The 71403-nt window shown below is 46.0% G+C and overlaps 2 protein-coding genes and 1 non-coding gene across 4 annotated transcripts in view; 1 reads left to right on the forward strand and 2 right to left on the reverse strand.

Annotated features, from left to right (window-relative positions):
• The window catches only part of LGALS3 (galectin 3), an 18745-nt gene extending 5721 nt beyond the window's left edge, over nt 1-13024 (forward strand). Inside the window, exons 2-6 of the mRNA XM_014598840.3 lie at nt 6779-6800; nt 8731-9129; nt 10100-10188; nt 11189-11357; nt 12734-13024. Of these exons, the coding sequence (XP_014454326.2) occupies nt 6783-6800; nt 8731-9129; nt 10100-10188; nt 11189-11357; nt 12734-12889 (831 nt within the window). The 5' untranslated portion in view covers nt 6779-6782 and the 3' untranslated portion in view covers nt 12890-13024. The remainder of the gene's footprint in view (nt 1-6778; nt 6801-8730; nt 9130-10099; nt 10189-11188; nt 11358-12733) is intronic.
• An 11186-nt stretch (nt 13025-24210) lies between these two features.
• DLGAP5 (DLG associated protein 5) lies at nt 24211-59445 on the reverse strand. 2 transcript variants are annotated; one of them, XM_019480015.2, is made up of 19 exons: nt 59312-59445; nt 53146-53406; nt 52371-52579; nt 49935-50021; nt 48152-48251; nt 42426-42521; nt 40333-40403; nt 37721-38016; nt 36773-36912; nt 36559-36685; nt 35858-35943; nt 34958-35118; nt 33576-33668; nt 31852-32068; nt 30273-30507; nt 29836-29896; nt 28628-28862; nt 26554-26600; nt 24211-24682 (listed from the first exon to the last, which is right to left on the reverse strand). In XM_019480015.2, exons 2-19 carry the CDS (start codon nt 53381-53383, stop codon nt 24560-24562), a joined length of 2622 nt encoding a protein of 873 aa, XP_019335560.1. In that variant the 5' UTR covers nt 53384-53406; nt 59312-59445; the 3' UTR covers nt 24211-24559. The 2 variants fall into 2 exon arrangements, with proteins under 2 accessions (XP_019335560.1, XP_019335561.1); XM_019480016.2 differs by having other exon boundaries at nt 31852-32065; nt 59312-59410.
• LOC132248945 (small Cajal body-specific RNA 14) lies at nt 46663-46794 on the reverse strand. The gene has a single exon (XR_009460416.1). It is a non-coding gene; the product is annotated as a small Cajal body-specific RNA 14 (non-coding RNA).
• Nucleotides 59446-71403: the final 11958 nt, after the last annotated feature.

Raw genomic sequence — 71403 nt, forward strand, 5'->3', positions numbered from 1 at the left:
GATTTAACTTGAACCAGGAAGGGATCTGGGACAGAAGTTTCATAAACCGGTTTGACCCAAATCAGTTACATCTGATACTGCATTCAACCAGGTTTATCTTAAACCAGTTTCAGCCATTTTGAAACTGGATTACATGCGCTGAGCTTCTGTTTTGTTACAAGTTTAAACCAGTTTCTGATCACTTAAACTGGTTTATGTGCAACTTCTGTCCATAGCCTCAGTGTCCCTGTCTGTAAAGTGGGGACAATGATGCTTACCCTACTTTGAGACCTACTGATGAAAAGCACGGGGAGGGGAGAGGAATGTGCAGGCCAGAGTACGCTGTACCAAGCATATCTCGAGTTCATTTGCTAGTGCTGCAGGGAGGGAGCACTTGACTGAAGCATCTGAAGTTCTGACTCATATTTGTGCCGCACCCTCAACTGCACAAAATGTGTCTCTGTGATGGCCCTGCCTCTTTAAAAAAAAAACAGAAAGGAAGAAAGAAAACAATTTCTGCATAGTTTGTGGTTTTTACTCCAGGCTCTGGAGACTCTGAGCTGTTTTTTTACTACATGAGTTGAAACGTTTGCTAGGAGAACACTGTGGGGGCTGGGAGATGGACGGTCCCTGAATAGCTTGTTTTTCTCTGATTTATCCTGGAATAAGCGTCACAACCACTCGCGTGCCAAATGAAAACTGAAAACGTGTGTGTCTAAATGACTGACTAAACCAAAACAGTCATGCTCCTTACAGTGCAGTTGCTGACGGGAAAGAAGGATGTAAAACGGCACTTTTTTATTTTTATTTTTTGCACAAAGCTTGTGGGTGTCCAGGTCAGATTTCCCACTCAGTTATATTCACATTTTTTAAAGTTTAGCACTGCAGAGGTCCCTGCAAGCTGCTGGCAGAGGAGTGACTGTGTTCTTTTCTGCCCAATCATAGAAAAGTTGGGCTGGAAGGGACCTCCAAGGGTCACATCTAGACCAACCCCCTGCCTGAGACAGATCATCCCTATTGAAACCACCCCATATAAATTCTTGTCTGACCTACTGGCAAAACTACACAGTCAACCCTGACACAACCACAAGACGTAACACCCTAACCTGCCACCGGTAAAGCAGGGGGATGATGGTGGCCAATGTCCTGTTGCTTTAACATTGTTAAAATCCCCAAGAGATCCATGACCTCCAATACAGAGAAAGGCAACCTCCTCCCCACCCCCAGTCCATACCAGTCTGACCATGGGTAAAATTTAGGGGTGCACCAATAAAGATTTTTTTGGGCTGAGATGACTGGTCATTAATCAGCCGTATTGGCCAATACCGTTACGATAGCCTGTATGCAACCTAACAGCTTGGAAAGCAGCATCTGGCTGGTAAGTCTGGGGTAGGGGGGGAAGAGGCATGGAGGGGGCACATCGAGACCTCCATGGTGAAGGCGAGAGTAGGGCTGGGGCAAGGGTAGGCACTGCCCAGCTGAGGCAGGGTGCAGGATGGAGCCATAGATGGCTTATCCATGTGCATACCCCCAGGGGAGACGGGGGGGCATGTGCCCCCTGGATTTGTACATGGGGCAAGGGCAAGCTGCCTGCTGCAGGCTTGGGGCCAGAGGCTGCATTGGCCTCTTCCTGGCAGGGGGCCTGGCCTGGGGCTGTGCTTGGGGCAGGCAAGGTGGCAGATGGTGGCACTGGGAGGGGGGCTACAGGACAGGCTACAGTCACCCCAAAATTCACCATAGCGCGTGTCCCCCATCCCTGCCGTAGCCCTTCTCCCAGCACCGTTGCCACCCGCCCTGGCCCAGCCCCACCCTGCCAAGAAGAGGCTGGCACAGCCTCTAGCCCCGAGCGCATAGCAGGAAACCCACCCTCACCCTGCGCGCAAATCCAGAGGGCACATGCCGCCTATGCCTTCCCTGGGGTATGTGCTGCAGTAGGGAGCTGCCCCCTCCCTGCCCCCCGCCCCCGCATGCTCCGACTGTGGCTCCACCCCCTGACCTGCGCCTACCTGGCTGGGCAGCCCCTGCCTCAGCGCCACTCCCTCCCTCTCTTACCATGGGGGCTTCAATCTGTCCCCACTATGCCCCTTCTCCCCCTCCCCGCCCCCCACAAACTTACCAGCTAGATGCTGTTCTCCAAGTTGCCAGGCTGCATGCCTGGCCACATGCATGCTGCAGCTGCGTGTATGCACATGGCATTTATCAGTGATATTATCAGCTATATCAGCCAAAAAAAGCCGATTGCCAATAATGTCAATTTTCCTTTTATCGGTGCCAATCTGATATGGACCGTTATAAATCAGTGTACCTCGGATAAAATTCTTTCCTGACCCCAAAAATGGTGATCAGTCAGATCCTGAGTGGAGGGGCAAGACCCTCTAGCCAGCTAACAGGTAATGCACTAAGCTGATTTCTTCTTGCACAGTGTCTAATAGGTGTGCACTGATAAAGATTTCCTTGGCCAATACCGATAGCTGATTATTAACCAGCCGTATTGGCCGATACCAATTCAATAACCTCTTTACAGAAGTACAGCCGGGCAGCATGGAGAGTAGTGCCCTGCAGGTAAGTCTGTGGAGGGAAGAGGTGTGGGGGAGGGAAGGGGTATGAGGGGTGCAGGTTGAGGCCCCCACAGTGAGGGAGGGAGTGGGGCAGGGCCTGGGGGCACTGCCCAGCCAGGGCAGTGAATACGACCCTGGGGCTGGGACAGGTAGCAGGATGGAGCCGTAGTTGGCTCACCCAGGGGTGGGGAAGGAAGAGGGGCAGCTCCCTGCCCCTGCGTGCACCCTGGGGAGAGGCATGGGGGGGCATGTGCCCCCCCCCCCCAGATTTGTTCGCGGGTCAGAGGTAAGCTGCCCCCTGTAGGCTCAGGGCCAGGGGTGGTGCCAGCCTCTTCTCGGTGTGGGGGCTGGGCTCAGAGTGGGTGGGAGCAGTGCAGGCTCAGCTGTGCAGGGCAGACCGGTGGGCAGCAGCGCTGAGAGGGGGTGGCTATGGGGGGGGGGCCTAAGGCAAATGTTGGGGTGGCCATAGCCCTCCCCAACCCCTCCTAGCACTGTCCCTGCTTGGGGCACTCCACTCTGTTGCCTTTCCCTTGGGAGCCCCCCCACTGCAGGGCAGGCAGGGGATGTGTAGCCCACGTGGGGCTCCCAAGGGAAAGCAGCAGAGCGGAGTTCCCCAAGCAGGGGCAGGGCTTGGGGGGGCTCTAGCCAGCCCAAAATTTGTCTTAGCCCCCCCATAAGCACCCTACTCAGCCCCGCCACCTGCCCTGCACAGCTGATCCCGCTCTGCTCCCACCTGCTCTGAGCCCAGCCCCCCCACACTGGGAAGAGGCTGGAGCTACCCCTGGCCCCAAGCCCATAGCAGGCAGCCCACCTCTGCCCCTTCACAAATCTGGGGGGGGCACATGCCCCCCCGTGCCTCTCCCAGGGGTGCATGCAGTGGTGGAGAGCTGCCCCTCCTCCACACCCCCAGACAAGCCACCCACAGCTCCATCCCTTTGCCTGTCCCAGCCCCAGGGTCCCATTCACTGCCCTGGCTGGGCAGCATCCCCTGCTCCTGCACCACTCCCTCCCTCACTGTGAGGGGCCTCAATCTGCACCCCCACACCTCTTCCCTTCCCCCTCCACAGACTTACCTGCAGGGCACTGCTCTCCACGCTGCCCGGCTGTATTCCTGGCCACGTGCACGTACACTGAGTCCAGGGGCCCAGCCAGAGGCACATTATATTTATCAGTGACTTTATCAACTACAGTGGGCAAAAAAAGCTGATATCCGATAATATTAATTTTCCTTTTATCAGTGCCAATCCAATATGCAACCTACGTATCGGTGCACCTTTATTGTCTATTCTTACCCCTGTGTCTATATTTTAGACCAGTTCTTTACAGTATTTTTCAGCTGTAGGCCAGAATAGTCTAACCCAAGTCCAAAGTGGGCCATCGCTGGGACCTGCCCACCACCGTCAGCACTGTTTCTTCCTGCCAAGCAGCAAAGCCTCTGCCACCATGGTCCCCTGTTGCCGAATGCCACAGACCAGATCCAATGGCTTCACAGGCCAAATCCAGCCTGCAGGTTGCTGACCAGTGCCTTAGATGCTTGCAGTTTTACCAGGCAGGGACCTTGCTTTACTACATGACTATAAAGAACACGACTGGGATTGCTGGAAGCAGCCAACAATCAAGTCAGCTAATTTCTGGCTGCAGAATATTTATTACCAAAGGCAGAAAGAGCAGAGTTTGTGGCCTTAGTGAGCTTGTAAAGATCCTCACCGATGTCTTGCTTGGGGTAGAGGGGCAAGAGGGGGATCTTGGAGGAGACCAGTTAAAAGAGTGTATCTTGCTGCATCCTGTTCTTTTCGGGAGCAATTCATCCCAGGCACAGGCAGCCAACACAAGGCCTGCGTGCTGCTTACCGTCTCTTTTGACCCTACTGTGAGGGTATAAATGGCACATCACCTTTGCACGAACAGCATCTTGGGATCTACAAAACACCTGGAAGTTAAACGCATGGAACATTGAAGGAAGTATCCCCAACTTACCTCCTCTTGGATGGTGTGATGCAGAGCCGGGTTTCCTCTGGAGCACCACCCCCTCAGTAGCACAGCGTTTTGCCTCCTTTAAGAAAGATGCGCTCAGGAGTGACTGCAGAGTTCCTCACAGAACAAAAGGACCAGGAGATCTGATCATGCTTGGAAGAAAAGGGTGCACAGCTTTCTCCCTGCTTTTCCTCCCCTTCCACTGCCGGCCTCTTAGAGTGTGACAAGACCTGGCCTTTCTTGTTTCTTTAATATCTCAGTGCTCAGTATAATCAGATTTTAAGGCACACGTTTGTTGTCTGTGTCTGGTTCTGGTTCTAGTCTGAGTTTTGAAACCACTCTATGGCTTTGAACGTGTGTTACAAGGGGTGTGTAACATCCTCTGCCTCTCAGCAACCCACCTACCAGCTGATGCTTTCTACTGCAAGACAGGTTTTGGGTGGAAGTGGTATATCTGGGACAGCTGGAAGTAAAGCCTTAGTTGACTATGGAGGCATTGGAGTGTGTGTGTGTGTGTGTGTGTGTGGAGGGACATTTTACTGTTTCACTGTTTGTTCAATGCGCATTTGACAGCTCTTCGTATTTCGCCACTTTCCATTACTTACACCCTGATTCAACACCTCGTATGCACTTACTCAATTTTACTACTAGAAAGAGGATCATTCCTTTCTATGGGCCCACATGGGATTAAAATCAAGTGTGTATTTAAGCAGTATGCTAGGTTGGTACCCACAGGGCTAGGAAGCAAACAGAGCTCCAGTGGTTTCCTCTGGACCAGGGGCATCTCTGAACTCTGCTCCCCCAGTAAAAGACAAAGGGCAGCGGAGGGCAATGAAAATGGTTTGGGGGCTGGGGCACATGATTTATGAGGAGGGGCTGAGAGAACTGGGATTATTTAGTCTGAAGAAGAGAAGACTGAGGGGGGGATTTAATAGCAGCCTTCAACTACCTGAAGTGGGGTTTGAAAGAGGATGGAGCTGGACTGGTCTCAGTGGTGGCAGATGAAAGAACAAGGAGCAATGGGCTCAAGTTGCAGCAAGGGAAGTTTATGTTGGATATTAAGAAAAACATTCTCACTAGGAGGGTAGTAAAGGCCTGGAACAGGTTACCCAGAGAGGTGGTGGAAGCTCTGTCCTTGGGGGGTTTTAAGACCCAGGTAGACAAAGCTTTGGCTGAGATGATGTAGTTGGGGCTGGTCCTGCTTTGAGCAGGGGGTTGGACTAGGTGTGACCTCCTGAGGTCCCTTCCCACCCTCATTTTTTATGATTCTGTGATTCTGAGACTAACTACAGCTCTCTCTCACTGCCCTAAATACGCACCCATTTGAGCTGAACAAGCGAAAATGTAACATTTGATTACATAAGGAGTTATTAATTTTAAATGTTGGTGTATGCAACAGCAGGTAGCCCCGCGTGTGATGGCCAACTATGTTCTTATCTGCAAATGGATCATACTTTCCCCACTGAACTCTGGGTAGCAGGATTTCTCACAGCTGCCGTGCCTCTCTGGTGCAACTAACAGACTACACTTATCTATGCTGCTGGCAGCAATGATGCCATATTTTCTCACATAAACAGCACCGCATATAACATGCACCCTGCTTTTGGAAAACCCCAAAAAGGAACAAAGATTTACCTTGGAATACAAGTTGACTACCTAAGATCGGCAGTCTCGTCTCAAACTGGGAGTTGCACGCCAGGGCTAGGACCCAACCTGGCCTGCCAGCTATGGGGCTGCACACAGGGGCCCAACCCAGTGAGTGGCTCCAGAGCCAGCACATAGGTCAGTAATGGGTCTGGGGTGATGTGCCAGGTCAGACGCGGTGCCCCAGCTGCAGACCGCCTCCATGTGCCAGTCTGATCCGGTTGGGGAGGGAGGACTCCCTACAGTTCTGGAAATGGGGTGGCTGGGGGCGGGAGTGGGGCAGGGGAGGGAACAGCTGCAGTGTTAATTGCCATGGCACCCAGCTCCCTGGCAATTCGTGTTTCCACTGCTCAACACCCCCCACCCAATTTCCAGACCTGTGAGGAGCCCTTTTCCTCACGTATAACAAGCACCCCACTTTTCCTCTGCATCTTTTTGATGGGAAAGCATGTGTTTTTACGTGAGAAAATCCATTAATTTGAGCTGGCAAGCGAGACAAATGGGAATCTATTATTTTGACCACCTTTTGAGCATGGCTATAAAAATGCAAAAGGCAGATTTCCCATTGCAGGCAGAATGTGTTAAATGTAACCATTTAACTTTGCTCTTTTGTCTTTATTTCAGGAAAATGGCAGACAGTTTTAATGTAAGTCCTCACTTTTTTCTTTAAGGCTGTTTCAGCCAATATTGCATTGCTTTGTGCTCCAGCCTGGGTGTGGAGTGCAAGCCCCAACTCGCTCCTGGTTAACCCTCCCCAGTTCATTTAGCCCCTGCAGCAAGGAAGCTGCTTCGGCCTTCCTTTCTCCCGTGTGCCTTTGGCTTCACCATGGACCAAGTGAGGCACCAGTCCCATCTGCAAGGGGAGCTCGATGGGACCTCTCTTCATTGTATTAAAGCAGAGATCTTTGTATGGAGAATGCATCTTGATAATCAGCATGCACCATATCAAGATTGCTCAGCTTTTTGCCTGGATATTTATTGCTTAACATTGCTTTCTGGAAATCTCAGGTTGGGCACAAATGGTTGCTCACTGCCCATGGGTAGACAAGGTGTTTTGGGTAAATCTGGTATCTTTTATTAGACCAACTATTTGAATTGGTCTAATAAAGGATAACAGATTTACCCAAAGAACCTTATCTGCCTATGTCCTTAGCTGCAACCTATACCGCTGCTCACAGCCTATGGAAATTTGGAGGGGCGGGTGAAAGCAAAAGGAAAAACAGGCCTGTTTTAAAGTTCACTGGAGTCCATTAACCAATTCAGGGCAGGGAGCACTAGGATCATTTAGTCTAGTCTTCTTCTCTCATGACGACCACATCACATAATCCCTTTCATAAGTTTATCTGCCTTCCTCTTAATGCTGTTAATTGGGGTTTTTTTCTGATTTTCTTTTTCCCCTCGCTACTCCTGCTGGGCGGCTGTTCCAGAATCTCACCCTCCCATTTAGAAACCATCTCCCAGTTTCCAGCATGCATTTATTCATGTCCAGTTTACACCCAGTTGTCCTTGTGCCAGTGCTATCCTTCAGCTTAAATAGCTCTTCTCCCGCTCAGGCTAGGCAAAAATGCCAAGTGCTTCTGGTATCCACTTGTAAGGCAGGATCTCAGCTCCCCTGATCATCCTGGAACAGGCTACCTAGGGAAGCTGTGAAATCAGTGTCCCTGGAAATGTTCACGAGTTAGTTGGACAGACATATGGCTGGGATGGTTTAGCCAGGGATGCTGCTGCCCTGAGCAAGGGCTGGACTAGATGACCCTGTGAGCTAGCTCCCTTGCAGCCCGACTTTCCTACGATCCCAGCGGCCCTTCCCTGTGCTGCTTCTGTTCGAATTCCCTTTTGGTGAACACGCGTGAGCAGGACAGCGCACAGTGCTCCAGCAGCTGATACTCAGGTTCCTGGTGGACAGCCTTGCTCTTCCACTTGGGGTCAAACTAATCACCAGATCTAAGGGCAAGAGAGAATTTTTCCCTCTAGTTGGATTGGCAAAGATTGGGGGTAGAGGAAAGGGGCTTACCTGCCTCTGCAGCATGGGATGTGCTTTTCTTCCTGTCCCCCCGATGCTTTGTGGTTGTGGCAAGTGGGGGTCGGAGTGGATGATTTCTAGGACTCTTTGGATAAATAGCTCTCTGCAGCTGCAGGGGACTAGATCCAATGACCCAGGATGCCTTCTTTTTTTTGGCCTGTGTTTCTATGAGGTGTTGCTAGTGCCACTGGGATTTCCCCATCTCTGCTAAAAAGATTTTACCTGATGCAGCCTAGCATTCTTTTTGCTTTTCTTGGGGCTGCCTAGCATGAGTGGCTCAGTCATCTCTTGACTTGTGTAGAAAGACCTCGGTCTTTCTCCTCCGCTGTTGTTCCCAACAGAAACGCTCCCCACGTGTAGTAAAAAGCTTCCTGCTTGCTATAGCGGGCTTTGGATCAGACCTTAATAGAAAGAAGGCAGAGCACAGGCTGGCTGCTATCCTGATTCTGGTCCTAGGGAAGTCTGGGAAAGACTTCCACAAATTGCTGAGGCTGCTGGAGCAATTTTAGTAATGGCAGAGCTAATAGCTTCTTTCTTTTCTTCTCCCTACCAGTTATCTGATGCCTTGGCTGGATCTGGGAATCCAAACCCAAACCCAAACCCGAATGCACCTCCAAACCCAGCCTGGCCTCCTGGTCCCTGGGGAAACCAACCTACAGGTCCCGGAGCATTCCCAGGGTATCCTGGGGCTTTCCCAGGTCCTTATCCTGGCGCACCGGGGGCCTATCCTGGCGCACCGGGGGCCTATCCTGGCGCACCGGGGGCCTATCCTGGCCCACCAGCAGGCCCAGGAGCATTTCCTGGTGCTCCAGGGGCATATCCTGGAGCACCCACGGGACCTGGCACATTTCCTGCCCCTGGACAACCACCGAGCGGACCGGCAGCACCTCCTACTGCACCCCAAAGTGGACCTGGGTCAGGACCTCCCACACAGCCAGGAGACACTGCATTGGTGAGAGCTATGTGATGCACTTGCTTTTGTCTTTAGGCTATTGCCAGCATAATAGCTGGAGTTGAGGCACCCAACTTGCTGAAACTACAGTGGGGCCTGGAATGAGAAGCACAGGGGTTAAATCCTGCAAGTGCAGGAGATGCAGGGTGCCCTCCCAGAGAGTTGCGAGCGCTCAGGCTGCCACCCCCTTGGAGCAGGAGCACCACCGCAGGGGAGCGTGAAAGTCTCTGAAGAACCTCACTGCGGAAGATGGAGCTGTTACAGAGATGGACTCAGCTGCAAAAACCTAACGGCCTGCAGGCCACATGCAGCTGCCAAGGGGTTAACATGTGGCCCACCCAGTCTAGGCAGTACTCCCCCCAGCACTCTGCCACCTGCCAGGACCTCAGGGATCCTCTTCCTCTCTCTGAATTGTGCTACCTGACCTCCATCCCTAGAGACAGAGTCAAGGGAGACTGGCTGGAGGGGGCATTGGCAGAGGACATTGGCAGGACAGGGGGGGGATGCACACACACCTGTAGTGTAGGGGGTTGCACACCCTTGGTGAAGTGGGGTGTGTATAGGGCCGAATTAACACATAGGCAAATGAGGCACATGCATAGGGCCCTAAGCTACAGGGGGGAGTTAACCACTAAAGGGTTAACCTGGCCCTGGGTGTGCAGGTGCAGTGTGGCCTGTAGCTCAGGGGGTGCCAGCTCCAGTCCCGGTGAAGTTGGCCCACCCTGGTCTAAAGCATGGGTAATAGATGCACCTTCAGGCAGCATCACAGTAATTTCACCCGTGTACACAGAGGCTCAGGGATACCTTACCTGCAGGAATAAGAGCCTAATGACTGGCAATCTCCAGGCGCGTTGCTAGGATCACCGTCACTTCATGCATATGCAAACGCCCATGGAGGAAGCCGGTGCTCTCATGTGCCAACTTTGTGGCTGTTTCTCACTAACAAAACCACACTTGTGCTCTTTCACAGAAAGTCCCCTTTGAACTCCCCTTGCAGACGGGACTGATGCCTCGTTTGCTCATCACGATCACGGGCATGGTGAAGCCAAAGCCAAACAGGTAAAAGGAAAGCTGAAGCAGGTGCCTTGCAGCAGGGACTAAGCAAACTGGGGAGGGTTAACCAGGAGCGAGCTGGGGCTTGCACTGCATGCCCAGGCAGGAACATAAAGCAAAACAACTCTCTTTATCCTTGCATGGGCTGGCTGAGCATGAGGCTCATATGTGCAGAAGTAGATGCTCTATGTCAGGTGCTTTCAGCCCTCACAGACATTGAGGAGCCTTACTTCTGTCCCCTCTCCACCTACCAAGGACTGCAGCTGAGCTAATCCAAGTGGCACTTGCTTCTGCCGCCAGCCTGTCCTAGCAAGTTACTACCCAGCTTGCAGCTGAGGAAGAAGGGAGGGACCTGGGTCTCCTACATGTGACTCTGAGTCAGTGTTTATATAACTAATTGAATTTTCCACATGGTCTCTGCAGTGACCAACCTCCTCTTAGTCTCTGTTTCAGAGAACAAACGGGCCTTCACTGTGCTGTGTATTAAGATGGCCCAAGTTGCCAAAGATCTGGGGGCACTTGGGGCACTTTGGAGGGATCTGTCAGCAGGACCACAACATCCAGTTCTTGATAAATGACCAGATGCATCTTTGAACCAGCAGCTTTTCAAAGTAACTCATTGTAAATGCAAACAGGAGTGTGGAAGGCCCTGGGGTTCCTCAGTAAGACAGACACGGTGGCGAGATGGGAGTCCTCAGCTAGACTTGCTGAACCCATTTAGATCATGATCTGCATTCATTGGGATGCCTGTTCTGCTCGTTCAGCGTTAAGGCCTTCCAGGCAGCAAGTTTCCAAGGTTATTAGATTGGAAATTGGCAGCAACATTCAAAAGCAAACTTCCAAGACTGGGCTTTCTCTTCTAGTTTCAGGCAGCATGTAACATGTAATAGCATAAGCATATCCAGAAAGGTTCGGCTTGCTTTAATTAGCTCCTGTGACTTTTTGCGAAGGAGCCTAGAGTCAGTCCCAGGGCATAGAGCAGCTGCTACATTCTTGTCTCTTGCAGATTTAACATAGATTTCAAGAAAGGGCAGGATGTTGCCTTCCACTTCAATCCCCGCTTCAATGAAGACAACAAAAAAGTGATAGTCTGTAACTCGATGCTTCAGAATAATTGGGGAACGGAGGACAGAACAGCACCCATGTTTCCATTTGAAGCTGGCAGACCTTTTAAGGTAAAAAGTAAACTTTATGAGTCAAGTCATCCTTGATGTAAAACATGTTTAGATGTGCATTTTCTAGCTTTCAGTAGTTAAATACAATACCATCTTTTCTCCCATACAGAGAACAAATAGGCACCTTGTTTTCAAAAGGCAGAATGAAAAATTTTTTTCCAGAGTTATGACTTCATAGAGCAGGGACAGAGTAACTTCAGCTGACATACCCTCCCGCTGCCACTTAATTAAAGCTGAAGCCCTAGCTCCTGCTGAAGGCTGGGCTCTGTGGATGGATCTATGATTTTGAAAAGAACTACAATCCTCAGAGTTGAAAAAATAATAGGCGAGAGACCAGGAATGGCTATCAGAAAGCAAAATTGCCTGAAGAAAGGTGAGCTTGATTAGGGAACATTAAGACTGTTAGAAAAGGAAAGACTGAAGTGAACAGTGACCTAGTAAGTCAATTGTCTCCTTCAGCTGCTTGAATAGTAAAGCCACAAGCACTACATGCAAGAAAATATAGTAATTTAGCCCTTTGCTCAGCTTTCTAAATAATAACTGGGTACAAACAGTAAACTACCTTCTCAGTCTATGGTTATGTTTTACCTTCAGATATGGATATGTCAGCAGGGCAGCGTTAGGAAGCTTGCTTGGCCCTTGATCATTTTGTTAGCCAGAGGAAAGATGCAGACAGTCAGGATTGTCAGTAATGGAAAAAAAATGCTACAAAGGCTTTGATACTTTAAAAAAAAAAGTCAATGAATCTGGTTATAAAGAAAACTGCTGCTGCGACTTGTCCGGAGGCACACAGACAAGATTTTGGAAGAACTGGCAGCTTCGTGCGGTGTGCTGTTTCCATAACTTTCTCAACAGGTTCTTTGCCCTGCCCCCACTAACACCGATTCTCTCTGCTGGCACTCAACAGGGCATCTGCAAGGACTTTGAACCTTGATAAAACTAAAGTTTCATATCAGCAGTCTCCCAGTGGATGGGAAGGAAAACCAGCTCACAGAAAACTGCTTGTAAAGAAATATTTTCTATAAGATAGTTTTGTGTTTGGTCACAGCTTGACTTTGGCCACAAAAGGTGGAGGTGCTGCTGTTTGCAGAGCACTGGCCTGTCTCGTGATGGCTAAGGACGTAGTATTGGAAGGAAAGGGCTCCTGAACCCTCATGGAAGTGCTGCCAGAAAGGCAGGCAACATTTGTACAAGACGTCTACTATCGCAGTACTCATTTTAACACACTCAGATAGCAACTGCTTTCTGCCAATAAGAACCTGTTTCTCATTCCAAACAGGAGGCTAAAGCTAATAGGCCCCATAATCTGTGGCTCAGTCCTTGAGATAGAAGTTTTAGTCTTAAACTAACCTCTTGGCTTCTTAATCAAATTTCAGATCCAAATTCTTTGCGAGACGGATCATTTCAAGGTGGCCGTCAACGATGCTCACTTGATGCAGTACAACTACCGGGTGAGGAACCTGAATGAAATCAACAGGCTTTGCATTGCCGGGGACGTCACTCTTGGCAGCGTCACACATGCTGTGATATGAATACGAGATGTTTTGTAAGATCACTTCACCGTGAAATGCAACTCTTAATGCTTCCTGAATGGCGCTTACCTTCCTGGGGTTTTTTAAAGGTTCTGTCCACTGCGTGATAATAAACGATGCTTTTGCTAAAGGTAATGTTGTCTTCTACGTTTCTTATTCAAAGTATTAGAAAATGGGCCCAGATCTTTCCTAGCAATCAGACTTTAGCTGGCATATTAGAGGGGAGAAGAGGTGTTTAAGGAAGGCCAAAAGAGATTAACAAGAGGTGCTTTCTTTTGACAGAAGTACAGAAAATAAGAACAAGACAAGCAAGGGCATTTATACACATTCATTTGTCTGCTCCAATGCACCAGAGATCCAGTGTGTTAGATCTGAGGTGCCTGGCACTGCATTGCATACGTTTGTATAGACGGCAAAATGCAAGTCAGCGCGGAGAAAGTGGCAGCGTGCGCTTTTGAACTAAAACATTTGATGGGTTTTAGTTCAAAAGCATGCCACTGCTATTTTCTCTGTGCTGATGCGCATTTCACCATTTATACAAATGCAGGCGGCGTAGCGCCAGGCGCTTTTAAAAGAACGCATTCTTTAGTTTGGCAGCAGGCTCTGATAAGCATAGATCTGCTCAAAGCAAGCAGCAAAGAACAGAAATGGTGCTGAAGCTCTTGGCCAGAATCCATCCCAGGAGAAAGAGAACAAGGAGCTATATTTAAAAAAGTGCCTCAAAAAGCAGATTTAAGCAACTGTAATGGTGGGAATAAGATCACATAAGTGTCAGTCCATGGAAACACTTGGAGTTTCTATACTGATTTCAAGAAGTTGGTTTCTTCCCTATTGGGAGGATCATATCATCACACTGGAATATTTAAGAAAACAAGTGGACTTGTCTTAAATGTAATTGATTTTTTTTTTTCCAGAGAGCCTTTGCCAGAATGGAGAGGGTTCCTGTGTCAGCTACCAGAGAGCTATAGATTTCCCTCGGTTTCTGCCAAGATAGCCGAGGTACTGTGATCTCCAACCAGGAACCAACCCAATGGTTTGATGTTACCACTGGAGTTAGACAAGGGTGTCCTAGAATCAGAAAAGCAGGATGGGAAAGGACCTCGGGAGGTCTAGTCCAACTCCTTGCTTGAGGTAGGATCATCCTTGTCCGAACCATCCTAGAGAAGTGTTTGTCTAATCTTTGCAAACAACCCTCTCGTACAGCTGCCAGGCACAATTCCCGAAACAGCCCAAACACACTAACTTGCCACAGGTAAAGCAGGGGGATGAGGACAACGTTCTGCCACTCCCAGGACAGGACGTAGTTGTTAAAGTATGTTCAAGAGATCCATGGAAGAGGACTTATGCCCCCCACCTCCAAAGGGACAGGTGTTACCCACATTTATCAGTAGCCTACCCAACAAGGTTACTTCTAAAGAGGCAGAAGCAGGTCTACAGCCCAGCCTTATTTGCTTGCACCTCAAAACATGAAAGCAAACATGTATCCACAACACAACATAGAGTCTCACCTTTGCCAGCTGGGAGACTTGGGAGGTGGGAGGCACACAAATTGGTAGCAGGTCTTCTTGAATTTGCCGAGTTCTCCATATTTCCCTCCAACCAATGCCCAATACTTATAGCTGGCTGATTTTAATGTTTTAATAAATGATCTCCAATTGGATTTATTTACATTTCTGCTTTTCACTGAAACTTTTGGAACTGGACTGAACCAGATCACTTGTGGGCTTGGACTTGTGTCAATTGGTTGGGATTCATAACCTTGGAAAAGAGGAAGGGTTTCTTATCTCCTTTGCTTCCCCATTGTGCAATGCTATTCCTGGTTCTTCTTTACCTTACTTTCTGGTCTTCTTGGACAAGGCTGTTTTTGTTTTTTACAGTGCTTACTTATCTAAGTATTTTAACAAAATGTAGCTATCACAGCAAAATAACATCTAATACATTTGGTTTCATGAATCACTACTATTAGTATTTTAAGATATACTGTATCATAGTTTTATATGAATTATTTAATGTACAGTCTTCCCTTATCTTCTTTCAGACCTTGTGCTTCAATTATTTGATGGTTTCCTTTACTTGCTGACCAAGTTAGTTGTCACGTGTGCAAAGGTTCACACTGCGGTTACTCAGAAACAGGCTTTAGGCAACACATCTGCAGCTCGGCCTAAGCCCCTTGAGAATGGCCGAGGCTGGCAACACAGGCAGCAACCTCTACAATCCGTGCAAGTTATATGGTAAAAATCCTTCTTGACCTCAGATGTGGCCTGATGGAGCAGAGAAGCAAGACCTCAAGGCCAAGTAACTCTGGGTTTCAGCTCCCAGCAAGGGCATCAACACACCCCAATTCAAATCTCCAGCCTTGACTGCAGTCAACACAATATTTCTGAAGGGGAAAAAAAGGTTAAAAACCCAAAAATGACAGCCATAACCACAGAAGGAGGAAAAAAAAATCCTTCCCAGCCCCACATGGCTGAGTAAAAGCTAGAAGCATAGGATAAAATGCCCTCTGCGACCTGGGGACAGTGGGCATAACTCCACACACCTAGACCAGAGAGCCAGAACGCCTTACCCATCTCCAGCATAAACTTATCCCAGCTCCGTTAATTATCTTTCATACCCAAATCCAGTTACGGAGCTGTTTTATTCACCTGCTCTAGGCTGCAGAGCTCTTCTCGTGAGCTCTGAACAATGCACAAGGGGTCTCCTGGGCTTCCAACTGTTGCTTTTCACAACACACTCCAGGCATCATCATGCTTATAACATCCCTGACAGATCCAGCCTAATCCAGCCTCTTCTTGAAAAGCTCCAGTGAAGGAGGTTTCACAACTTCCTTAGACGGGTTGTTCCGCCACCTCACTGTTTGAACAGTGAAGAAGTTTTTCCTAATATCCAATCTAAACTTAATGTGTTACACTTTCAAGACACTGCTCACATCCAATTCTGCAGCAAGGGAGAAAAGGTATTCTCCCTCTTCCTTGTAGCAGTCTTCCAACATCTGCCTAACCAGATGAGGCCCAACTACTGCCACAGAGTGGCACTATCATCTTCTGTGCTTTCCACTCCATATACCTGATGATGCACCGTCAAACTGCCAACTCATATAGTCTTCAATCCACCGAAATCGTACGATCCTTCTCAGCAGTGCTGTTACACAGTCAGCTATCTATCTCCCTTTCAATATCTGTGCTTTTGATTATTCTTCCGTAGGTGTCAGGGAAACCAATTCTCTCTCTTTTGCATAGTGTTGACACTGACTTTACTATGCAGTAGACCTCTGGCCTGGAAAACAGCTCCATGAGAGATGAACTTCACTTTTGCTGCTGCCCATCTCCTGAACATATCAATAAATGAAATACACAGCAAAAGCTTAATAGACAAATTAAACCAAAGTCAATATAACATTGGACGATTCCATTGTTGAAAGCACAGCCTTGAAAACCTCTGATGATTTTAACAGGGATCTTGTTTCCCATGGGAAATGAAGAAAAACACAAATTTTCCCCTTTACCTGGGGAAAATGCAGATTTCTCATTGTAACAGAGAAATCGGCTGATTTCACGGTGCTGCAGCAAGTGCTGTGCAAGCTGGTAGTTCCAGCCGGAAGGGGGTTGGAGGGAGCAGGAGGAGGGCGGTCAGGCAGAGGGTGCCACATGCATGTATATGCACACGGCCACCAGGCAGCTGGGAGAGCAGCTAACCCAGGTAAATTGGAGGGGATTGGGGGGGGAGCATGAATTGAGGCCAGCTGGACAGGACTGGGGCTGCTGCCCAGCTGGGCAATGCGTGGAGCTTTGGGCTAGAACGTATGGCCACATGGCCCCAGTGGGGAGTGGGACAGGGAAGGCAGCTCATCCAGTGAGGAGGGAGAGGGGTGGCTCCACTGCTGTGTGCACTCCCAGTGGGAGATAGGGGTGATACTTTTCAACTATGGCAGGGGCCTGTGCCTTTCCAGACCTGTGCGCAGAGCAGGGGTGGGCACAGGCTGCCCACAGTAGGCTCAGGCTCTCGCCCTGCTGCCCTCCCCCAGGGCCTCTGCAGGCTAGCAGGTGTGACCCTGCACTGCAGGGAACAGCAGGGCTGCGCAGAGATTTTGTTGCCAACGTGAGCTCTGCACTGCCCTGGCGACACGTCCCCTGCCCGTGTGGCAGCAGCAAGGGGCACAACCCCACACTGTCGCCCCTGCTGCTGCTGTGTGCACAGGGGATGCCTCACCAGGGCAGCAGTGAACAGCTTCCCTGTGCAGCCCCGCTCTGCCCTGCGGCTGGAATTGGAACTGGAGCCCCATGCGCTGGGGTAGAAGCTGCCCAGCTGCAGCTTCCCCCCGCTTGGAGCAGCACATCAGGGGCAGGAGGTGCCACTGGAGAGCCAAGCAGTGCCTGGGCAGCTGCAGCAGCAGCCCCACCAGGAAGCTGTGCAGGACCCCAGCCGTATTGTCTGGCAGGTGTGAGCTGCCCCAGGCAGGAGTGAGCGTGGCTCGGCCTCATGTGATTCATAGATTCATAGATGTAAGGGTCGGAAGGGACCTCAATAGATCATCAAGTCCGACCCCCTGCATAAGCAGGAAAGAGTGCTGGGTCTAGATGACCCCAGCTAGATACTCATCTAACCTCCTCTTGAAGACCCCCAGGGTAGGGGAGAGCACCACCTCCCTTGGGAGCCCGTTCCAGACCTTGGCCACTCGAACTGTGAAGAAGTTCTTCCTAATGTCCAGTCTAAATCTGCTCTCTGCTAGCTTGTGGCCATTGTTTCTTGTAACCCCCGGGGGCGCCTTGGTGAATAAATCCTCACCTATTCCCTTCTGTGCCCCCGTGATGAACTTATAGGCAGCCACAAGGTTGCCTCTCAACCTTCTCTTGTGGAGGCTGAAAAGGTCCAGTTTCTCTAGTCTCTCCTCGTAGGGCTTGGTCTGCAGGCCCTTAACCATACGAGTGGCCCTTCGCTGTACCCTCTCCAGGTTATCCGCATCCTTCTTGAAGTGTGGCGCCCAGAATTGCACGCAGTACTCCAACTGCAGTCTGACCAGTGCCCGTTAGAGGGGAAGTATCACCTCCCTGGACCTATTTGTCATGCATCCGCTGATGCACGATAAAGTGCCATTGGCTTTTCTGATGGCTTCGTCACACTGCCGGCTCATGTTCATCTTGGAGTCCACTAGGACTCCAAGATCCCTTTCCACCTCTGTGCCACCCAGCAGGTCATTCCCTAGGCTGTAGGTGTGCTGGACATTTTTCCTCCCTAGGTGCAGCACTTTGCATTTCTCCTTGTTGAACTGCATCCTGTTGTTTTCTGCCCATTTGTGCAACCTGTCCAGGTCTGTCTGCAGCTGTTCCCTGCCCTCCGGTGTGTCCACTTCTCCCCGTAGCTTTGTGTCATCTGCAAACTTGGACAGAGTACATTTCACTCCCTCGTCCAAGTCGCTGATGAAGACATTAAAGAGTATCGGTCCAAGGACCAAGCCCTGCGGGACCCCACTGCCCACACCCTTCCAGGTCGAGACCGACCCATCCACCACGACTCTTTGGGTGCGACCCTCTAGCCAATTTGCCACCCACCGGACCATGTAGTCATCCAAGTCACAGCCTCTTAACTTGTTCACCAGTATGGGGTGGGATACCGTATCGAAGGCCTTCCTGAAGTCTAAGTATACGACATCCACCCCTCCTCCTGTGTCCAGGCGTTTCGTAACCTGGTCATAGAAAGAGACTAGATTGGTCAGGCACGATCTGCCCGCCACAAACCCATGCTGGTTTCCCCTCAGCATAATTTGTCCTGCCGGGCTCTCACAAATGTGAGCCTTGATAATTTTTTCAAAGACTTTACCAAGGATGGAGGTGAGACTGACTGGCCTATAGTTGCCCGGGTCCTCCTTCCTCCCCTTTTTGAAAATGGGGACCACGTTAGCCCTTTTCCAGTCCTCCGGGACTTGGCCCGTGCGCCACGAGCATTCGAATATTCCCGCCAGTGGCTCTGCAATGATGTCGGCCAGTGCCTTCAGCACCCTCGGATGGAGCTCATCCGGGTCTGCCGACTTAAAGGCATCCAGTTCCTCCAAGTGACTTTGCACCATCTCAGGATCTACGCATGGAAGTATGGCGCCTTGCTGCTGCCTCTCTACAACCCCAGTGAGAGACTTGTCATGCCCCTCGCTTAGGAACACTGAGGCAAAGAACTCGTTGAGGAGTTCAGCCTTGTCCCCCCTATCTGTCACCAATTGTTTCTGCCCATTTAGCAGGGGTCCTATTCCTCCCTGGGCCTTCCTTTTACTCCCAATATATCTAAAAAACAATTTCTTGTTGTCCTTTACTTGGGTTGCCATCCTCAGCTCCATGGTAGCTTTGGCCCGCCTAACTGCCTCCCTACAAGCTTGAGCAGAGGAGGTATATTCATCTTTAGTGATCTCACCCTGTTTCCACTTTTTATGTGCTCCCCTTTTGGCCCTTAGGCTGCCCTGAATTTCTCTGGTCAGCCATGGAAGCCTCCTGGCCCCTTTCCCTCTTTTGCCTCGCTCGGGGATCGTCTTGCTTTGTGCCCGAAGGATCGTTTCCTTTAGGCACAGCCACCCTTCTTGGGCACCCATCCCATCAAAACTCCTACTCTGCAGTGCTTCCTTGACTAATCGCCTGAGTGCATTGAGATCAGCTTTCCTGAAGTCTAGCACTTTCACCCTACTAGTTACCTTACCCACTCAACGTCTTATGTTGAATTCTATTATAAGGTGATCACTGTCCCCCAGATGGCTACCGATCTGGAGGTCCCCTACCATGTCATCCCCCGTTGCCAATACCAGATCCAGTATGGCATTCCCCCGAGTGGGACTGTGTACCTCCTGTGTCAGGTGGAGGTCCTGTACACAGGTTAGAAACCTGCGTGAGCGATGGGACCTTGCTGTCTGCGTCTCCCAGCAGATGTCCGGGTAGTTTAGGTCCCCCATGACTACCGCCTCTTTAGCTTTTATGGTCTCCAAGAGTTGCCTCAGGAGCCCCACATCTATTTCTTCCCCTTGGTGTGGGGGTCTGTAGCAGACCCCTACCACCAAATCCCTTTCTCCTTGCCCCCCATGTAGCCTAACCCACAATCCTTCTACTTCCTCAACCTCGGATTCTGTCTTGATGAGGGTTGATGTATACTGCTCACTGACATAAAGTGCAACCCCCCCCCCTTTCTTCCCCGACCTGTCCTTTCTATACAATCTATAGCCCTCAATATGTACCGCCCAGTCATGGGATGAATCCCACCAGGTCTCTGTTAGCCCCGCTAAGTCATAGGTGTTTAGTGCAAGCAGGAGCGCTAGTTCATCCTGCTTGTTCCCCATGCTCCTAGCATTAGTATATAGGCACTTGAGCCCTGCGACTGGTGCCTTTGCTGCCCCCCCGCTCTGAGTCCCAAGGGGCCCCTTATTTCTTACCTTCTTGTTTCTTACCTGTTCTGTAATGCTGGCCTCCCCATGGCTTTCAGGTTTCCAATGTTCTCCTTCAGGTTGGGCTGTCCTTGTGGGTGCCACATGGTTTGGTGGTCCACAGCTTCCCCTGCCCTCGTACTCCCCTCCCCCCGACGAGCCTAGTTTAAAGCCCGCCGGAGGAGATCCGCCAATCTAGTGATGCAGTACTCCAGCTGTGGTCTCACCAGGGCCGAGTAAAGCAGGAGAAAACATCCCTGGTTTTGCTTGAGTTGCATTGGTGGATGTATGCCAGAATTTGGTTTGCTTTGCTAGCCACAGCATTGTATTGGTGGCTTATATTCATCTTGTGGTCAATCAAGACGCTCAAGTCTATTTAGGTCATGGTGCTAGTGAGCATAGCACTGCCGAGCCTGTAAGTATGTTGAAGGTTCTTCCTACCAAGGTGCAGCACCTTACACTTCTCTACATTGAAGGCCATCAGGTTTTGGTCAGCCCACCTTGAGAGTGTGTCCAACTTGACTTCTATCCCCAGCTTGTCCTGTGGTGTGCCTGTCCTCCCCCATAATTTGGTGTCATCAGCAAACTTTGCCATAGATGTGGCATGTCATGGGGCAGCCATGGGCAGGATAGTGAGGGTGCAGGCAGACTGTACCTGCACCTCCACTGCATCACCCAGGCAAGCTCTGTTGCACACACCTCCTGCCCCACCACAGTTACAAACCTTCTCCTGGCTTTAAGTACTTCAGCTAGATCAGGACTTTCTCATGAAGCAACCATCAGGAGACATTTCTCCTCCACCCCTCAGTAGCCAGTAAGCTGGGAAACCAATCTTCAATTTCCTACCCTGCCTAATCTGGAGCAAGATTTTGAATGCAGGTCTCCATCATTGCAGAGTGCCCTCAGACCACCAGGTATTCCAGTCTCTGGAGCAGTCCCTTTTTGAAATAACTAATCAGGGGAGCAAAGACCTGCAATCTGAATCTCCCACATTCCTCACCCTTGGGCTAGGGTCAACTTCTTGCTTCCTCTCCCCCTCCCCAACAACATCTGTCTTACCCCCAGCTGCTTTTTTGGGCAAGCAGGCTACAAGTACACTTCACTGACCAGGCTCCACAGGTGAAACAGGCCAAGGAAGATTGGGAGCAGCCGGATAAATGCAGTTTTGCAGGTGCCCTGCAGAAGTCTGATGATGCTGGTGACAAATAAGGGTTGGACTTAATTCCACTAATTTCAAGGTAAATTAGATATCTGTCTTGTCAGGAACTTGGCTGACCTAGCCCAGATCTCCAAGGTCATATAGGAAGCCTATAACATATCAAGGACTTGAACATGAGTCTTTCAAGTCTCAGTCTAGTGCCCTAGGCACTGAGCTATCTTCTTTCTCTTTTTGTTAGAGTGGGCAAGTTTAGCCAGACCAGTTTTTCTTATACCTGGATGCAGAAGGAGAGGCTTATTTGCCTGTTTGGTTTTAATTTAAACCCCAAAAAGATAAAGTATGTTATGATCAGATTTTCTTTGCCTTTTCAGATGTTTTAATATTTGTGAAGCAAAAAGAGTCCTGTGCTTGCCACTACTTTTAAAAGAAAATCTCAAGAGTACTGTATTTTGTTACAAACTCAGGTAGTGTCACATCTCTTTAGTACTTTTAAGGCTAATTAAATTAACTGTTACACTGCACTGCAACCAATAGGCTGTCTAAATTGCTATCAATGGAGACGAGACCAAAAGGTACGTAATTAACTTTCTATTAGAAAGACCCCCGGTCAGCAGAATTACATGCACATCTGCTAACATTTCATTTATAATGCTCTCTAAGCTCCTGACTGCACAGGAGTTTAAAGAACATTGTATTCCTCCTTCTCCAATCAGTTTTTACAAAATATGAGGTACCCTAGAGGCTGAGCTCAGTATTTTAAAAAGTATCCAATACTACTATGGTAAGACAGGTTAATGTATTGAACCAAAAGTGGAGGATGCTAATCTAGTGTCATTAGTACAGAGCTTTCTTGTTAATTCTGAAACAGGAGACCGGTCAGATACAAGATGCAGGAGTAGGCATCATAACTGTAGAGAGATACTGTACATCTGAAAAACTGGTCTGAAGCAAAGCTAGGAAAAGGTGAAAGTTAGAGTATTGTTTAAAACTGAGCATTGCACAACGTTAAAGTAATTTTTGTAGCTCTACATCTGGAACTGCTCTAATTGTTTTATACTGAATGTTAAATTGGTTTAGTTTAGGAGGGAGTTAATAATTCAAGAAGGAAGGAGTCCACCACAGTCCGCTGGCTGAGGAATTGGCTCCATGGTCGAACCCAGAGGGTGGCGGTTGACGGAAGTCAATTGTCATGGTGCCCTGTGACTAGTGGGGTCCCCCAAGGCTCTGTCTTTGGACCCATATTGTTCAACATCTTCATTAATGATGTGGACATTGGAGTCAGAAGTGGACTGGCCAAGTTCACCAATGATACCAAACTTAGGGGTAAAGCGTCCACACCTGAGGACAGGAGGGCAATCCAGGCTGACCTCGACAAACTCAGGAAATGGGCGGACGAGAACCTGATGGTTTTTAACACTGAAAAATGCAAGGTTCTCCTTGGGAGGAAAAACCTGCATCCTTATAGGCTTGGCAGTGCTACACTAGCTAGCATTACAGATGAAAGGGGCTTGGGGGTCATGATTAACCACAAGATGAACATGAGCCTGCAATGTGATGCCGCAGCTAGTAAAGTGAGCAAAACGCTGGCTTGCATCCATAGATGCTTCTCAAACAAATCCCAGGACATCATCCTCCTATTGTACTTGGCCTTGGTGAGGCTGCAACTGGAGTACTGTGTCCAGTTTTGGGCTCCACAATCCAAAAAGTATGTGGAGAAGCTTGAGGGAGTCCAGAGAAGAGCCACATGCATGATCAGAGGTCAGGAAAATAGACTTTACGACAACAGGCTGAGAGCTATAGGACACTTCAGGCTGGAAAAGCGCAGGCTCAGGGGCGATCTGCTTGCCACCTATAAGTTTGTAAGGGGTGTCCATCAGGATCTGGGGAAATGTTTGTTCACCAGAGTGCCCCAAGGGATAAGTTCTAACAGTTATAAACTTCTACAAGACCGTTTCAGGCTGGACATAAAAAAGAATTTCTTTACTGTCCGAGCCCCCAAGGTCTGGAATAGTCTGCCATCAAGGGTGGTTCAAACACCTACATTGAGCGCCTTGAAGAGAAAATTGCATATTTATCTTGGTGGGATCCTATGACCCCAGCTGACTTCCTGCCCCTGGGGCAGGGGACTGGAGTCAATGATCTTTCAAGGTCCCTTCCAGCCCTAATGTCTGTGAAATCTGTGAGACTAGCTTAGAATAATGTATTTTACAAATACATGAGGTTTTTAGGAATACCAGCAGCACCAGAGAAGGGCCAGCAATTCAGATAAAAGGAACAGTGACAAGTTTAAAACTGCTTGGAGGAATCAGGGTGACACACAGACACCCTCTCTGGTGTCTAAAAAAGTGGGACTTGCTTATATATCATCACCTGATAAATCTTGACATGTTTAACCTGGTTTTAAACTTTTCTCCAGAATACTTTGTCCTTACTCTTAAAAGAAACAATACTGAGTTTTCACAAAAGCTGCTTGGGTTACTAAGCACAGCTGTTCAGTCTCCCATTGCTCAGGAGCACAGGTACCATTACCAGACACATCTGGTGGGAGAAAATGGGTGATGCACAATACACTCTATTTTAGTGCCCAGTGAGAGTAGGACAACTACAATACTTGACTCCAGAGTGATAAACATAAGATTGACACCTGGGGAGATGGGGAGGGGAGCTCAGACCAAAGAGGAGATATAGCTGCAGTCAGCTATGTACCCATAGCGTAGATTGTATACTTCATATTTTATGCATTGAATTAAGACAATATAAGGAAGGACGGACAGGAAAAGCCAAGTTTAATAAAAATATAAATGTAGATCTTGAAAGGGACAGGAACTGTGAAAAAGCTTAGGCCTTAAATATTTTATCCCCAAGTAGGAGTCACAAGATGCATGCCACAAATGGATACAGATATTCTATTTCAAACACACTGGCCACTACCATACAACAGCTAAATTGCAGTATCTTCTTTATAAAAAGTGTTACGAAAAACATTTAATAAGGAACTCTATTGTACAATCCCAGGTTACACATTTACTTTCTTTGAGTATGCAGCTCAAGGCGAATACACTGGTAATTACAAGTGTCTCTAAATAGTCAATGTACATACTGAATTCCAAATCAGTCTTCACTTTTCCCCAGAGGCAGAAAGGGGAGAAAATACAATTAGGTCATTGCATACTGAAGCTTCTGTAAACTTCTGTGCTTCATTTCTGAGTGGGGTGAAAGGAAGACTGCAGACAAGGTTTGGCTGTAAGGAAAATTAAAACAAACGTTCAGGCAGCAGTTAACCACTTTCCAGCATATAATTCGCTGTAGAAAGAGCAGATTTATTTCCCTACTGATTTCGTCATACTAAAAGTCACTGTCAATAGACAGCTATGCATAGTAGGTGTCAGAACAATTAACAGGCCATGTGTAAACCTAGGGACAAGAGGCAGAGGACAATGCTTTGATTGCGGGCTCACGAGACTAGTAAAGAATGTAGAGCTCTCGGCCCACTATCAAATGAGACCCCACAGCTAAGGTATACACATTTAAAGGCAAAGTATAGGTTTTCTAGAAGAATCTTTATCTTCTTAAGGATGCAGAAAGCCTAGAGCAGAAAGCTGTGGGACAGGTAAGGGTTAGGCCAGATAAGGCCGTGCTGGAGCCATCCGGCAGGGTGCTGCAGGCAGCATGGACAGCCGGTCCAGCCCTGCACACTGCATGTAATGTATGCCAGCCCCACTCTGCGCTTGGTGCATGTGGCACATGCTGCATGGGGTGCCCCATTGGACCCACCCCGCATGCTGGCCCTGGGGCTAGTCTGGATTGGGCCTCAGGCTGTCCTTGTGTGCCGGAGTCAGCATGCAGGGCCAGTCCGGTGCAGGCAGCACATTCACTGAGCTAACCCACTGTGCCACATGTAGCACTGGGCCCAGCCCACGCACCATACCAATGCACATGGACAGTTCAAGACCCGTAGGCAAGATCCTAGGGCTGTACAGGGATCTGGCCCACAGGCCACGTCTGACACTCCTGGCAGAGACTGACTAAAGAGTTGAAGATCTTGATGCCAATATGGCAATAAGGGACTGTGACATGTTTCTCAGAACAGTGGTTTAACAAACTTCCTGAAGTCACAGAATCCTTTCATATCACTTCTCCGGCCACAGAAACCCCTACCCCTACTCCTGGGTCCAGTCTGCCATTGCCCCAATCTTTTTGTAGAACTCCTGGGTTCTGCAGAATACAGTTTGATAACTACTGTTCTACACCAATAGCCACAATTAAAAAACTTTTTGCTGCTAGCACATAACCCCTGCCCTCCTCCCCTCCCCTGCCTGGCATTTTAATTTTCTCCTGTGATGAGAAATGAGCCAATAGATACCAGCTCAGTTTTGGACATGGAAGGATCCATTATGTTTGAAATCCACATTTAGGCTCCTGTGAAAAGCTCCACCCATAAAGGAGTTGGACACCCAAATCCCACTGCATTTCTAAAGGAATGCAGCACCTACTTTCCCTGCGCCTCTTTTGACGAGACCAGGACTAAAAGATAGTAGAGCTTCAAACAAGCAAAAGAGGTGAGGCAATCTAATAAGATGAAAGGAGGTCAGAAGAGAAGGTAGCACAGGATCTGTTTTTAACAAAGTGTATGCAAGAAGGAAAGGGGGAGAGAGGGGAAGGGGGAGAGAGGGGAGGGATACTTTTACAAGCAAAAGATCTATAGGTTTGATTTTCTAGACAGCTGGCAGTTTAGCCAAGTAAAGGATCAAGCAGTTTAACAGACATTAAGAATTTGTTTTCTTCTCCTTTCAACTCTTTCATTTGGCTCAACCCGCACCCAGATTATGCAGTAAGGAACAAACAGTTGTGGACACACCACAAGTTGATGAGAGAAGGGCTGCATTAATTAAAATTACCAGGTCAGAAATTATTGGATACTGTCTTCTTCTGCAATTAATTCACTTCAGCAGTTCAGATAATTTTACAGAAGCAGTTTAGAAGGCAGGTTATAGAATCATAGAATAGGAAGACCGGAAGGGACCTGTAAGATCATCAAGTCCAGTCCCCTGCCATGGTTGAAAAGCATCATCCTGTAAATAGACTCTCAAGTAAAATTAAAGATGAACCTACCGCAACATCAAAAGGAGTTTCAGAGGTGGAGTCTCCATGCAAAAAGTCTGAAAAATAAGATTGTTTCAATATTACACTTTTGCTTGATAGTTGTTACAGTTGCTTGATAGTTCTGGAAGTTCTGCTTAACCCTCCAAGTTTCTTTGTTTCAGGTTTTATAGCAAATGTATACCCTTCAGAGGGCAGATACAATACAAGATCTTGCTCAGCTACTTTGCCATCAATTTGTTCAGTGTACCACAGATGTCAGAGAATACCACATAGACCCAGATACCACTCAATTATGAAAGACCAGGAGCCCTATATATCAATAGAATACCAAGGCACATGTTCTTGCATGCAACGTGTACACTTTTCCCAAACCTCAGCAGTTAGAAATTGGTGCTTTATAAAACAGGAAATACAGGAATAGCAGTTCCTGCAGGGTATGCCTCTGCAGGGTGGGAGGGAGGAAATGAATGAAGTAACTGTTATTATTCAGTTACTTACTTCTATCTTACCAGCATTTTTCAGGAACAAATCTGCCTTTCAAAAACAAAAGATGTGTATCTATCTGGGAACAAGTTTTATGAAAGAAAATGCAATTGGTTCCAATGCCAATATATTTAATTTTATCTGATTAAAAGCAAAATAAAATCTTAACAATGCTACCTTACAATGTGTTTGTTAATGACTTGGAGGCTGGCATAAACAGCTTCTCGAGCGAGGTTGCAGATGACGCGAAACTGGGAAGGAGACTGCAAAATGTGCTGAAGAAATGGAGTGGAATTCAGAAGGATGCTGACAGACTGAAAAGCTAGGCTGGAGCTAACAAACCTTCAATGCTGACAACTGTACGGTGCTACACATTGAGAAGAATAATCAAAAATACAAATACAAAATGGGTGACACCTGACTGGATGGTAACACCACAGAGAAGGATCTGGGAGTCGACATGAATTTGCAGGGAGGCAGCTGCTCAAAAGGTGAATTCAGTTTTGGGATACATTAATAGAAGCATTAAGTGCAAAACACTGAAGGGGATAGTGCCTCAATACTCAGCACTGGTTAGGCATCACTTGGAGTACTGTGTGCAGCTTTGGACTCCACATTTTAGAAAGGACTTAGAGAAGTTAAAAAAGGTCCACAGGTGACCAAAACGATAAATGAGATTGGAAGGCAAGTCATACGCAGACAGGGTAAAGAAACAGGCGTTTTTAGCTTGCAGAAAAAGGTGCTTAAGAAGGGATACAATAGCAGTCTTCAAATACATGAGGGGAGAGAGAAAACATCTTTTATCTTTTTGCAGAGCAGAACGTGGACCAATGGCTTGAAGGTGCAGCAAAGTAGGGTTACACTGAATAGCAGGAAAAACCTCTTTGCTGTTAGAACAGCGAGGCAGTGGAATAGTCTGCCTAGGGAAGTTGCAGAAACTCCATTATTAGTGGTATTCAAGAGAGGCTGGATAGGCATTGGTCAGGGATGATCTAGGTATAGCCATGCCTGTTCTACCATGGGTCTCTCTCATGCTTCTGGGATTTGCTGGTTGTTGCATGAGACCAGGAGGGATTTTTTTCCCCAGCTGCTGCTACATGTGTCAGGGTTGTGGGTTTTCTTTTTTTCAAAGTCTTCCTCAGAGGCATTGGGAGTTGGCTGCAGCCACAGCTGGGGATTGTAACTGGGGTGTGTCAACACCCCTGCTGGGACTTAAACCCAGAGGTTCTTGGCTAAAAGGTCTTTCTGTTATGCTCAGTCAGACCAATCACCACATTTGGGGTCAGGAAGGAATTTTACCCAATGGTCAGACTTGTATGGACTGTGGAAGGGGGGGCAGGGGGGCAGAAATTTGGTAGTGGGAAAGCATTCTCCCACTACCAAATTTCTGGACCTGTAGGGAGCCCTAAAGGCCAGATGACTCAGGGCTTCAGGCCACATCTGCTCCGCAGGCTGGGGGGTTCAGCACCCCTGGGTTACACAATGGATTTGTATAGAATGATTTGAATAGGGATGATCCAGCTTCAGACAGGGGGACCTATGGAGGTCTCTCCCAGCCCTACTTCTCTATGATGCAAACCACAGCTATAAAGCAGCCCACCTGATTTATGCTCCAGTACATGCAGTTCTTCAGCAAGATTGGTTTCTGACTGAGCAGTCTCCTCTGGGCTGCTCATGACAATATCTTGCCCTGTTATATCTGTAGCAGAAAGCTCCATCTCCCCTGTCATATCTGAGGGTTTATTCTCAGGGTTTTCCAACATTTGAGTAAAAGGAACTGAGCTGCTTCTGTCATCTGGGAGTAAACACACCTCCATGGCAGCTACATTTGTTTCCTAGAGAGTCAAAAGGGAAGAGAGAAAATGTGGGATTGTAAGAGGTTTTAAGTAGGGATTTGTTCAAGTCAGAAATGAATTTATTTTCTACTTCATTTTCAGTGAAAAAACTCTGAGAATGGAAAGCACAAAATGAAAGTCAGGACCAGGGCAGCCATAAGCCAAGTTACACTAGACACTGTCACTCCACTATTAAAGAACTGCAAGAGAGAGCAGCTAGAGCAGTGGTTCTCAACCTTATTGGAACTAAGGCACGCCCTCACTGGACTTGAGGCATCCATCCATAACTTTTGTGAACTGAGTGGCACCCAATTTCAAAAGTTAATGTATACATTACAGTGCTTACCAACTAACACAGAGGCTCGGCAGTAGGGGTGGAGGATCGTCCAGGCAGAGACAAGCTTCAGCCTGTCTTATTTTCTTATCTCCTCACATGTTGCAGCACCCCTCAAAGGATCTGATGGCACCTCAGGGTGCCCCAGAACCATTGTTGAGAATCAGTGAATTAGAGTCTCCCAGAATAATTTAGTAATCTTGTAGATTTACACAAGAGAAATCTGGCCATTTTAAATCCATTACTCTGATTCATTACAGGCAGAATCTGGTTCTGTGAATACCCATGTAATTAAAAACACAAGGATATAGTTAACTGTGGTAACCTATGATTACAGCACCCTGTGCTTGAAAATTTTAGTTTTTACTGACGTAGGCTACAGTATTACCATAAATCTACATTATACATAATTTGCAACTGCTCTTTTCAGGTATTTAAAACTGCCAAAATAAACTGCTGTACATTTGTTATTCCTCTGCTGTAACAATTAGCAGAGGAATAATACACAATTCACATCTTATGCTCAGCAAGCAGAATGTGGTTTGTGAGATCATTAGAATCAGGGGTGAATATTGACAGGTTTCCATACATACTTGTATTTAGAACACATAATTATGTACGTTTCATTGTCCAACTTACATTCTCTCTCTTTGCTGTGCCATTTATCAGTAGGCATTGTTCTTCTGCAGCTGGAAAATCACTGAAAGAGAAACTCAAACATTTTCAGTCTTTTCAAAACTTCAGATTTTCACTTAAATTGGTTTTCATTATATGGTTTATTATACCATTATATTGGTATTTTTGTCATTAGTTAGCTATATCAACATTTTTTGCCCAGAGAGTACATATATAAATCACACAGTGAAGTTATGTTTAGAAGCAAAGGCCTACTAATGACCAGAGGGTGGTGAAGAAAGGAAAACAAGCTAACAACTTACCCCTGCAGAATTTTTAAAAAGTAAAATGTATTAAGTGTTAATAATAATCATATGCACTACGAGGAGTCCATATCTTTCTGTTAAAAAGTTAATGTGTTACTTCTGTTAGTTAAAATGAAGCTGCATTTGTGTATTTACCTTTGCTCAGGCATGCTGCCCAACAGGGTTTTTTCTGATGGAGACTGGATTGTATTACAATTTTGTGGGGCACAAAAACCACCGGCTGCTGGCATAGATTGCATTGTAACAGTGTTCTCAGAGTTGCAGGGAATTGAGTGGGCGTTTTGAAGTGAAGTTTGACTGTGTGACCTTGGAGTTGTCATAGTTTTAGAAACCCGCTGGGAAGTTCTGCCAGGTGTCTTGGAAAGCAAACCTAAAAAAGTTTTTAGTGTTTCATTAGATGGGAAATGTTTCTATGAACAAGGATACACATGTTATCACGATTTTAATTATAAACATTTCCTAATTTACCACTCTCACCATTTGCCAGTAGTATAAGTAGTAGTAACTAGGTTGAAGATGCCACTAATACAGCTTAGGAGTCCAAAAAAAATTTTTTAAGCCATGACAATTTAATTTATTCTAGCACAAATCTTCAGTTTTTACATCCTTTCCATTAAAAAATTATGCTATTACGAAAACTGGAAGCAAACAGACTTGACTGGTTTACATTCCTGTTTTACTGACCGAACTAATGAAGATATACACAGCATATAGTTAGTATTTATTTTAGCTTTAATTTCTAGTATTAATAAAGATCTTTAAGAATTAGATTTCAAATGGCACCATCAAGTTTATAATCATTCTGCTTCAACTCTCAGATTTAGTTTTGCCAGAAGATCCCAGTGCTGAAACTTTCTCACTTAAAGGTCTCAGGGAATTAGAGGTGCATTAAAAATATTACTAGTGTTCATAATATGGAATAGAATCAAAGAAAAACAGCAACTGAGCAACTCTCAGCATCTAGAAAGGTGGCACAAAAAAGGTTAAGTGGCTGTCTTTAATGGCTCAGGATCCAGGTACTGAAAATACTGGTCTATCAATCAAACTGCAATACAGAAAGATACAGTATGCTCTTAACTACATGACCAACATGGTGCCTCTACCTGGGATCCCTTGAGCACTACACCTAGGATCTCTTGACTGTATATTAACAACTTTTTACAGAAACAGGATGTTGGCTGCCATGGTCCCCCTGCTTTACCTGTGGCAAGTTAAGGTGTTGTCTTGTGTAGTGTCAGAATTGATGGTAGGTTTCCTAAGTGGTTAGATAATGGATCTGTATAGGATGGTTTACATAGGGTGACCTCTGGAGGTCCCTTCCAACCCAACTTCTCTATGATTCTTCTAAAAGGCATAAATCTCCTTGTTAAGATCTGGAAGCTTTGTTCTGTTCACATAACTAACAAAAGTATATAGCTTAAAAGCTTTGTAGCTAACTAGATACTGATAAGCCCCGACAAAACATTTTCACATTATCTTGAACTTGTATAGCAGACACCTCAGTTTATAGGAATTAATTAAAATTGACATATCTGTGCAAAAAATATTTTCCTTAGGTTCTCTTGTGTAATGATCTTTGAGGTGAAACACCACCATCCAGAAGAGCTGCAGTTAGACAAATCTGGTCCAATTCAAAGCAAATTCCCCTCCGATGCCCCAACATGAGTTCCTTCAGTAGCCCCCAGTCACAGAAATAAGAATAAAATGTACTGACCTGGAAAAGATTTCGCAGGACTTTCAATTCTGAAAAATCCAGCCTCAAACACCACTTTTTCTACTTCCTTTGGCATCCTCTGGGCTGTAGGCTCAGCGTCTCCTTCCTGCTCCATTTTATCCTTCATTACTGCTCTGAAAGCAGCAAAACGATTTCTGGCAGATTTTTCAGCAGCCCCCCCTTTGGGCTTGGATATTCCACCTCGGACAACTTTCTTCTGAAAGTTAGGAGAGAGAACATAGATCAAAGCTTATCCTAACTACAGCTAAACTAAAGCTGCCTTACTACTACAGAAGTAATAAACAGGGAATCTACTCACTGAAGAGGTCACCCATGCTCATCTCTATGACCTCTTGTACTAGCATTCATCTATTTTGGGGATGGCAGAAACAGAGAAATTTCTCTTCGAGAAGTGCTGAAGTTAAAGCCTGCAGTTCAAAAGTACTCTCAGCACAATTAACATCTCACTATCAAACCTTTTCCTTTTGTCCAGGGTCTTGCGAGTAGTGGCATACAGACATTCCTATCGAACAGGGCAGGGGTCAGCAACCTACAGCTCCCAGACTGGATTCAGATTACGGAGCTATTTTATCTTGCTTGCAGAGCTGGTGGGGGAGTAGGGGGGGGCGGTCTCACATGAGTGGCAGGGAGAAGCAAGAGCAGCTGCACGACAAGGGAAGCATTGACAGTGGCTGCGCAAGCTGGATTGGAAGCAGTCGGTGCTCAGTTATGTTTTTTAGATGGTGTTGGATTGGTTTATACCCAATCAAAAGTTTAACTCCAGCTGTAGCACTGCTCTAAGGATAGCTACTTTTACCAAGGTGTTGGCAACCCACAGCTTAAGAGAAGACTGGACAGGCATCCGGCTGGGGTCATCTGACCCCAGCACTCTTTCCTGCCTAGGCGGGGGTCAGACTCGATCGGTTGAGGTCCCTTCCAACCCAAATATCTATGAATCTATAACCCACAGTTTGTGGGACAGATCTGGCCTGCTCTTCACTATGGGTGCATAAATCCCCAGCTGTTTGATCCTTGCCACATTTGGCTACTGGTACACTGATTGCCTCCACACTTCAGCTGGCTGCTCCAGCCTGCATGGAGGCCTGCTTTTCCTCACTGTAGCCTCTACTCCCTATCACTGGACCCTAGGTCCTAGCTTTTATATTGCTGTGGGTGCCACCCAGTTGGGTGGCACATGCAGCATTTAAAGGCAGTAGAGCCATGAACAAGGTTGGAGAGTGGCAGGGAAGGGTGGCATTTAAACCCCAAGAGCTGGGAACCAGGACAAGGATAGCTTCTCCCAAACCTGAAATCCTCTAGGTCTCTGGGAAAGCTCCAAACCTGTCTCCTGTAGCTGTACTCCTCCAGGTTGAATTGAGGCCTCTCTTCCCACCTTAGAATGCTCCCCCCATCCCAACAAACACTCCCTTGGAAAGAAGAAGGGAAAGCAAAGGACTATGGGACATTGGGTATCCTTAACACTGAGGGAAGCATATAGCCATTCAACTTAGGCAAGGAGGGATACCTCTACCTGGTTGGAAGAGGTAGAACTTCCTTGCAGAAGACCCATTTTTCTTCCACAAGAAAGCCTTTGAACAGTAGTATGCTCTCTTTTTCTGTCAGGAGAAATCCTTTCCTCCCAACACAAACGCAATGCCTGCTCATGGCCTTAGACAGTTCATGTTGTTGCCGATTAGGATCTTAAACCAGATTTTTAGAAATACCTTGATGACTTCTTTGCTTGGGATGTTAACTGGCTGCCACCCGTTCTCTTGAAGCTTCCGTAAGTTTTCAAATTTTTTATTCACATCATCTACCTGTTGAAGAACGAAAAAGGGAACAGGGCTAGTTTATGACAGTTACAATGGATAGATTGTTTTATTCAAACTATCTTTAGAACAGCCTGTGTATGTTGGTAGCTTTGCATTAAATATAGAAGCAGACTGAACTACAACAGAGTGGAAGAAAAATATACCAAAGCCTCCCAGGTAATACATTTTATGTAAGTGTTACACTAATACTCAAACATTAGATTAGAAAATGATTGCATTATTCAGAAGGGAACTTGTAACATCTAATTTAAGCCTCATGTGGTAAGTGTACAATCACATCCAGAAGAACTTAGCTCCTATAATTAAAGGAGTCAGCTTACAGCCTACTCTTCATGTTGAACTAACATTGAATGTTAGAAATTGTTCTATATAAGATGTTTTCTTCCTAAGGATTATGGAACACATTATACAATAGACCCAAAAGTGGCAACACCAAAACTCCCTGTGCAGAAAACACTTCAGTATAGACTTGTTTGCTATATCTGCCTCCTTTTCCAGACACCTTCATAGTCTGTTTGGTCCTTTCTTAGGGCATGAGAAAACTACAAGCACAAGCTAGCAAGACAGTAGTCTCATTCAATGACGAGCCAGAGAGCTGTACAAGTGTTTTGTTAATCTCTTAAATAGTGGAGGTCAAGATGGATCTGTGCATGGTAGACTGACCCTAGAAATATTATCCCTCTTATTCCACAAGTTTTCTCCTGCCACTCAGTATGCACCAGGAACTGAACAAGGAGGGAAGAATTATTTCAAGTTTGTCTCTGCAGCTTCCCCATTCTTCCTCCTAGGCAAAAAAAGCTTTCTGCAACCTCTCCATTAACACAATATTAGTTTACACCACTCTTCCTGATACAGAACTACCTTCATTAAACAAAGGGTTTTTTTTTTCCAAGATGCCTGCAAGTTTACAGAACGTAGATACAACCACTTTCTTGAGGGAATCCAAAGGACAAAATAAATTCCCTATTAGAAAATACATCTGAACTATTACGACCCTCATTTTCCCCACTGGATTCCAATGAGTTGTGAACACTGTTCTCTGTTCTAGTCTCTTACAGTCCTTCCAGCCTGGTACCAGACTGAAGTTTGGACTTCATCGCATAGCCTTCTTAGCACACTGGCTAAGAACTGGTAACTAGACCAGAGGCAGGAAATACAAAATACTGGGGTCTAAAACGCAAGAGAGCAAATTCCACACAAAGAACACAACACATTAAAAAAAGTTATATTAATTGTGCAGAGTTTCTGTATTTTGCTTAATATTGAGTACATACCTGAAAACTAACCATATCCCAAAATCCATCCAGATCTGTGCATGTTGTTTCCTTTTCACCACGTTTGAATTCACAATTATCTACCAGTCCTTCAAACTGTTTAAACCTTTCTGTTATGAGCAGTCTTGTTTGACCAACTGTCGTGCGAATCAGATCTTTTGCTAATGGCAACAAGAAGTCAGTTATTAAAAAAAACCCCAAAACAAAGCCTCAAAAGTATCCCTCAATTGATAACTAAAGTGGCTTTAACTGATCAAGTATAAAGTGCTACCCTGAGGATCTTCAAAGGAGACTGGACGCACACCTGGATGGGGTTATTTGACCCCAGCAGTCTTTTCTGCACAGAGCAGGGGGGCTGGACCCTATGATCTCACGAGATCCCTTCCAGGCCTAAACTGCTGTGAATCTGTGTGCTGGAATTTACCTCCTATGTAATCAGACTTCAGATCTGCAGCATCCCTAACAACACTTATAGTCCTCATACATAGCAGACCATTCCTCATATACACTTCTTCACAGAACTTTAGAAGGGAACCTTATATATACGGTCACTCCCCCCCGCCAAAAGAACAATTATGTGTATACTGGTTTACAATTCAATGCAACATTTTTCATATTACTTATGTTTCTTGCTGAATTTGAAGAACTTCATTCATTTCTTTAGTGACTAGCAAATGCCACCATGCTAAGCATTCCCCACTTAACTTTTACTTCTAATGTGAACAGTCTCACATCAAAATATTCATATAAACCATATGGCTTTGCCCAGTAACCAATCTAAATGTTACAGACAACACTAAATGGCCAAAACAATACAAGAACAGTGCTCTCCCCCTTCCTCCAAGATGCATGGAAGGTACAAGAAACCCACCCTGGGACTGACCACCTGTTTGCTCTTACCATCCTCTGGGATGTCCAGATCACATTTTCCATCCCACTGGAGACACTCTGACACCAGCCTCTCAGTCTCAGACTGCAGAACATTTCTAAAAAATAAAGGGAAGGTAAAGAATTGGGGGGAATAAAAGTTTAAAAATAGTCTGCCACTATCACAATTGCAGCCTTTGGTGCTATCTTTTAACCTCTTATTTTGACAAAAAAGTGCCTCTTTTGGAACAGGACTAATTGGATTTTTTTTCAAATTTTTTTTTTAGCTTGCTGGTCTAGTCTAAGCCAGTGTTTCCAAAACTTTGGAGTTTACCCTAGTGGGTTATAAAGTCAACCGCTCTGGTGGGTTGTAAAGTCAGTCACTCTCATTCCACCTCCTCCCCTCAGCCAATTGTCACTTATTCCTCAACAAAGCATAACACACAGTTTGGGAAGTTATGACTTGAGCAAACACTTGGAGATAGTTGCCCTTACTCTCAAGCTTGCTCCTCTTGATTTAAAGCATTAACCTTTATGAAAGAAAGCAAAAGCGAGTGAAAGCATTGTCTACTGCAAAGGAACAAACAGAATAAGAATGGAGGATTTGCTTAGTTCATTCTAAGAAAAATGTGACATACATCTACAATCCAATACATATTAACATTTAAGCTATTTGTCCATTTTAAGGACTCCTAGGAAAAGCTACAGGAGAATGAACTAGGATTAACAAAAACCTAAAATAGGGCACATCATGCTCTGGCTCTTCTGTTTCGTCCTGTTTTGTTTCCATTGCTGAGACATCTGAAAACACTGGAATAGTTTCATTTGATTTCTGAATGCCTTCCTCATTTGAGAGAGAGCCTGAAAAACAAGTGAGGGACATTTTAATGATACTATTTTAGTATTTGGCAAAAGGAGGAGTAAATTAAGTGAATCACAATACTACACCTTTCTTTGCTTTTGGAGATTTTGTAGGAATCTGCTGTTGTTCAGAGCTTTTATCAGTGCCTCTCTCAGCAGCTGAAGTTTGACTTTCTGAATCAGACTTTTGTGCCACGGCTTCTCTGCAATTTTTTTCTGACCCCATACTAGGGAAAAGTAAGAGGAGCAATTTTTTTAGCAGGTCTTAAAATTGGCAAAGATAACCAAAAGTTAACACAATTAAAGGGCCAAGACATCTTGGAGAAAAAGGTTAAGCGGGGAAATAACAAGTTTTCAAAGATTTGAAAATCTGTCAAAGAGGGAGAACGTATGTGCTCCCTTGCTGTAGAGGGCAGGACATGAAGCAATGGCTTTAATGTGCAGCACTGTCTATTTATTGGATGTCAAGAAAAACTTCCTGTTGTTAGAAGAGCGAGGCAATGGAACAGACTGCCCAGAGGAGTCCTGGAACCTCCTTCACTGGAGGTTTTCCAGAGGAGGCTGGATAAGCATTGCTGAGGGATGATTCAGGAAAAGCATTCCTGCACCGAGACAAGGGGTTGGATCAGATTACCCTCAAAGTTCCTTCCAACCCACAATCCTATGATCTTCATGTTCCATGAAATCTAGATCAACTGCTTTCTGAAAGGAGGGGCTTTTCTAAACTCAAAAGAAAGTGTGTATTTCATAGTATATATTAAGACACCACATTATCTTGGAATCCTGTACTCCTAAAGCATGGGAATATAGTCTAGGACTTCCTTCACCGTTCCTTTGTCAAATGTGGACCTGGGGGATAGTGATTTTTAGAGGATTGTGGAGAGTGCTCTTATTACATGTTAGATGACCATTCGGTTCATACATTTCCTCAGATTAAATATCAGAGTGCTTTCCACGTCAAATGGCAATGGCAGTTCTTAATCATTTAGGAAGTCATCAACAGGAAGCTGAATGACAAGAAGAGAAGATTCTTACACTAGAGAGCTCCAGGTGAAGCTAGGTGTCAAAAATGCATTTGCCCTGGAAGGAGTCATGGGTGTAACTTTGTAAGCTGTTAAGCCATCTAATGGCTGAAATACGAAGTTCTGAGGAGCAAAAGAGCGTGTTCGCTGCCTCGCTGGAGCAGGACTATTCGTCACTGGTAAGTTATTTTCCTGTACGGTCTTTTCCTCAAGAAGTTCTAGTGATGCTGAATTTTTGGAGTCAATAACCAAGTCTTCAGTTATTGGGTGCAGAGTATTTTCTTCCCCTTCGTGTTTAGAAGGTAGGGTCTGTAATAGCACAAGACAGACAAAGCAAACATTTAAATAACATGTGAAGCACATGGAGCTGATCTGTACGCTACAGTATGTCACCTGGTTACTGCAACATTTACTGTTTGCGTATGCTAGAGTAGTATAATAGCAGGTGTTAGAAAATTGCTGGAAGGCAACAACAACTCCTCATAATCAGCCTCCTGGTGAATATGACAGGACTTAAGAGACTAGCTAAACTATGAGATAGGAAAATATGACATCCAGGATGCATAAACTACAAAGATGCAAAGGGTGCAAAGTTGCACGACTTGTTTTGCCACGGCTGGAAGCCAAAAGATCAAAATGACACTAGTGATTAAAGTTGCTCTAACAAAGGGAAAGCTGCAGTCAGGGATCTGGGCATGAGGAACAAAAGAGTTTGAAGCAGCAAAAGCTTCCTGGCCTATCTGCAAAGGGTGGCAGGAGGTCAGATGACATAAGCATGCATTTAGACTATTTATTGTGTTGTTAAATCCCTTTGTTCTCATATCATGTTCCCCCCACCCTATGGTTTGAGTGCTGGAAGCTGCAGAGAAGCAGGGGGTAGAAAATTCTGGACATGTCCAAATCACCTTTCCCCTTCAGCATCCATACTTTCCCAGGAACACAGAAGCAGGGGTCCATGCAACTCCTTACTCTCTCCTGCCTATCAGGGTCTTTCCTCACCCACTAGGAAAATCCTAGGGAAACTTTGGGTGCTAGGCACTGAAGCATGCAGGAATTGGTACTCACTGCCACCCCTCTCTGGAAATTTGACAGCACTGCAATGCCTAGAAGTAGATGGGTATACTTTGAACCCTTTGCAGTGTATATGCAGACACCTCTGAAACAAGAAAATTGTGAACTGTCCCCAGTCAGTGACCTACTTGGAACAGTTCAAGTGTGATCTGTGTCCACACCCTTAAACTCCATTCCATTTTACTTTAGCTTTAAAATACTACATTGTAGGTTTTAGTCTTAAGGATGTATTCTACCTAAGGGATAGAACTGGTAGTTTGAAACATCCATGAAACTAGGAAATTAAGATAGTGATAGAATTTCTATCCACAAATTAAAACTAGGTTTAAGTTTAGATTCAAGCCTCAAGGTTCACTATAATTGAATGTTCTTGCTTTGAGCCTAAGACTTGCATTCCTTCCTTAACAGGCCGGTTACACCTAGATAGTGGTGAGATAAAGAGGTTAGCTTGATTTCATGTAACACACTGCTATAATCAAAACACAGACAAGTTATTACCACAATGAAGACCTCAATCTTAAATTACAGCAGTGAGATAATAAGTCTGTGTAGTACCATGGTTGGTGCTAGTTTTAGTCCCCAGATTTCAGTGGATTAAATGCTGACCCAGAAATTCACCTGATACTTTTGGTAGTTCTCAATCTTAAAATTAAATTTTGCAACTATGAAAATACTGTTCTATTGTCTGAGCACAAAAAATCTGTTCAGACACTTATGCGTGCAAACTGATGCAACACTTCTGCAAGTCTTCAGCGAGGAATGGATTATACTAATTCAAAAGTGCTAGTTTTGAAACAGTATATTGTGAATGCAATGCAGAACTTTCTATTCAAGAAATGAAGCCCAGGGCATTACAAATGTCCATACTGAATATTGCCTGCATCTAGTATCAAAGGTTTAGTTTGAAATCAGAGTCCTTAATATTCACAGTGTAAAATAATCAAATCTGAAAACTTTAAGATAAAAATTTAAGGAAAACTAAAGGTGTCAAAGATCCAGCCTGCAAAGCCCCATTATCTGGCCTCTGATGCTGTCCAAAATGCCACTGGACCAGCCCCATGCACAAGGCCAGACATGTGCACTGCACACTGCAACCGCCCCAGCAGATCTAGGACCCATGATGCACATGGTGCCCACTTTGAGGCTCAGCTTCCAGCACCAGCCCCAGACAGTCTGGGACACACTGCACCCAGTACCCGTTCCAGGATAAAAATCACAAGGTCCTAGGAACAGGCACCACAGTCATAGACTGGCTATGGGTGGGGAGAAGCACCACTCATAGCACAGAACCCAGACTGGCATGACAAACTGGGGGAAACAGCAGGTCTGTGGGCCTGATCTGGCCTATATATTGGCCCCATGCCATTAACCTGGCCAACAGGGTCAGAAGAGTTTGACACCCTTAAGTTAAACAGCACTTAATTTCTAGTTACCTACACCAGACCTTACATCAAAACAGATCTATTGTAGAACAAGTACTTTCACCTGGCATTAGCCTGCTGTAGATATTGTTGAATGTTAGTACTGTTCATTTTTCATAACTACCTTACGTACCTTATTTTTGTCAGCTTTGATCTCTTTTTGCTCTTTTTCTTTACTTGCTGCCTTTTTTTGTGGTTGGACACCTAAGGTAGAAGAAATTCCGACCATTTAAGACGGTGGTCTCCAGCCTTTTAAAGTAGGAGATCACTTTTAATTTAAAAGCAACCCAAAATCTACCATGCACCACCCCCCCACCCCCACCCCCACACACACACTCAGCAGGTAAGTGTGTGAGTAGGGAAAAGAGGGGCGTGTAGATTGAGACAGAGGGAGAAAAAAATTATTTGGGGGCATGTCCCCCCCCCAGAGGTAAGTCTGTAGGGGAAGGGGCAGGGGAACGGCTGGGGGGGGGGGAGGGGGGAAGACGGGACGGGACAGGATGGGACGGGACACAACAACACGGGGCATATTGAGGCCCCAGCCCTAGTCCCACTCCCTCCCTCACTGCTGGGGCCTTGATCTGCGCCCCTGTCCCCCCATGGCAGTGAGTGGGGTGGGGCAGGGGCAGGCCCTGCACTGTGGGATGGAGCTGTGAGGGGCTCGTCTGAGGGGTGTGGGGAGAGGAAGAGGCATGCACCCCAGGAGGGCATGGGGGACATGTGGGGCAGGCTGGGCTCTTCCCAGCAAGGGTGTTGGGTCAGGCTGTGCTTGAGCCAGGCGGCAGCGCTGGGATTGGAGCTACGGGGTACGGCTTCAGCCACCCGAAAATTCGCCGTAGCCCTCCCATTGCTGCCACCACCCACCCCGAGCACAGCCCGACCCTGCCAGGAACAGCCCGGGGCAGCCTCCCAGCCCCAGCCCACCCTCCCCCACGCACAAATCCTGGGAACATGCCTCCCATACCCGGGGAGGGGGGGAGTGGGAAGGGAAGGCTGTGCTGGGGTCTTCCTGCAGTGGGACTGGGCTGGGCTGCAGTTGGGGAGGAGGCCTACAGTGAATTTTTGGGTGGCTGTAGCCACCCATGCTGCCCCACATTGGGGGGGAGGTGGGGGGGCACATGCCCCACCATTTGTGTACAGTGGAGGCAGCTGCTGCTGCAGGCTGGGCTTTGCACCCTGAGCCCTGCTGCAGCTGGCCCAGGAGCAGCTGGACACTACATATGCTTATCATATGGTTTAGTCACGTAGCAATCAAAAATAAAGTGCTGTATATTAGAAGGACTACAGAATGTACAATATTTTAAGAAGTTCTGCAGTTCATGCAAAAAAACTTCTAGGATTTAGCACAAGTACAGTACTCTTAAGAATAAAAATCAGGTTCTTCCCTATTGCAGATATTGGCATTGAAAAATTATGTAATGCGACAACCATGTTTTACAGCTTCTTGTAGAACTATTACTCCAACCTAAATTTATACAGATCCAGCTTCTCCCAATTTAAAGTCTAGGCTACACTAAATATTAAAAACAGGCTGAAAAGATATCATATAGTTTACATTCAGATTTTGCTCTACTTTCACATGTAGTAGCAGCTAAAGAATGAAATAACCTACAAAAGCTTGTCACTCAGATAATTACAGCCCTGCTAGTGGTTTACTTCCAAGATATATTCCAAAAGGGCAATACACAATATATTTGATATAGTACACGATAGTTTCTTATCCTCAAGAAGTCATTAAAAATTCTGTTTCAGTACAGCCATGAAAAATTATGGTCCCACTATTCCGGGTACTCTACAAAAATGGATGAAGCAGCCAATCTGTGACCCAAAAAACATATTTCCTTTGGAGATTATCTGTTCCTGCATACAGATTATTTATAAACTACAGTATAGCACTCATAAATCAAGCTATACAAAATTAAGACAAATTAGAAAAGTCCAAGTTGCCAGAGAACAATTAGCATATAGATATTGATAGTAGCGCATCCTACATTTGTTCAATGTTGACTTCTGCATGGGATGTGAATGCTGGTATTGAGACTGCAGTTATATGATATTCTTCCATAGGGACTGCTAATTACAGCATTTGGATTCTTTATTTTCACCAATTTCATGTTAAGATTTACATGTTGCCTTGGAACACACATCACTCCAAATCTCAGCTGTACGACCAGCATTAGTTTTTCTGCAAGCAAAACACTGTAAAACATTTCATGTTTCACTTACCCTTAGTTGTAGCTGGTTTTATCAGCTGTTTAGTCACAGAAGCCGCTGCTCTGGTGATTCTGACATTTGAGACTGTGGAGCCTGCAGGTTGCAACACTGCAAAATACATAGATAATTATACCTCCACGGCTATTTCAACAAAACTCATAGGAAAGCAACATTCACTTGAAGCAACTGTCAAATTTTAGGCAAATCATCTGGCTTTTGCAGAAGCAAGCAGCCGGTACACTGGCATTAGAAACTGCTGTATTAGCTTGCCAGGGTCTGTAGCAGGGTTCTCTCTTTGTCAGAGTAGCTCATGCTCCCAGACTGCTGAAAGATAAAGGTGCACTGATATATTGGTCACATAATCGGATCGGCGCTGATAACAAGAAAAATTAACATTATTGGCAATTAGCTTTTTTTAGTTGATAATGTCACTGATAAATGCTACATGCATACATGCAACCACAGCATGTATGCAGCCAGGAACACAGCCCAACAGCTTGGAAAGCAGCTTCCTGCCGGTACATCTGTAGGGGGAAGGGGGCATGAGGGACGGCAGATGGAGGCCCCCATGATGACTCAATGAGGGAGGGAGTGGGGCAGGGGCAGGCACTGCCCAGCCAGGGTGGTGAGTGCGACCCCAGGGCTGGGAGCAGGACAGAGCTGCAGGTGGCTCATCCAGGTGGCACAGGGGAGGTGGGTTTGAGACGTGGAGTGGGCGGGAACAGCTCCCCGCTGCTGCACATACCTGCTGAGGAGGCATGGGGGGCATGTGCCCTCCCAGATTTGTGCACAGGACAAGGGTGGGTTGCCTGCTGTGGGCTCGGGGTCGGCGGCTGTGCCAGCCTCTTCCTGGCAGGGGGCCAGGCCAGGGCTGCACTTGGAGCAGGCAGGGCAGGCTGAGCTGTGCAGGCTGGGTGGTGGCACTGGGAGGAGTGGCTACAGGGAATTTTTGGGTGGCCATAGCCCCTCAAGTGCCCCCCCAAACATCACCCCTGCTCAGGGTGGGAAAGGGAGCAGAGTGGAGTGCCCTGGCAGTATTGGAAGGGTTTATGGGGCTATGGCCACCCCAAAATGCCCTGTAGTTCCCCCCCCCGCCATAGCCACCCCTCCTAGAGTTGCCAGTTTCCACCCCTTGCAGCTGAGCCTGCCCCTGCCTGTCCTGAGCCAAGCTCCCCCCTCACCCCCCGCCCCCCGCTGGGAAGAGGCTGGCGCAGTCCCTGGCCCTGAGTCCGCAGTGGGCAGCCCGCCCTCGCCTCATGCACAAATCTGGGGGTACGCATGCCCCCAATGCCTCCCCCAGGGGTGCACAGTAACAGGGAGGTGCCCCCTACCCCCACCTGTGCCTCTTGGGTGAGGCACCCACAGCTCCATCCCGCTCCTGGCCCTGAGGTCATATTCACCACCCTGGCTGAGCACCTACCCCTGCCCCACTCCCTCCCTCACTATGGGGGCTTCCATCTGCCCCCCACTCCCTCCCCCCAAATTATGGGCAGGAGGCTGCTCTCCAAACTGCTGGGCTGCATTTCTGTAAAACGGCTATCAGATCAGCATCAGCCCATATGGCTGGTTAATAATCAGCTATTGGTATCAGCTAAGAAAATCATTATTGGTGCACCCCTACTGGAAGCACAAGTTCAGTCCTGGTATCTTTGCTCTGAGGTGCTTAGACTTGTCTAAAGCTTGAGAAATATCCTTTGTACTATGGGTCTGCTAAAGCCTCAAATGAGATCAAGGGAATTATTGGGCTAAACAGTAAGCTCTGAAGAAGGGCATTTCTGCAGGTGTGCAGCCTAAATAGGTATTTTTATTTTTAGGCTACAGAGGGGAAAAGTGGTGGTAGGGAAGCAGAAGAGCCATGTGACCCCCCCCCCCCCCCGCCAATTTATTTTTCCCGCTGTAGAAGTGGAAGGGAGATAAATTCAAGGCAAGCTTCCAATAATAGATTCTATGCCTATAAAATTATAACAAATTAGTAAATTTTACATTTACAGAATCTAACTATTGGGTGGTCATCCTATATTCAGGGTCATCATTTAAAAAAAAAACAAACAACAGTATATCAATCGGATTCATCCTGATTCACAGTCTTATTGACACCCTCAGAGATCTCTCATAGGCTAGTGAATCATGTTCACAGCTGGTGCATCTCCAGAAGTATGCCCTTCCTATTTAGACTTGGAATTCATACCCATTGAGATTCTTGGGTACATTTAAAAACTAAAAAATAATCAGTTCAGATCTCTCCCCTGCTGACTTAATGCACTCTTTGACATAGATTGCCACTCCTCCACCACCACCAACTATTCCATCACCCCTGTATAGTTTGTACCCTGGTATTAGTGTCCCATTGATTTTTCTCATTCCGCCACATTATGGAGATACCTATTATCTCAGCACTGTCATTTAATGCCAGGCATTCTAGTCTCGCCCCCACCTCCCCCCACCCAGCTTAAGCATGCAAGCACTTTTTATTATTGTCTAGTTGCCTACTTTTGTGTGTCCTGTTAACCCAGGAATCTATATTTTTGCTGCTTCTCTCTGTGCTTAATTAACCTGAGCCCTGCCATACTGTTTCCTGTCCTCTTGGAGAGGCTCTGAATCGCAAGCAATTTCACCTCCTCAGTGTACCCTTCCAGACCTGCCAGCTTTTCCCGTTTTCAGTCTCCTCTATCAACTGTTCATTATCATTCTGGTTTAGGTGGAGCCCATCCTTCCTGAAAAGCTCCTCCTATCCCCAGTGGATCCCCAGTTTCTAATAAACCTAACTCCCCACCCCCAGCCCTGCCTCTACACCATTTCCTCAACTGCATGTTAAAACTCTGCAGCTCTGCCTGCCTCCAGGGAACAGGGCATGAAACTAGAGGCATTTCAGAAATACCAGATCCAGCTCCTTTTACTCTTGCCCCTCAACAAGGTGCCTGGCAAACTGCCCTGCTTGCTCTCTGCTATTCACTTAAGAGCTCCCTTTTATGCTTTCCTAGGGCTGGGCTAGCTCTACTCTCTCATTAGGGCACAAGTGGAACCAAAGGCAGCGACTTCTCCCAGGCACAAACACACACTCCAAGCACACTGTCGTCACCACCGCCAAACAACCAGGCCAAATTCACTCACTTTGCAGTTGCCAGGAGCCAGATGCAGCTCCTTTTCCTCTTGGCCACCCACTGGGATGCCTTTGCAAACTAACCTATTTGTTCTCCCCTGTTCACTCCCAAAATGTAGTCTTAACTAGAACGCCACCCTTCTCCCCCCAAAACAATCAAACCAACTTCAGACTAGACATTTCAGTCTAGAAGGTGCCAGGGTGAATTCAGAGTGAATTTTTAAATTAAAATAACCTTGTCTAATTAAAAGTCCATAATTCAATCTGAATTATAGAAAGCTGGTCAGAAGCCCAAATTAACTATCAACTATTGGGACTATTTTCAAATGCTGAATTTATTCCTTTTCAGCTTAAGAAAACACTGCTTTTGTATAAACAGAACCAAAGGGAAACATTTTATCTTCCAAGGGCAAGTTTTAAATATGGCACAGCATATATTAAATTTGTAGCTATATCACTTTTCTTCACAACTGAGTAAATGTTGGTATTTATTATCCCTAACAAGTGACAGTAAGTTTATCATTGTTGTATAGCAAAGCTCAGCAGGAAAGCCTCTGGTCTCATTCTTTTCCCCTTGCGTATCCAATATATTAAAATGTTTTCCATCCATCAAGTTTAATTTAAAAACACTATTTTAAAATGGAATTGCTTGGTTCCCAGACAAACTAGTGTGTCCAACACGAATCAGCAGCTTACTAGGTAAGAAAAAAAATCATCAAAATGTAGAAAGAAAGAATCTGAATAAATATATGAAATTGTTTATGCTTAAGTAGACAGCTATTGTATCTTCCGAGTAAGCAATAGTACCAGATTTAGCATAAGCCATATTTAGTTATAAATAATAAATCAGTATGCTTTAATTGTTATACCAAGCAATGATTGCTTATTAAAATAAACTAATATGCTAATAGAGACAAGTAAAATCAATCACTTGAAGATTTACTGCTTGCTGATTTAAATACTTAATATTGGTGAATTTCATCAAGTCTGCCCTGAAGTTTACTTAGATTTTTAAATTAGCTTGAGCATCCCGTATGAATCATCTCTCATAGCTATTTTAGGAACCTATATTACAGTTGTCTCTATGAGCCACAGCTCCAGACTAAGGCACTTATTTGCTTAAAAATAATTGCAGCACGACTTTAAAAACATGTATGGATCCATCGCACAGTAAGTCTGATAACTGGACAGGCACTGTTGGCAGGATTCTGTTTTAATGTACGTGGCTGGATATGGTTACATTATACCACTTACAAAGCAACCAGGACCAAACTCGGCCACACATTTAACTGTACTAATGCCTTGTAAAGGATTTTAACTGATGTCCTATGAATACAAGGCAAATTGTTTCACTCAAGGCAGCTTAGCACATTCTTTTAAGAACTGTTCTTCAATGTGTTGAGTCGCTTCAGGGACTACAGTCTGAACTAAATCAGGGGTTGCCAACCTGTGATACATGTGCGACAAGTGGCATGGGCTGCCTCTCTATGTGGTATACATGGCAGATTGGGGAGGGAGCAGGCAACACAGCAGTAGATGGGGCAAGGAGCAGAAAACAGAGCAGCAGATCCAGCACGGAGTAGAACCAAGTCACTCATACACTGCCCTAATAACCTTTCAGAAAAGGATTAAACTGACTGTGAGAACCTTGCAACCCTCTACAACCTCTGTAGTTTTACTACATGTCTGTGTTTCTACATCCAGATATTCCAGGAACAATTTATTTGTTTGTGTAATTTGGTAAAACATATTTGCTCATTATCTAAATTTGAGCACTTATGATAAAAAAAAAATCTACTTTGCACTGAATAGACTTGGATTTATTAGAGAATTTCCCTAAACATCTAGAGACACGAGGAGTTTGGAAGACACCTGGTACACGTAATTGTTCACTTCCAGATCTTCCAGTTTAATTCAAAAATGATGAAGGCAAAATGTGGCACAGGTGATGGAGCACTAAGCAATGGAGCCATGACACAGAACAAAAATTAAGTTCTGGAGACATCAGTGCAGGCAGCAAACTACTGACAGAATATCAAAGTAAAAGGTAGTCCCTTGCTGACTAGATAAGAGAAGTTTCTACCTTAACAAATGATCAAAAAAAAAAGAAATGATCAAGGAAGGGTATGGGATGCTGAAGTGTTTTGCACAAGTTCAGAAAACTGCTGGAGTCTGACAGGAATTACTTTACTGTCAGCAGTTAGAAGCTGACCTTGAAACATGGGGACAGCATAGGTACCAAAAGTATACTGGGGATTTTGCTTATACAAGTAAACTCAAATGTTAAAATACCAAGGACTTTGGGACTTCCTAGCTAATTAGTGGGAAGCTATTGACCATCATCATTATTAGAGAACAGGCTTTTTAGATAGCTTCAACAAAAATATTTACTTAAATAATTCTAATAGAACAATTTGAACATCTTCCACAATGTGTTATGAAGCATTCCACTTACTTGTGAATCACACTGTGAAACTGTACACTCCATTTTCTTTGCTCAAGGGGAAAGCAAGAGAATGGAAAGTGGATTGAAATTTCAGTTTTATGGCTAGGAGCAAATTAGGCAATCCATTTCCCAGCACCATGGACTTTAAACAGAACAGTGTTCCTCTCGCTTGGAACCATTCTACATTCATACCTTTTTTCCCTTTTTCAGTCACTTTGTCTGCAGATGCCTGTCTACGTCCAGTTTGGGCAGGGTGAATGTTATGCCCGTTGGTAGCACGGTCAGCACAGATCTACAAAGACAGTTTGTGTTTTGTGAATCTTCAGCTTCCTAAGAATGAGTTAATCTAGTTACTTTACTTATGCCCCGAGCAGGTTAATTTGCCCATTCTGCAAAGCTCTGATGCCTTGAGGCAGGTGATCAGAACTGAGTGACATGAAGGCATTGAAAAAGAAGGGAGATTATGTTAACTGACATCTCACTTTCGATGCTTCTGTTAAATGTACATTATATTTCTAGTAACCTACTAGTGAAATCAGTTTAGGAAACTGGATTTTTAAGCTTACTTGGGAATAGGTAAAAATTTTCCACTCAAACTTTATACACATATTTTAGAAGCCAGTTTTCAGAAAACATTTACTGTATTTACTCAAATCCAAGATGAAGTTCTTTCCCCCAATCAACATGGGAAAGGTTGGGGGAGAAAGCCTAGTCTTAGAGACTTTTGAGTAACAGTCCAGGGTAGGTTCAGCCAGAATTAAACCACCACCTGCCCCGGGCCAGGAGGTAGCTCGTGCAACAGGGAAGTGGCCACACAGTGGGGGAAGTACAAGGGAGACTGAATGGAGTAAAGGAATTGGGGGGAAGAGAAACAGGCACGGGCAGCAAGGGCTTGGGAGGGGGAGGCAAGCAGCAGGGGGAGCAGGCACAAGCACAGGGTGGGGAAGTGGGCAGAGATAGGCAACAGAGAGCACATGGCAGGAGGAGGCAGATGGGAGACAGAAGGGCACCAGAAGGGCTAGTAACAGGGGGGACAGGCAGCAGTGAGGACAGGCACAGGCATGAGGGGTAAAGGGTGGTTTGGAGATAGAGGAACAAGTAGCAAGGTGGGGCAAAGCACCAGGGAGGAGAGAAAAAGTGATGTGGGGAGCAGGCACATGCATGTGGGGTGAAGGGGGCATGCAGGGGAGGCAGTCTGACCCATTGCCACCCAGTGCTGCTTTATGGGGCCAAATTTTAAGAAAACCATTCAATAATTAGATTCTATGCATGGAAAATTATAACAAATTTATAATATTCCATGCATAGAATCTAATTATTAGGGGGTCATTTTAAATTCTACGTCAATCTTGGATTCAGGTAAATACCACGTGAAAAGGAGAGCACAGTAAAAATCATGATTAGTGATTTTTCAGATACATTTGATTTGGGCGAGACAAGGTTATTTGAGCTATACTATTACCTCTCTCAAAGGTTGCGTCAAATTAAATGCTTTTTACGCAAGTAATGCCAAAATAGTACAATATTCAATTAAACTAGCAATTACTGTTGACATATTTCAGTCTTGAATGGGTGTTTAAGGACAAGGAATTTAGGACAATGCACTATGTATTTTTACTAGGATATATTAGGTTAGGTATCTTCAGACTTCTGCCATAGCAAGAACCAGACCTTGGGTTCTCTCCTGAACTAACTCTCCTTTTGCTTACAATAACAAATGGGTATATGGAAAGACAATACTAGTAAACCATTTGCTTTGACAATACTAGTAAACCATTTCTGCAGTGCAGTTTATCAGCCAGAAACACGAAGTGCAATGTGACTCCTAAAAGCACAAGCAAGTGTCCTGGGCTAGTTTATCTACTTCTCATTAGTACAGCTAGTTTATAGTAGCTAGAATATTTGATTTGGGTCTATTATTTAACATAAACTACACAAAGGACAAAAGTAAAAGACAAAAATACAGAATACACACCGTGAAAGGCTGAAACCTTGTTGATGTTTGTTCTGCTTGGCTCTTTGCCTTTGATCTTGTAACGCGCGTGGAGGAAGCAGGAGCTGGCTAAAAACATCCCCAAAAAAGTGTTAACATATTCCTTTTCCCTCTTATTACAAGTGTCAGAAGAAAGCACTGTGAAAAAAGGTTGACATCTATCTGCACTTGAAAGTGAGTTGGATTAAAGTAATTGCACTTTATTCCTGGCTTCCAAGTGTATTGAGCTGAAGAGGAACTAGGTAACGTTATTCCACAGCAAGTGTCTGTACATAGAGCTATTCCATTCATTAGTAGCTCCATGTATAGACAAACCCTAAGCCTGTGAACAGACATCACATTTGTCCCAAGACAGGCTTTTATTTGGGTTCATACAGACATACATATACATTATCCCACTTCAAGTCCTTTTGAAGTATGCCACATAAAACGTACTAACACTTTTTCCTGGGACATCTGGTTGTATATCCATACAGTTATTTTGAGTTATTTTAGGGAGAAGTCTGTCAGGCTGCATGTCCACACTAGCAACCCACTGGCAAAGGAGCAGAAATGCAGCTGGAAAGGGCAATACATTTAAATAACTACACTACTGCTGTTTTGATCTAGGGCAGGGATGGGCAATTATTTGGGCTGGAGGGCCGTTTACTGAGTTTTACTACCAGGGGCAGTAGGACCCAGGGGAAGCCCGGCGGGCTCCCACAACAGCAGGGCCAGCCCGGCCCCACCCCCTGGGACCTTGTGGCTATACCACACCCGAAACTCAGGTAAGGGGGGAGGGCAGGGAAGGACGGAGGGCAGGGGAGGAGCCCCAGGAAAAGCAGCCCCTTGCCCCCACCCCATGGCTGGCACTCCCTGCTGCAGCCACTCGCAACACACGTGGGGCTGTCCTGAGCAGGCACAGGCACCCCCCCGCACTCAGCACCAGCTTGTAACCCGCCCCCGCAGCCAGTCTGGGCTCTGCACCAGATCCAGGCTCGCCTGTCGGGGCTGTGCAGTGGCAGCTGCAGCCCCCCCGTTTGCCCTGCCGCATAGCGTTTGCTGCTGCCTGCTCAGAGCTCGCATGCTGGGCAGCACAGAGGTGGAGGTGGCAAACACTGCCCAGTGCGGCAAGCGGAGGGGCTGCAGCTGCTGCCACCGTGCGCAACCCCAACGGGTGAGCCTGGAGCCCAGGCTGGAGCCAGGCTGGCAGCAGGGGCGGGTTACAAGCGGGTACTGAGCGTGGGGAAAAGCAGCCCCTCCCCCACCCCATGGCCAGCGCCCCACACTGCAGCCACTCGCAGCCCACCTGGGGCTGCCTGTGCCTGCTCCAAACAGCCCTGCGTGGGCTGCAGCAGGGAGCACCAGGCATGGGGCAGGGGAGCAGCCACTTTTCCCCACACTCAGCACCAGATCCTTCCCTGCCAGTGAAAAGGGGGTCGGGGCTATGTGCTACCCCCGGCCTGTACCGCGGGGCTGGGGGGCACTGGGAGTGAGCAGGTGCACGGGGCCCACACCAGTGTCCCAGGGCCAGCACCGGCGGGGCCCAGAGCACGGCAGCAGGAGTACAGGGTCCCGGCCAGCAGGGGCTCTATGGAGCCAAGCCATCTCCCCCCTCTCCCTGCTGGTGTAGCCTAGCCTGGCTCCACAGACCCCTGCCAGCCTGTGCCCCGCTCTGGACCCTACCAGTGCTGGCCCTGAGACATTGGTCCCAAGATGGTGACCAGGGGGCAGGGCACTTGTCAAGGGGCAGGGCTACCCATGTGGCCCTCGACAGCTTGTCAAAACTGGGTAAGCGGCCCTCTGCCCCAAATTAAAGCCCCCCCTGTTCTCTCTTCCTCCCTGATCCCTGCCCCGCCATGCTGTCAGCCTGGCTGACACCAGCAGGCAAGAACCAACAGGCTGAGAGCCACATTGTAGAGGAAGAATACCCCAGCTCTTGGCCTCCCCACCCCCCACTGAGCAGCTGGAGGGATCAGGCCCAGATCCAACACTGTATCACCCAATTTTCAAGGCTCTCAAGTCTGAAAATTTGGCAGGGGGGTAGCCATGGTACCACTCCCCAGCTGTCAAATTTCTGGACCTGTAGGGAGGCCTGCAGGCCAGACAGTGGGATCGTCTTGCCTGCTAGATCAGGCATGTGGGGCAGAAGCAGTGTGTGAGCAGAAGCTGCACAAGGCCCAATCCTGACATGGGGACGACTCTGGCCCATAGACCAGCCCCTCACCCCTTTTCCAGCATGCAGATTTAAAAGGTCAAGCATCAATGTCCAAGTTTCTTCCATTTTAAAAGCAGCCAACTCACTGGTATTGTATCAATAATGGATGGAGCTCAACCCTTCTAGATCAAAGTGATATTAATCTTCATTAAAGATAAATGCATAAAGCATTATTTAACAGACCCAGCCGAAGACAGGCACCAATATCACTATTGTATTACCTTCTCCTTTGGCTTGACTGTCACTGCATTCTGTGATGCAGATGGAAGAAAACCAGGTGCAGCAGGTTTATAAAGTCCAACTTTAAATACACCCTTTTTAGCTTTCTCTCTCTGCTCCTTTAGTTTTCGAAGTTCTTTTTCTTCTTTATAGCGTTGGAGCATTTCCTTGCGCTCACTTACACTTTTGAAAGCTACATTTGTAGCTTGTTCTATGACAACATAAAAACAGACATTTAACCAGGTATGAAAATACGTTGTTCCACTTCAATTTAATTACTGCAAAATGAGTATTGGAGAAATTATGGTCAAATTGTATATTACAGTTCCACTTTTATAGTCAAATAATTACTATGTAGTATAAGATAACACATATGCACTCAATTTATAAGTTATAAATATCAGTAGCAAGTGTTACAGGTGAGAAACAATTAATACTTATTTATTTAAAACACATCACATTTTATAATGTGCTTAATAATGGAGCTTAATAAAAAGATAAGCTATAAGTGCATTAAATCCAAAGCAGGGTAAAGAACAGAAGCATCCTCATTGTAATGGGAAGGGGAAGACAAATATACACTAGTCTTCTTGCTATTAATTTGGTTCATAACAGTTTACTAGAACTAGTAGCCAGAGGACTCAAATCTTTGGCATTTTCCAATTCATAATGCTGAACTTGTTAAATTCCTTTGACTGCAGTGCATTCAGGCCTGCTTATTAAAGCAACTTAAAATCATTTTAACCGTAAGGTATGCTACAAGCTTTTGTTACTCACTTTGTTTAACCTGGTTTTCCTGACAAGACACTTCTTGCGTCTCATCCAGTCGAGGAAGTCCCCTCTCTTTTGATAACTGGACGTTGACATCTGCCAATCCAAACTGCCGGCTCTTTTCAAACAGCTTGTGTCTGTTTTCCTTTTGAATCAGTGACTTCCTGCGTGCTGATTTTGTTCTAAGATTTTCTGTGCTCAGATCCTTTCTGTATCGATTGGCAAACTGGGATGTAGCAGCCATCTTCTCCAGCCAAGATAAAATTTCTACAGAATTAGGGAACAAAAAATAGGCAAGTGCTGTTTTTATTATTTTTATTTCAAAAAGCTCTGACATAATTTCATAAATTTCATAGACATTAGGGCTGGAAGGGACCTCAGAAGATCATCGAGTCCAGCCCCCTGCCCAAAGGGCAGGAAGTCAGCTGGGGTCATAGGATCCCAGCAAGATAAGCATCCAGTTTGCTCTTGAAGGTGTTCAATGTAGGCGCTTGAACCACCTCCAGTGGCAGGCTGTTCTAGACCTTGGGGGCTCGGACAGTAAAGAAATTCTTCCTTATGTCCAGCCTGAAACGGTCTTGTCGTAGTTTATGACCATTTGACCTAGTCGTCATCCCTTGGGGCGCTCTGGTGAACAAACATTCCCCCAGATACTGGTGGTCACCCCTGATAAACTTATAGGTGGCCATCAAACTTATAGGTGGCCATCAGGCCATCATAACAGTAAAGGCTTCAGCATTCTTCCTCATTTTTGAAAGCTATGAAACAAATCATTACAAATGACAATCTGTATGCAGCAGACACTAAAGATAATTTTCAGCCAGTGATCCCTAGGGTCTTGTGTGGCATTATGCCAGTAAAGCAAGCCAGTCCAATGGCAAAAGCCATCTTCTGTAGGTGGTGCTCAAGGCAAACAAACCTGTTCAATGACTGTAAAAGTAAATTAAAACTCCAAGAAAATTACTTTAAAGCTATAGTATCACAGAACTTAGATTGCAATCTTTTGGAGACATGCACTTTTTCTGTCGAATGTTACAGTGCCCTAACATAAGACTATGGTACCAACTAAAAACACTATTAGGTATTTGCAGCGCACTAATTACATTTACAGTAGTATTTGTCCATCAAAAATACAAGGCTACTTAGAAAATGATCCTCTCCCTACTTCATGAATTTTGTATTCCAGAATCAACAGTGCTCCACTGGGTGATTAAGACCTGTTCCTAACAGCCATATATGCAGCTTCTACACTTTATGCTCCATTGAACAAACCTCAAACTTGTTTAGGACATCCTCCTACCTGGAGTTCAGAACTGCTACTCTGTTCTCAGCTGTATTGATCTGGCCTTTACCTTCAGTTATGTCCTTTGCAAAATGTTGTCCTCCATTGGTAATTGAATGAAAAGTTCATTCAGTTTAAACTGAAGGATAAAATAAAAATAGGTCTGTAACTAAGATTCGCAGTTTCAAGACAGCCAACTCTGAGAAAATAGGGGGCCTAGTTAGTTAAGTCAACTGAAATGAGGAGCTCATAAACTTGAATGAATAAGATGCAGAAACCTAAATGCCAAACACTTTTGACTACCTGAAACCTATATTCCAAGCACACAGAAAATCCTGTAGGGGAAGACTTGAGATCAAACAGGAAGAGAAGTGAGAACTGCCAATGAGATAGTGTCAGGGCCCTGATCAGGCATGCACGGCTTGGCACCTGGTTAGTCACACCTGCCCCTAATCCCTTGCTGATGTGACTGCCCCAGGTCCCTGCAACTGGACTGCCTGCTGAGAGCACCACTCAACTCCTTATAAGCATACCTACAGCCCCACTCTGTTCTGGCAAGCCTCATGTTTGCTGCTCTCTGGTTCTCCTGGCTCTTGACTCATCTTTGGCTTTCTCCGACTCTAATCTTGGATCTCCCCTGAACTTCAGTGCTGGCCCTGGATTCCCCAGCATCCTGATTTGGCTTGGCTTCCTTGAACCTGACCTCAAGATCTTCCTTGGGACTCAGCACCAGTCCTCGGACTACATCTCTTGGATCTCCCCTCTTGGCTCCAGTAACCTGTGCCCCCACCCTGTAGACCCCCAGATCATTCCTGGCAGCCAGGCCCCTGGTAGGTCAATGTCCTGACTGACCCCCCACAAATGGCTAAGAGGAATAAGGACAGGGATAAAAACTTAGATGGAAACAAAAGTCACAGCTTAATTGTACAAGAAAAATGTTCTGAAAGAACTAGCACCTAAAATAAGTCTGGTAGGAAAGACCATCAGTAAAACTATCAAAACAGGATGATAGCACAGGATTGAAAATAGCAGATGATGTTTTCCTCTTTCATTTCTTTAGAATACTCCTAGGTTTTTTTGCAAAGGTAACTAATGTAACTAGAATAGATAAATGGTACAAAACAGTGTCACTTAGACATGCTGAGGCTCAGAATAATTATACCTAACTCTTAGACAGTCAATACTAAGAATTCATAAATCCAGTTCACTGCCTAAGCTCCCCATACAGTAAATAGGGATGAATTAGTCACCTAAGAAAAAGGAATTCTAGGCACCCAGTAATTAGGGATTTAGGAGGCAAAACACCAGTCCTTACTAAGGCCCCTACATTATCCCTGTGCATACAGATAACTGTCTCATGTTTTTAAAACACAAGAGAAGGCAACAGTGCCAGTGATAGCGCCCACATTTTATGAACAGTCTTGCAGTTAGACCCCTGAGCCAAGAAAAGGGACGTGCAGGTACAATGTCCTCTCCAGCTTAAAGGGCTCAAACTCATCTCCCATGTCCCAGAAGAGTACCCTAACCACCTTCTAAAGGATCAGCTGGGTTGGAAGCAGTCCTCCAACAGAAATCTCTTGTACAATGATGGCAAGTTACTTCTTTCAGGAAAAGATTATACAGCCTTGCATTAAAGAATCACAAGGTTTGAAGGGTCAACCAAGTACAAGCTCCCACACAAATACATCCTAACTCATCCTGGACCAAGGATGACCCACCCAACCTCCTCTTGAAAATGTCCAAGGAAGAAAAGTCCCAACTTCCACTGTCCTTATCTTCTTAGAGTTAAGAAGGTGTTTTCTTTCTTCTTTTTTCAAAATTAAATCCAAATCTGCTTTGTTGCAGTTTAGAGCCATCACTTCATGCCCTGCCTTCTGCAATAAGGAAGAATAGTTGTTCTCCCTCTTCTTTATAGCAGCCTTTTAAATAATTGAAAACTGCCATCATGTCCCTCCCTTCATCTCCATTTCACCAAATTAAACCTAACTAATTTTCTCAACCTTTCCTTATATGGTTTCCATTCTAACCCCTTTACAACCTCTACTGCTTGCCTCTGGATCCTCTCATTTCTATAAAGAATGTGGAGCCCAGCACTGTAAGCAATGCTCCAGATGAGGCCTAAGCAGCACCACGCAGGTGATACTATCACCTTTCATGTCTTGTATACAATACTTCTGGCAATACAGCGCAAAACAGCATTTGCTTTCTCCTGACTGCATCACATTGCTAACTTATGTTGAGACTGTGATCCACCAAAACTCACAGATCCTTCTCAGCGATGCTCCTGCCTAACCAATTAGCTCTCATTCCATATTTTTGCATTTAGTTCTTCCCTAGGTAGGGCCTTACACTGGTCTCTGCTGAATTCCATAGTCACCCTGTGCATAATTCTTCAATTTATGGAGATTCTTCTGAATTCCACTACAATTCTACTCCCCCAATGTGTTCACAGCCCCTCTCAGTATTTTCTCACCTGCAAACTTCATGCAGAAGCTCTGTATTCCTGCATTTAAGTCATTAGTAAAAATGTTAACACTGGATTCAGTGGCTCCTCATCTGAAACCTGCCACTTTGACCTCAATCGACAAAGTTACATTCTGCTTGTGTTATTCAACCAATTACATAGTCACACAACAGTAATTTTATCTAGTCCACATTTCTACTGTTGAGAATGCCAAGTGGGATCATATCATGTCTTACTAAAGCGCACTGCAGTCCCTTGATCCACTGAACTAGTTACACTAATCAGGACCTTGGTTTGGCAAGGTTCACAAATCCACACTGGCTGCTACTGACTGCACCTTCCTCTCCCAAGTGCTTACCTGCTGACAGTCCTATAGTTTGCTTTAGTACCTTCCCAGGATTAACTTCAGGCTGACCAGTCTATAATTCTCCAGGTCCTCCTTTTTAGTTAGCTCTTCTCCCATTCCCTGGGACTTCACCTGTCATGCATGGCTACACAGATACTATTATCAGTAGCTCTGACATTTCTTCAGCACCCTGAGATGAATTTTGTCAAGTCATACTAGCTTAAATTCCTTCAAATTGGTCAAAAGAGCTTTTATACCTCTATTTTTTCATGAACTGCAGCCTTTCCTCTTCTTTGTTTATATTAAATTGTTAGCAGTCTGGTCACAGCTTATTTTTTTGAGACAGACTCAGTAGTCACTGAACAACTCTGCCTTCTTCACATCCTTTATTAGGGGCTCACTATTGAGCAGTGGATCCAGTTTCCCAAGTATTTCCTTTCTATATAAAATATTTTGAGAATACCTTCTTCTTGTCAGTCACATCCCTTGCCAGATTTGATAGACAGATAGGTAGATTTTTTTCACCATTACATTCTTGATCTTCCTATTCCTTGGTATACATCCTTAGTGACTCTCCTTTCCTTCCACAGACTGTAACGTTCCCTTCTCATTTTGAGAGGCAAGGATTGTTTGGAATAGTTTTTATTGGATCAATTATGGTTGGGAGAGCTGGTGGACAAGCTTTTGGGGCATTAATTGGCCTTCCTCAGGTCTAAGAAAGAGGAAGACACAGGCTGAGCTAACTAGGAGACAGAGGTGTCTGTGTTAATACAAACAGTCTGCTTAGAGAGATGGAGGAGCACTGTGAACAAAAGGGCAGGAGAATGGGCAAGATAGTAAGTGGCAGAAGAGACCATTGAGAAGGGAGAGGATAGTTATAACTTGCAGAGCACAGGGAGATCAACAGCAACATTTGTTAGGTTGTAGTGAGCCATAATCAGGATACGAGGCAAGGATGTCTTAGGGAAATAGCTTTGATTGGACCAACTGTACAGTAGGAGCTTTCCAACAAAAGATGTCCTTCCTTCATCAGGTCTCTTGCATGCGAAAGCTGGCCTAACTCTACAGCACAGCTAGTCCAATCAAAGATCAAAGAATAAAAAACCAAAGTAACTAACAATGCACACAAGATAAAATAAATACCGATCCCCCTGGGACAGTGGTTTTCAACCTTTTTTTATTTACAGACCCCAAAAATGGAGGTGCAGACCCCTCTGAAGTGTAAGTGTACTCACATACTTCTGATTGATCAGTCATCTTTGGTGGCCCCCATAGATTAGGGGGAGGCAGCCCCCAGCACAGGTGCCAGAGCATAGCAAACGAAGGCGTTTCGCTTGGCACGCTCGCTTCACGGTGGACAGGGGGGAATAAGCTGGGGCTGCGCCTTCACAAGGATCAGGCCCCTCGCGGCTCCCCCACCATCCTCCCCCGGCACATCAACATCCTACAAATCGAGGCTGCAGGGGTTGTTGGCGCTGCCCAAAAACAGCCAACCCCTGCCTTAGACACAGTCAAGGGGATTGACGACCGCAAGCTGAAAGGCACTGCCCTCGGACAGCCTTGCCTCTCCCGTCCTGCCTGGGCTGCCGCGGCTCCCGCACCTTCCTCCTGCTGCCACCCGGGCACACGCTGGCTCCTGAACCTGCGCACCTTAGTCCCAGTCAACCGGCGAAAGAAGGAGTCAGCATTTCATCCAAAAAACTGTATTTGCTAATGAGAAAGTCACAGCACATCACACATCGAGTATGCAGGCCTGAAACAGGAGCGGGCACGAGGGGGCAAAACCCACCCCCAGGGACTGGCAGCAAAGAGCCACTTCAGCCTCAGGCTGCTGCCAGCCCTGGGTGCACACGACGTGGGCCTGGCCACTTCTGCCCCCAAGGGAGCTGAGGGAGGGGCACAGACGGGCTGGCCTCGCGCGGGGCAGGAAACAGAGCGGAGTGGAGCCACCTCTGGGACAGACCCGGCCCCCTGCCAGGGGGGGTGCCATATACTGCCCCCCTACACCTCCCCCCACTCCCCCTCTTCCTTTCCCCTCCGCCCCTCCCCCACTCCCTTCACCGCCCGAGCCCGCGCTCACCCGCAGCGGCCGGAGCCCCCGAGACACCCGCAGCCGCCCGCTCCGCCTCGCTTTCAAATCTCCCCCGAAACCGCTCATTGGCCGAGCCAAGCCAGCTCTGCGGCCGCTCATTGGCCCGCGGGGAGCCGGTCGGGCCCGCTCATTGGGCGCCCAGCCCTCCCCGCCCTTCCTATCGACTCCCGACAAGGAGCCGCCCCGCGCTCTCATTGGCCGCCCACCGTCTCCGTTACGGAACCGCGGGCGCATGACGACAGCGGGGGCAGCGCTGTGATTGGTCGGTCGCGGGCTCCGTGGTGCTCGTCCTGGGTGCAGCGCCAAGACCCCCCCCCCCCCCCCGGAGTAGGGGGTCTTACTGTGACCGCTCCTGGGGGCGTGTGTCCGCCCTCGGGTTGGGCCGCTTCCTCTGTCACTCGGCTCCCGTCTGTGAAATGGGCGTAAGGAGTCTTGCCATTTGTAATCTGCAGCCGGGGTGTGAGTCCCCCTGAGCGAGGCAGCTCCCCGGTGCCCCAGAACAAGGGTGGAAGGGGACCGGCCTCACACAGCGATGGGACCCGTTCTGTGCCACCTGTGAAAACAAAGGCATTTTCCTTCCTTACCGTCCCCTGTTTCCAACATCCACAACACCGGGATCACAGTAATGCTGATCGTGTGTTGAACCACTACCTGGCAGCTGACCCGCAGCATCTCGTTGCTGTCTTGGGTAAGGTGGGTATTCATCAATTGTCCCGTGTGTTGCACGTCGATGGTAAACTTTCTGAAACAAAAATGTTCATTTTTTTTGTGCGTGTTCAGTGAAGTTTCAGTCTAGGACAAGGGCTTATAGATGCTAACAGAAATAAGCACTAGCAACAACTGAGAAAATAATCTGTAAACTCTGATTTTTGCCATTTTGTATAGAATAAGGCCAAGAATACAGAGCTGTGCTTGAACTTGTAAGTAAATACAGCATATCTTTTTATAAATGGATTTTCAGAAGTGCTCAGTAGGGCCCTACATTTCGCCAAACTCATTGGAAAAACCCTACCCATAGCCTATCATCTGTCCTGCATTCCTGTTCTCACGTCCCTCCTATATATCATCTCCCATTTCTTAATGTCTGCAGCTATATGCTGGAGAAACTAATAGTTCATGGTTCGTACTTGACATGGTTTGTACACATGGAAAGAGTAGCTGGACAAAAGAAAGACAATCTACACCAGCGTTTTTCAACCTGTGGGTCATGACCCCAAAATGGGTCGCAAGAATAGATGAAAGGGTCACAAACACAGTTTAAACATGGATTCTCCTTTAAAAGGAGAAAAACGTGGGGAAAATTGGCTTTTCCCTTGCAGGATGGCAGAGTCCCTGCCAGAGGAGCTGCTTGGGGGTCCCCATGCCCCACATACACCCTTCCTTTATCCCACATGCTGGGGGGCTGGGACCTGGGGGCAGCGGATTGGGAGTGAGGGGCACTGGGTTGGGACTGGCTATTGATGTTTACAAATGGGACCCGGTACAAAAAAGGTTGCGAACCACTGATCTACACAACATTAAAATCCGAAAGCATCAGTGCAAACCTCAGCCGCTTGGTGGCACTGTAAAAATGTAGGTGTAGACAATGGATTGAAAAAAAGAATAGTGCAAAATACGATACAGCTGAAAAGCATAAAACGTACGGATAATCTGAGAAGCACCATATATTGCAGTCAGTGTAAAAATGTTTCTTATAGGATAGCAAAGAAGGTGACATTGTGTTTTATAAATCCAGCTTTCAAGCCACAGGAACACAGAAGGAAATTCTGGGGGGATACTAAACAACATTTGTTTTTATAATGGAATAGGACATTTTTAGCTGCACATGGGTGCAGTGAATGGGGACAGCAATAAATGGATTAGAGACCGGTTGGTGCGCTTAGGCAAAGAGTTATTTCCCGCAGAAAAGATTATGCTGAATCATTTTAGATTCGTCTTCCTCATTTCAAAATGTAGAGCATCCCACAACATTTCAACCTGCACAGATGGCCATATAAGCCGCTAGTGGTTACAGCAAAACCCTGGGAACTAGGGACATCCTGATTAACCCAAGAAGAGTCACTGACTTACCATATGACAGTGAGCAAGTTAGTTTGCCCTGTCTGCCTTTTGCTAGACAACCACAAGGTCAAGTTCCCATCAGGTGCAAACTGGTACAGATCCAGTGAAAAAAATGGAGCTATACCAGTTCATGCTAGTGAAGTATTTGACCCACAGGCTGGATCCAGATGAGAGTGGCCGTGCAGTATGTGGTGCTGCAGACCTGTCTGTGGTGGCACAGACTGCACATTCAGGCATTTCCTGTGCTGCTACCCTGAAGGATGGGGGGGTGTTGATCCAGGGGTCAAAAAAAACCAGGCAGAAAAAAAGCAGGGCAGTGCACGCAGGCAGGGACAGCACACACTGCCCAAAACTAGAGCCTGGCCAGCCAGAGCTATGCTCCAGCTGCTGGCTAGGCTCCAAGCTGCAGGACAAACGTGGCTGTAGCTTCCCTGGCCCCCAGATAAAGTTGCTGGGGCCAGCAATTGTGATGGCCCCAGCCTCCCCAACCCCACCTGGGGTAACCTGCCACGTGCCAGAGAGCATGTGGCACAGGCATTCCCCAGGGATAGCTAGCAGTGGCACAAAGACATGGCCACAGAGTCCAAATGCAAGAGATCCTGAGTACATCTTCCTTCCCAATGCAATGAAAGCTGAAAGCATTCAGTGCCTTGTGTACATTCACTGAGTATGGAGTGTGTTGCGAGGTCAGGACCTTGGATGTATGGTCACGACCAGCTTTATTCTGAGCTGAGGATGGGAACTGTACCACCACCGCACTGCAGAATTTTGATTCCTACACCGGAAGTGACATCACTGTGCACACCAGTGTCACCGAAAGTTGGAAAATGGATACAAGTTCTGGCAATTGGCCACTTACACTTCCTCTGCACCTTGCATCACTGTTTACCTGACCACTTTATGTCCTTACAATTAATATAGAGGATTTTCCAAAGACATTGCTGATGGTCATGTTCCAGAGCTTTCAAGTGTTTCCAATATGTCATCCAAATGTCACACCCATGCAACAGAGTAGAGATGATACCAGCCTTTAAGATGAGCAGTTTGGTTTGGGTTCTGATGTCATAATTGTCACACATAATTTTGGAGATTTCGAAAAGCAGCACTCCAGTCAAAATCAGATGTCCAAAGACAGTATGAACACCAGTGCTCTGGTTCATACACTACAAGCACTGAAGCCATGTTTATACAGCACCAGCTCTGCTGGACAGGGCATGTCATAAGGATATCTGTCAACTGGCTCCCCAAACAGATCCTATACTCCCAACTCATCAATCATCTAGAGATGGGCAAAAGAAGAAATCCAAGGACACTTTTAAGGCCAATCAGAAGAGATGTGATATTAACATCAATACCTGGGAGACTCAAACACTGAATCATCCCCAGGGGTGCTACAATGTACATCGAGGCATCAGTTATTTTGAGCAAACTCACTTCATTGTGGAGGCAGATAGATGAGAGAGACAAAAGGAAAACCCATGACCTGACATGACCAGGATCTCCTCCCGGAACAATTTGCCATGTCTCCAGTGGAACATGTGGATCTCAGATCAGCCTCCTCAATCATCCACCGGCTCACTGATGACTTCCCTATTTACTAGCAGACTGTCATCCTCATACTGGGGGCCAGCCAACAACATGACCAGTGAATTAGGTGCTTAGACTTACAGGAAAATTCCACCTGATGACTCTGGGCTACATTTAAGTGAATTTGGGCCATCATAAGCTGATGGAGGTGGGTTTAAGTGTTTTCTCCTTCCAAAATCATTGCTCTTTTATAGGCTGAGGTCTCCCTTCCTTTTGTATTAGACAGTTTCCCCCTCTCTCCCTCCCCCCCCCAGTGTTCATGCTGAAAACCCAACATGTTAAATTTCAGTAAAAGCATGTCTACACTGCATTCAGGAGGCATGACTCCAGGACTTACCATAGATTCATAGATGTTATGGTCAGAAGGGACTTCAGTAGGCCATTGAGTCCAAACCCCTGCCCTGGGCAAGAAAGAGCGCTGAGGTCAGACAATCCCAGCCAGGTGCTTGTCCAGTCCCTTGAAGACCCCCAGGGCAGGGGAGAGCATCACCTCCCTTGGAAAGCCATTCCAGATTCTGGCAACCCTTACTACAAAGAAGTTCTTTCAAATGTCCAACCTAAATCTGCTGTCCATCTATTTGTGGCCATTGTTCTTAGTTACTCCAGGGGGTGCCCTAGTAAATCTAGTCCCTGCTGCCCTCCCCTGATGAATTTATAGGCAGCCACAAGATCACCTCTCAGCCTTCTCTTGTGAAGGCTGAAGAGATCCAGGTCCCTCCGTCTCTCCTCGTAGGGCCTTGCCTGCAGGCCTCTGACCACACAAGTGGCCTCCTCTGAACCCTCTCAAGATTCTCTACATCCATGTTAGCTTTAATTTATATAACTTGGGTAACAGCAGCAGCAATGATGTATCAGACTCAGCAGGGACTTCAGCATAGCCTAGTACGAGTCTATACTCTGGTGTTGTGGTTTCCTGTATTGTGGCTTCCTTCTGACTGAACCCTGTTCTCATGGAGAGGTCAGCGGCTTTGCCTTCCTCCCACTGGACTCTGTTCCCACAGAGGAACCAGCCACGCTGAGCTCTTGACATGCAATAGTGGAGCCATCAACATGGCTTACACTACCTGCGTGATCAGCATAAAATCGTGGGCAGTCAGCTCCATCAACCCAAGTTACAATATCATTTCTATGTATTGAACTCATTACCCATTCATTACCCCATTTACCACAGCATTGTTATTAAATGACCAAATTTGCTCTGGATTGTTGAGCAACACGCTACCTGGTTTCGCTTCTGTATCCCTAACCCTATTTTATCTCTCATCCACCAGTGGCAGTCTCAACTCTGTCCCCTGGCTACTGTTCAGTTACCCTACTTCCTGTCATCTCTTCTGTTACCCATCATCACCTCTTGTTTGCATTAGCCTCTCTGGCTTTGCCCAACTGCCCTCATCTTTTATACCATCCATTGTACAGATGGTACCACTGCATGGTCACTGGTATTGCCACAGCCACACCTCTCAGCTGTTGTGTAAACATACCCATAGCATCCAGATCACTGCTAGGACCCTCACTGATGTGAACAGATGCTATGATTTTAAAGTACAGCAGCCTCAATCCAGTTTAAACCATGATAATGAATAGCATTTTGAACCACATTTATGATCCACATAACTGATCTTATTGTGTTATCATTTACCAGTAGTAATAGATTAACAGACAACTGTTAAGTTTAAACTCATTATCCTTTACATATTGCATACACATGAAAGATCAATTGCCTCACTTGTCATATGCTTCTGGTCACTCTGCAGTATTATATCCCTACTTTAGCCATCAGAGATTTGAGAAACAATTTACCTTTCTCTAAGAACTTCATTATATGGTAGCTCTAAACAGACAAATTCTTTACTATACTGCTGGAGGTGCATATTATTTGCAAATCTTGCTTCCCCTTACTGCTTTGCTTCCTGATGTTGCCCTTAAATATGATATTTTAAGTTACATTTGCCCTTCCCCTGCACAAAACTTTAAAAAATGGGCCTTATCTGGAGAATCTGATAGAGTCTGGGATGAGAGAATCTACCCTTGAACCATGGGCAAAGGCACAGGGCAACCTTAAAAACTCTGAAGGGTTATCTACAGAGGACAGGGATAGCAGTACAGGCAACCCCACAGTGGAAATGGAACCTTATTTTTGCTGGTAAAGCTTAACCTAGTTCCTCAAGTGGATATCAGCAAAACGACTTCTTTACCAGAGTAACTGCATCTGCATTTCTTTCAGCTGCTAATTGACATGGCTATGTCAGCAAAACTATTAAATGTAGACTAAGCCTGAGGCCATGATGCTAGCCCATGGCAATTTCTGCAGCCCTCATCCATGGAATTTCTGATCACTTAGACTTTATAACACCAACTTAGATGACCCTACCCCTGCTACTCTCTTGGCTCACATATTAATGCCTCTCTGTGGGGAAATGTTCCTGTGTATGAAGCTCAGCTCCTTGGTGCATACAAAGCCACCACCGAAGTACTCTGTGGTACATTACTCACTAAATCCTGTGCAGCAAAACCATTCCAGCTTCACTGCCCTGACAGCTCTTCTGCAAGCCTGCCAGTTCTGGTGTCATTCACCCTGTTTGATTCTCCCTGTTGGTGGCACATTTTAGTTACAGTTTTTTTATTAATCAGTCTGAAAAGCTTCTGAAGCTGACAACTCACATGAAGTGTTCCCAGCCTATGGTATGCGCTTGCACGTTTTGCGAGCAGAACTCCAGTGACTGCACAATGAGAGCTCCTTGGTGGTGGCAGAACCCTCCTATCTGCCAGGAGAGTTAAAACACCTCTGCTCTGAGTAGCATGAATCTTATGCTACCATTTGGCAGGCAGCATTAGGCACATGTAGACACTGGTGCTCTCCCTGGGTGCACTTTGTGCTCCAGTGGCACTGCAACCAAGTGGAACCAGGCAGCAATATGCCTTGTAATTCAGGCAATATGCCTTGTAGTTGTGCAGCAAGGTTGATTGTGTAGTTTTAGGAACAGGTTAGACAGGGACTTGTATGAGATGGTTTGGATAGGGATGATCCTGCCTCAGGCAGGGGGTTGGACTAGATGACCTCTGGAGATCCCTTCCAGCCCCACTTCTTTATGATTCTGTGAATTGTCAAAAGTACGTGGATGTACATATGATGTAGTGGCTTGATGCTGCATGCTACCAAAAATACTGCCGGCAGACGGTAGGTAAGTGCAGGTAAGGTCTTACACACTAGAAGCCTCACAAAAGGGTGCAAGCAGGATAGAATAGTTTTGATTCTTCACATCACTGAGTAATTTAGAGACTTGTGCATTACTTACTGGTGAAGGAAATGTGAAGAGATGAGAAAGGTATGATAATAGCGTCATATGCCAAACATGGAAACAAAGGGCTATCAGCTTCGGTTCATTTCAGTTATAGTACAACACCTACCATTTAATATTTGATTAGGGCCCATGGGCATAGTCTGAAATAAACAGGATGAAATTCAAGAAGGACAAGTCCAAAGCACCACACTTAGGAAGGAATAATCAAAGGCACAAATACAAAATGGTGAATGGTTGTCTTGGCTGTAGTACTACAGTAAAGAACAAAGGAGTAATAGTAGATCGCAAGCTAAAGGTGAATCAATACAGTAAAGTTGTTGCAAAAAAGCCAATAGCAGGCCGGCATGTATTAACAGGAGGGTTGCATGCAAAATCACCAGAAGCGATTCTTCTGCTCTGTTCAGTAGTGGGGAGAGGGTTCACTTGGAGTTTGGTGTCCAGTTATGGGCACCCTATTTTAAGGAAGATTTAACAAATTGGAAAGAATCCAGTGGAGATCAGCAGAAATGATTAGAGGTTTGGGATGCATGGTATACAAGGAAAGGTTGGGAGAAATGGGATGATCAGTCTAAGGAAGAGAAGATGGAAGGGGAATTTCAATATAATCTTCAAATACAGAAAGAGTTTCATAAAGAATACGGTGTTCAGTGTTCTCTGTATCCACAGAAAACAATGTAAAGGAATGAACTTAAAATCAAGCACTGGAGATTTAGATTAGATCAGCAGTGACCAATCTTTTGGCCTTGCAGGCCAGATGGGTGGGGTGGGCTGGGGTGGGGTGGTTTCGTGGGCCAGACCAATCCATGGGTCCCACTGGGCATGCACAGGACTGGGGACTGATCTGGCACATGCTAGATTGGGTCCCAGACCCGCATGCTGGATTGCAGCCACAACCCTGGCCCCACACTAGATCAAGGCCACTCTCTCAGCCCCACACATGCTGGATTGGGCTCCCCTGCCCTGGACCCACACACAGTGCATCAAGCCACTCTGGCCCCATCCACAGCCTTGCATGCATCGTCATGCCCCACTACTCCAGTCCTGACTCCCATCACTTTTTATGCATTTATATTAATAAACAGGAGCAATCCCACTTTGGGGTCCACGCATTTAACATTAGAGATCACAGCACTAACTTGTAGGCAAGTAAGTTTTTTTCCTGGATCATAGTTTCATAGTCGAACTCAGCATGCACATGTAACAGGGCAGGAGGATGCGGATGCAATGTTACATATGGGCTTGTCTACACAGGGGCACTCACAAAAACTAATTTGAATTAAATTTTTGAATGGATTAGTTAACATGCATTAAATCCCTTCAGGAATAATCTTGTATTCAGAACTAAAGTAGCCTGAATTCAACTGAGCTTATTTCACTTCAAAAGTGAATTATTCTAAATCAAATTAAGGCCAGTTTAATTCTTATTTAGAGTGGCTCCTAAGGGTAAGGGGGCAGGCACACAAGCACCATGAAGTAAGCTAGGCTGGAAATTTACAGTGTATTAACCACTCCATAGTAACAGCTTCTGCACACTGAACCCACAATAAATGTGAGGCAATTTCACTGAGAGCAAAAACAACCTCAAGCTTGCTCTCAGGTGAGGATATGCACCCCATTACAGAGAAGTCACTGCCATGCCTGCAAATGTGCCTCCTGGCTTACTTGACAGTTGCTTGTTTAAATGCCCATACCCTTAGTCCGTTAAGACCCTTAGTTAGTAGAGACTAGGAGAAAAGGCCTATAGGAAGCTAAGTTTTCACTGAAAAATTTTATAGCTTTATATTACATTTCCTATGTTGATAAAAATCTTGTTAGAGCAAGACAGAATTTTTTTTACTTTGATATACTAGTCAAGGTTGATTTTATATCTCCTATCGGCTATGCTCCACTAGTTACATCAATGTAAAAATGACAGCACATTGTCTATACTAGAACAAGACATCAAAAGCTATCTAGTTAGTGATCTTCATCTAAAAAAAGCCCACCCCTTTTTTGCAATCCGTCAACCGGTTAGAACATCCCAACCCACCTGCTTGAGAAAACCTCACATGCCTCCAACTGATACAAGTTTCCCTGGTTCCCTTCTACTTCCCATGGGAGGGCAGGAAAAATGCCTTCCCAGGGACAAATCCCTTTGTTCTTCTTCTTGTCACAAACTAGATGTTCTTCCAGAATCGTACACAAGCAATGGTTCTTTCTGTTGCTGCAGCGAGGTCCTCCTTTGTACAGGTCTCACTCAGGAGTTGGCAACTGAGGGGCCCAAGTGGATAAAAGTGCCCACCTGCATCCCTTATTCAAGCACCTCATCTTGGGGAGGAGGGCAGGCCCTCAAACCCTCCCTGCATACAGCATTTTACCTTGACTGGCTCTAGGCAGCTCCCTGTGCAGGATTTTTAGATTGCTTTCATGTAGTGCCTCTCTCTCTCTCCACATGCCATGCCATGAGCCAGTGCCCTTTGTTAGTTTTTGACACCCCTGAGCTGAGGGTTCTCAGAGGCTGCACATTCATCCCGTCAGCGAAATGGGTTCATTTACTTATTGTTCAGTTTTATCCAGTCAGATTACTCCCTACTAGATAGTTGTTAACCTAGGACATGGTAGCAGAGCAGTTACAGTGTCTTGCTATGGCTCCAGAGGCATAAATCTGAACCCTCCTCTGAATGCGACCCTTATCTGACCAAGCTTTGAATGGGTACCTCATCATTGGGCTATGGAGTCAAAAGCTGCTCAGTGTGATTATAGCCATATTGCTCCCTGGTGTACAATTAGTTAAAGAAACTGGTCCACCTTAACCCTAGCAGTCCTAGGGCTGTTCAGCTTGAGTTGACCTTTGACTTTGGTATAGGTGTCAAATTGTATTTAGCTGGTGTTAAGTGAAGTTTTCAGTTGAGCTAAGCTAGAACCACAGAGTTCTCATTGGAATAGAGCACCTATTGTTCCTGGTATAGACAAAGCTTTAGGTACTTTTTCAAACCTTATACTGTGTTAAAAATACTCCTATTTTCCCAACCCAAATGTGGTCTTTGTAAAATCAGTTGCCTGCCACAATCCTGTCTAGCCTCAGTGCTGGAGGTACTGTGGAAAGACAGAGAAAGCAAATAAACAGGAGATATGATTGCCCTATTTAGTAACATACAACAATGAAAAGCTTTGAGGAATATGAGCATTAATTAAGATAGAAAACATACAACAGCTATAGTAATTTGCTTAATCCTATATACTCACATAGAGTTAAACTTTTCCAGGTTCCTGATAAGATAGGACCATTTTGGTTTATCTGTTGTTTTCTCAACGTCCAAGGCTACAGACATGCAAAAGTGCCAGATGACTGGAGAAGCTAAACAGTGCACAAAATCTTTTATGTTATCACTAGATACCCCAAGAGGGAAAAAAGAGAAGGGTTATTTAATCATTAGAAGCATATTAGTGGTAAGTGACATTCAGTTGTCCTTATTAGCTTCTACCAAAAAAATTTGGTCTGCATAGTTGTGGGGCCTTTTTCTAATAGGAAGGGAATCAGTGAACAGATCAGTGGATTAGGACTCAGATCTTGAGCAAGTCATCTCAGTTCTCTGCCTCAACACCTCCCCCTCTAAATTGTGGGTAACAATACTGACTTCCTTTTGTAAAGGGCTTTGAGATCTAAGGAAGCAAAGCGCTGTGTAAGAGCTAGAGGTTTAGGTGATATTTATACTGCAGGCTTTTTACTAACACTGGCTTCATTGGTGAATCTCCTCCCCAGTTTCCATTAAGGCACTGTACTTTTAACAGGGGCTAACACACATTAAAATTCTGGGGTAGACAACGGGCATGTGTTAACTGGTTGAAGTAAATCCTCACCAAAGACCAGCTAACATTGCTGCCCACACAGCAGCAAACATTTTTAGCAAGTGGTAAGAGAGTTTGTCAAACATGCTGAACTGGCTTGTTTGAAAATTACACCTTTTAAACATGTTAAGCTAAGGTTTGAAAATTATACCCTGTCTCCAATCCAGATAGGATGTAAGGCTTTGTTTGAGATAGGGAAAGTAGCTGAGTTTGTGCTTAGCAGCTAAGCTCGACATTTTTTCTTATGGTAGGTCATGGCTGTAGAAAACACTTCAATTCGATTAGTCTGAGTGAGAGCATCACACTAAAGATACTGTATAATGCTTCTGCTGCTGTGTTCATTCACAAATGACATGCACACAGCTGGGGACATGCCCCACCGTTCTTCACACAGTAGTGAGCCAGCCTATGAATGTGAACAAACTGTCTGCTGCTAAATGGTGCGAACCAGGCCTGCCATCCCACTGCAGAAGCATCAGCCTCACATTATTAGTGTATGGACAGGACTTGAGTTAGAAGCTACTGGACTTTTTAGTGAAGGAACAAAGCCCATAGTTAAGATAAACACTAGGCACCACAGTTTGAAGGTGAAAGTTGTGATGAACATTTATCCAGCTCAAATCCCAGTTCAAATCAAAACCAGTCTTCCCCCAACTCCACAGTTCCCAGAGCCTTTGCTGGGCTCCGCTGTTCTTGCTTCTTCAAGCTTCTTACCTCTTAAAGCTTAAAGCTCTGTCCAGGTCACGCCAGCAACGCCTTTTCAGCTACGTGCTGGGGAGATCTTCTTTCCTACTTTGACCAGAGCCGCCTTTGGATCCACCGCAGGGGCTTGTCTCACTCGTGAGCTCCTTTTAAGCAGATCCAAGTAGTCCACCCTAGGATTCAAGAACAGGTCCTTGACTTTGGAAGGAGGTAGCTCCCTCAGAGACCTAGACCCAGACTCTCATCCTGTGATTGCACCTAAATGCCACCCTTTTCTCTGTCTCTCACCTACTGACAACTTCAAATTACATTTTCACTGTCTGGCCTTCTTGCATTTGTATGGGCCTCTGGCTGCTTTACCACTCCTTTCAGGAAAAGCACAGACCATCTGCATTCACTTCCTCAGAGGCCTGACGAAGGGTGTTTGTGCCCAGAAGCTTGCTAACAAGAATTTTTCAGCTATTTGAGTTGGTCTAATAAAAAGTACTGAATGTACCCAAAGAACCTTGTCTGCTTATGTCTGTAGACTAACACAGCTACAACCTACACCCTTTTCTCTGTGCATGGTTTTTCTTCCCTTCTAATCTGGTTTCTGAGGAT

Source organism: Alligator mississippiensis, chromosome 2 (genome assembly GCF_030867095.1).
Source record: "Alligator mississippiensis isolate rAllMis1 chromosome 2, rAllMis1, whole genome shotgun sequence".
Taxonomy (NCBI): domain Eukaryota; kingdom Metazoa; phylum Chordata; order Crocodylia; family Alligatoridae; genus Alligator; species Alligator mississippiensis.

Coding starts and splice junctions, on each gene's coding strand:
- DLGAP5 (XM_019480015.2), bottom strand. CDS start 53,383: ATGGCTGCTACATCCCAGTTTGCCAATCGATACAGAAAGGATCTGAGC. Junction 38,017..40,332: donor TCAAAGCTGACAAAAATAAG/GTACGTAAGGTA, acceptor GTGCTATTACAG/ACCCTACCTTCTAAACACGA. Junction 36,913..37,720: donor TTCACCTGGAGCTCTCTAGT/GTAAGAATCTTC, acceptor ACTTTTCCCTAG/TATGGGGTCAGAAAAAAATT.